The sequence below is a fragment of the Colletotrichum gloeosporioides genome, assembly GCF_011800055.1.
Source record: "Colletotrichum gloeosporioides strain Lc1 chromosome Unknown consensus_4, whole genome shotgun sequence".
NCBI classification, from domain to species: domain Eukaryota; kingdom Fungi; phylum Ascomycota; class Sordariomycetes; order Glomerellales; family Glomerellaceae; genus Colletotrichum; species Colletotrichum gloeosporioides.
This window is the reverse complement of record NW_025544649.1, coordinates 28101-97507: the sequence shown is the minus strand read 5'-3', so window position 1 is coordinate 97507 and position 69407 is coordinate 28101. Positions and strand designations below refer to the sequence as shown.

General features: G+C 51.6%; 9 protein-coding genes and 1 pseudogene across 10 annotated transcripts in view; 6 read left to right on the top strand and 4 right to left on the bottom strand.

The window, feature by feature from the left end:
* The window catches only part of GCG54_00002926 (Methyltransferase ustM), a gene marked incomplete at both ends in the record, with an annotated part of 996 nt that extends 878 nt beyond the window's left edge, over positions 1–118 (top strand). The window contains one exon of the mRNA XM_045403006.1: positions 1–118. This exon is cut by the window's left edge and continues 878 nt beyond it. Within this exon, the coding sequence (XP_045271133.1) occupies positions 1–118 (118 nt within the window).
* Positions 119–1007: 889 nt separating this feature from the next.
* GCG54_00002925 (uncharacterized protein) lies at positions 1008–2168 on the top strand (the record flags this gene model as incomplete). Its single annotated transcript, XM_045403005.1, has 2 exons — positions 1008–1807; positions 2138–2168. The coding sequence occupies 2 exons, from the start codon at positions 1008–1010 to the stop codon at positions 2166–2168; spliced, it is 831 nt and encodes a 276-aa protein (XP_045271132.1).
* Positions 2169–3796: 1628 nt separating this feature from the next.
* Positions 3797–4507, bottom strand: GCG54_00002924 (uncharacterized protein; the record flags this gene model as incomplete). The annotated part of the gene is made up of 1 exon (XM_045403004.1): positions 3797–4507. One exon carries the CDS (start codon positions 4505–4507, stop codon positions 3797–3799), a length of 711 nt encoding a protein of 236 aa, XP_045271131.1.
* Positions 4508–5239: 732 nt separating this feature from the next.
* GCG54_00002923 lies at positions 5240–10158 on the top strand (annotated as a pseudogene). The gene is made up of 10 exons: positions 5240–5505; positions 5537–6062; positions 6118–6335; positions 6390–6963; positions 7020–7729; positions 7789–7951; positions 8017–8343; positions 8423–8546; positions 8608–9897; positions 9966–10158. Coding segments are annotated over exons 1-10 (4391 nt in total).
* Positions 10159–11079: 921 nt separating this feature from the next.
* GCG54_00002922 (Low affinity vacuolar monovalent cation/H(+) antiporter) lies at positions 11080–14662 on the bottom strand (the record flags this gene model as incomplete). Its single annotated transcript, XM_045403003.1, has 3 exons — positions 11080–11508; positions 11559–14413; positions 14467–14662. The coding sequence occupies 3 exons, from the start codon at positions 14660–14662 to the stop codon at positions 11080–11082; spliced, it is 3480 nt and encodes a 1159-aa protein (XP_045271130.1).
* A 2345-nt stretch (positions 14663–17007) lies between these two features.
* On the top strand, positions 17008–18237 carry GCG54_00002921 (26S proteasome regulatory subunit 8; the record flags this gene model as incomplete). The annotated part of the gene is made up of 2 exons (XM_045403002.1): positions 17008–17242; positions 17303–18237. The coding sequence occupies 2 exons, from the start codon at positions 17008–17010 to the stop codon at positions 18235–18237; spliced, it is 1170 nt and encodes a 389-aa protein (XP_045271129.1).
* A 13763-nt stretch (positions 18238–32000) lies between these two features.
* On the top strand, positions 32001–43003 carry GCG54_00002920 (Tyrosine-protein phosphatase non-receptor type 9; the record flags this gene model as incomplete). The annotated part of the gene is made up of 3 exons (XM_045403001.1): positions 32001–33863; positions 33914–34869; positions 39841–43003. 3 exons carry the CDS (start codon positions 32001–32003, stop codon positions 43001–43003), a joined length of 5982 nt encoding a protein of 1993 aa, XP_045271128.1.
* A 712-nt stretch (positions 43004–43715) lies between these two features.
* GCG54_00002919 (Aminopeptidase 2) lies at positions 43716–47423 on the top strand (the record flags this gene model as incomplete). Its single annotated transcript, XM_045403000.1, has 3 exons — positions 43716–44038; positions 44572–44775; positions 44864–47423. 3 exons carry the CDS (start codon positions 43716–43718, stop codon positions 47421–47423), a joined length of 3087 nt encoding a protein of 1028 aa, XP_045271127.1.
* Positions 47424–52920: 5497 nt separating this feature from the next.
* Positions 52921–57933, bottom strand: GCG54_00002918 (DNA damage-responsive transcriptional repressor RPH1; the record flags this gene model as incomplete). Its single annotated transcript, XM_045402999.1, has 3 exons — positions 52921–53748; positions 53801–57541; positions 57598–57933. 3 exons carry the CDS (start codon positions 57931–57933, stop codon positions 52921–52923), a joined length of 4905 nt encoding a protein of 1634 aa, XP_045271126.1.
* Positions 57934–60991: 3058 nt separating this feature from the next.
* On the bottom strand, positions 60992–63021 carry GCG54_00002917 (Dihydrosphingosine 1-phosphate phosphatase; the record flags this gene model as incomplete). The annotated part of the gene is made up of 4 exons (XM_045402998.1): positions 60992–61074; positions 61148–62406; positions 62463–62679; positions 62808–63021. 4 exons carry the CDS (start codon positions 63019–63021, stop codon positions 60992–60994), a joined length of 1773 nt encoding a protein of 590 aa, XP_045271125.1.
* Positions 63022–69407: the final 6386 nt, after the last annotated feature.

The window sequence follows — 69407 nt, the reverse complement described above, 5'->3', positions numbered from 1 at the left end:
CAGAGAGGAGATGATGAAATGCCGGGAGCAAGTCGCGTCAGCTATCGAGGCCTTGGAAGCGAATAGAGGCAATGTGGAGTGCATGGATACTGTATGGATCGTGTTGGAAAGGAACTAAGCTTAGGTTGAAGAAAGCCGTGCATCATTTGTCTTGCCGATCTTCAGTTTAATACGCCTTTCATCATGTGAGATGACAAAAGTCTCGATGCCTTGCGTAATGGCCGAGAAACCATTCTTTTGACTTATGTGAGCTGAAGACACTGGTAAATGATACTCTGAGGACATCGTCAAGGCCGCCGACTCTGTTAGCGAGAGCCACCTCAAGTCTAGATAAGGCTACTGAGAATCAAGAGTAAGGTCGATTCAAGCTTTTGCAAATGGAAGGAAGTCAGCAGGAGATACAAAAGACATGCAATGTAAGCCTGCATCGCGTCCAGAAGATCGATAACCCTAGCTTACTTGATCGCAGGACCCTGGGTGCATCATGCCAAGGTAAGCTAATAGTAAGCTCTTGGGCAGTCAGCTTAACCACATACAGAACGCCGCGGAGGGAATTTGTTCGATCTCTTTCGGTATCACTGTGCAGGATCAATTGGTCTTATGAACAAGTGACTGACTGGAAACTAATGGTCGCCTCTTAATCATCGTCCCAGTCACAGACGAATGGCCGAGGAATTCTCATGAGAACAATTCGCAACAATACCATCACTAGGCCTCATCAACAGCACAATCCTCTCTCGTGTTAGTTGCCTCGGCTGCGCAATATGAATCATTCTACATTTTTCAATGGCACTCTACTTTTTCTCTTACTCCAAAGTTTATCATTGGCTGTCGCTGGAGCATCTCAATATTGTCGCTTCGGAAATGACACCGGTGAAGTCGACTTTTGCGTCGGCGTCAACGTCTTCCACAACCACTCAACAGCCTCCCATGACCTATATGTCAACCTTCAGGTGACCTGGCATTCCTCCAGAAAGGGTTGGAATGCCATTGGGACAGGTCCAACTATGGCCGGTGCGTTGATGTTCGTTGTCTATGGTGACCCTGTGTCAGGGCGAAGCCCAACTGTGAGCATACGTACCGTGCCGGGCCATGGCCATACACCGCCACGACCTGTGATGGCCGATGATGCTGGACAAGCGGATGTTCGAATCATGCGATCGCAATGGCTGCAAGTCGATAATGCGAAAAATGAGCCCACCTTCGTTGCCTCCATGGGTGCCGTCTGCTACGGATGTTCGTTATGGCCGGGGTCACGAATCGACATCTCGGACACATCGCAGCCATGGATATGGGCATGGAATGACCACCAAGATATGGCCCGCGTCGAATATTCCAATGAAGCCAGTCTCGAAGTCCACAACTTTGGTGCCGGTGGTTGGGGGCTTTTCTACGTCGACATGAAGAGTTCGACGAGCCACGAAGCTTCTCTACCTCAACTGAAGCAGGGCGTTGCAACCATTGGATCTTCAACGTTCCCTGTCGCGGCATCCAAATTCACTTCGACTGCTCCAGATTCGTCCTCGGGCAGCTCAAACTTCCTCATTGCGCTTGGTGAATTCAGCCTCAGCCTTGGTCTTGTTCACTTGCATGCGTTTCTAATGGGGACGGCATTCTTGTTCCTGTTCCCCATGGGTGTGGTGGCAATTCTTTCTGGGTCGCGTAATGCGTTTCGGTTCCACTGGGTCCTGCAGGCAACAGCAACAATGTTCGCGGGCCTAGGTGCGATCGTAGGGCTAATCATGAGTGGCAGACAGCCTTCTGCTGCGGTTCATCAGATAGTCGGCATTGCCATCGTGCTGGCGTTGTCAGTCCAAGTGGTGTTGGGATTGCGGCATCATGTAATCTTTCTTCGTGTAAGACATCGAACATGGGTCTCTCAAGTACATGTCTGGTTGGGGCGATGCGTTGTGGTAGGCGGTTTGGGTAACATTCTTAGCGGTATTGTGATGGCTGGTCACGCAAAGAGCGCGGTCTTTTGGTTGGTATCCGCCCTGATAATCCTTGGAACAGCATCACTCACCACGTGGGTTTACCTCGCAAGGCGTCGCTTGAGAATGCTGCAGTCAATCTCTGGCCCGGATGTTGGTGCAGCCACTTCGTGGAGAGGCTCAAGCTTTGCGCTAGACGATGACAGTGACGAGGACAGTGACGAGGATGGTAAATAAGGGACGAACACTGCCCTTTAGAAATCCAAGACCCCGTAGTCATGTATTTGTGGAACAACATGGCGTTGAACGCTTCGTCGCATTGTACCCAGTAGATTCCCGTAGAAAAAGAAGAAAGGGAACAAACTTTACCAATAAGCAATGGGCGGTCGCAGTGGTCTTAGGTCGTGCGTGTGCCATGCTAGATCGACCAGCTAAGATTCATGGTGGATAGCTGCTGTGCAACAGTAGGTAGGATGCAGTGTGGAAATTGTGGTCATTGGTAGCTGCTGACACTAACACGCTCTAATACATGAAGAAAGTTTGGTCAAAAACAGTAGTCAATCATGATATTCGTCCTCCGCAGCCTTGTGGATTGATTTACGAAATAATCTCTCGATATTGGCCAGTGATGTTTTCAGTTCGCCGCTGGGGGTTATCAGCTGCATGTCTACACCAAACTCGTAGAGCCGGTCTAGGTCGTGGACCATGCGATCGGCCTTGGTCAGGATCAAATCATGTCTCTTGGGCAAAGAGTGTTTTCGGCTTCTTGGCGCCTGGTTATTGTTCCACGTCATATTAGCACTTGTGAATGTTCTTCCCGAATTCATGTCATTACATACAGAGCAAGAAGAACTCGATGCGTGACGATGGTAGCCGTCGTGGTCAGGCAATGTGTGACGGGTCGAGTAGCCTTCACCCACACTGAAATCGTCGAAGTTGTTGTTCTCGGCCGCCATGGAGGACACCATCCCGGGTGTTAGGTCTAGAGATGAACCCTGAAAGAAATCCGAGAAATCAACGTCCAGTGAGCCATGCGCTTCCACGACTGAGTGCAAGTCGATGGAGCTGGCTGTAATGGCTTCAGTGTTTCCATTTTTACTGGTATTGTTACTGCTGCTGTTGCCACTGTTCGACGAAGACCCTCGCTGTTTTTGTTTCTGTCCTACAGAAGCGGGAAGAGTTGGGTTGCGTCAGTATCCGCTATTTTCAGTGGGGGACATCCTGGTTTGGCCGCTCAAGGTCTGATTAACTCACTGTAGCGCCGCTGGGCTTCCCTGTTCTGGACCTTCCGTCGAGCTTCGTAGTCTGAGAGCTCCATTGCAAGGTAGTGACAATGCGAATGAGAACGGGGGAGTTGTGATCTATTTGCAGACAACTGGGGTGGGAAAGCTTCGTACATATATTCTCCCGCCGGAAGGGCTTCTGCATGATGTTGGTTAATCATCCTTTCGGCATCTTTGGAACGGACAATGACTGTTGGCACCAACACCAACAGCAGTCCCTGAGCCTGACAAATTCCATGGCACTCTCTGCGTGGTTTGAAAGAAGCAACAAAGAAGTCCCTCTCTTGACCCCACTAAACTGTGCCTCACATTTGCTTGTAACTGAATCGTCTCTACACTCCTAGACTGTAAGAGGTACCACGCTGCCAAAGGCAAGGAATGAGCGGCGCCTCGGCAACAATACCTGAATTGTGTCTGCAGGAGGTATGCGAGCCACTTGATAGGATACTCATAAGACGCCCAATCCATCCGGACCTAAGCCCTCAGCTTTCTCCGCGAATCCTCAGACCATGCCCAGAACCTGCTGCATAGCTAGCAAGGCAGGACCCTGGCAACTTTTCCAAATTCGACGGAGGTAGCGGCTTACTCTGGCATGTCCCTAGCCCACAGACGGTACGGGGCGCACCTCCCGAACCCCGAGTGCGTCTCAACGGCAGTGGGGTGCTTCGTGGAGTTCCACGGCGGGGAGAGCAAAAGTCGATTGCAATGGTGGACATGCTTGTACGAAAGCCATTCATCCAGCATGGGCTTCTGCTGTTGTAAAGCCCGCGCCGAAACCTCCCAGACGTACGCACAATGACGGCGGTGATAGTCGTCAACCATGAAGGCCACGTTGTGCTCTCCACGCCTCATCACTTCATCTGGCATCTCATGTTTGGCGTCGAGGTCGTAATACCACTTCCACTTGTATGTCGAGAGGTACATCTCCGAATGTTCCTCGTCGTAGCATGCTGTTGGTACCCACTGCTGGATCATGGGGTCGTATCTGCATCCGTTGGCCCTCGCTTGCGCCGGCGTCTCGCCGCAGTCGTCAATCTGGCCTCCTATTTCGTCAACGGTCGAAACGGCGGTCGGCATGGCCATTCTCGTTGCTGTCGATCCCAGAACGAACCCCGCCAAGGCAACGATCGTGAGCGTTGCGGCCGCTACGGCTATCACGCATGGAGAGCGGGGCATCGTCCAGCGCAAGCCCGCAGCTGCCTTGGGATAGCGTAGCTTGTTTGCCTTCGCCGATCCGGATTCCGCCTGTGATGCTTCCTCGTTTGCTGGCACATTACTGTATCCGTAGTCCATCTTGTTGTCAGGAGGTGAATGGTTGAAGCTTCTCGTTCGAGGTTCGGTCGGTCTCGCGATGGGAAATTCGATGCACCTGTTTTAGTTCCCTACGTTCTCGAATGTACGTTCGTCTTTGCCGCCTGCTGCAGAGCGGAAGGATTTCTGAACTTATTGCCTTGTAGCACCTGGGTACTTGCCTAGAGAGCAGATGACCTCTATGCATGACTGGCTCAATGCTTGCCTGGGTGAATTCTTGAAGAGAAGATGACCGATCGCAACCGTCATCTCAGCAGTCATCCTTCTAGATAAACAATATTCATCCATTGCAGATTCTCGCAAAGAAGCGAAAGACTCTTGACGCAGGGTCTTCATGCAGGGTCTTTTCCCCCGCTTGCTCCCAGTCCTGCCAGGTGGGCTGACCGGGTAAGCTGACCATGCTGCCGTGTTATTGTCCTATTGCAGGGGTGTCTGCGGGATGGCAGTGCTGTGTTTTGACCTGCTGTTTGAGGTTAAGTCTTATCATTCTACATTCCCTCGTTGCCAGTTCATGCTTCACCGAGCCAAAGTTCCAACGGACCATTCTGATTGGGAAGATTTCTTACGGTCGGTGAGACTACTCGGCTCGACCATATTGATCTAGCCCCCCCCTCTGGCACGTGGCCCTTAGGACTAACCTGATTCTTCATTCCCCATTGCATCGGCCTCGTACTGTAGTTTTGCCTTTTCTAACCTTTCTCTTCGTAAAAGCAGGCAGGAGCAGAGCATCGTTTCATGATGGAATGTTCTGTCGACGCAGACAGTGCGTTTGGGCCCGCAATCCAGGGCTGCCGTTCTGATTTCGACTTCACACTCCTCTTTCAAGACTCTGTACTCAGCATCGTCCCATCGTCAGTACTGGTCGTACTGGCATCAGTTAGACTGACAGTCCTATTCCACCGGCCTGTCATCGCACGTCTTGGCTGGCTGTATCGTTCCAAGCTCGTGAGTAGCTACACATCCACGGCAAGAAGGTGACGGTGTGGTCAGAGCATAATTGACACGGCACAGGGTGTCAATCTTCTGTCAGTCGCATTACAAGTGGCCATACTCGTTCAACGATGCCGTATCGAAGATCTGAAAACCGCAGCTGCCATTCCGTCAGCCGCTCTTGGACTTGCCTCAGCATGTGTCCTGTTGGCTCTATTATTCATTGAGCATGGGAGATCATGCCGTCCACCATCTCTGAGCATTGCCTACTTGTTCGTCGTTATATTGACGGAGGCCACCCGCGCGAGAACGTATTACCTTGAAGATCAAAACGTCATCGCTGCGATTACAACTTTAAATTGTGCCATAAAGTTTACGCTACTCATCTTGGAATGTCAGAAGAAAGCACTCAGCGTGGATTTCGATATCAAAGCACCAGAAGATCTAGCAGGGCCTATTAGTCAAACCTTTTTTCTCTGGTTGAACAGCCTGTTCCGCACTGGATACAAGCGCGCTTTCACCACAACGGACCTTGGCATGATTAGCAGCCCTTTGTATGCCAAGAGTATTCTTGCTAAATTCAGTAACATAGCAAATGGTCACATAGGTAAGGCATTTCTGGTCACATACACTAAATTTGTAACCTCTCTAAACATTGATAGCCTCTTCCGGCAACGGCTTCGCCCTCCAAACATTCACTTCCCTGGGATTTTACGCGCTCGCACCAGTGATTCCAAGACTGGCAGTGACCGGCTTCACATTTTCGCAGTCTTTCCTGGTCACAGCTTTGCTGAAATATCTAGAACATGGAGAGCAGAGACCAGCGAGCCACGGCTACGGTCTTCTTGGAGCATGTGCCTTCGTTTACATTGGCATAGCTGTACTTCGAGCCGATACTATCCTTTTGTGAATCTTACGGCTGATATTCATTCAGGTTTCCAACAGCTGGTATTGGCGCCACATGTACAAGTCCGTATCAATCATTCGCGGAGGCTTGGTAGTATCAATCTTTGAAAAGGTGTTACGACTACCTGAAGATGGCGGTACCGAAGCCAAGGCAACTACGCTTATGATATCCGATGTACAGCGCATCGTGAGCGGTCTTGCTTTCATTCACGAAGTATGGGCAGGTATCCTGGAAACCGCGCTGGCGACGTATCTTCTTCAACGAATCATGGGTGTTTCTTCGATGGCCATGCTCGGTCTCGCTCTTGGTGAGCTGCATGGTATTCAAATCTCGCATTGTGACGCCGCTAATAATGCGTTCCGGACAGCCTGCGGTGCTATCTCATCTTTCGTTGCCAGCAAAATCAGCGTACAACAGAGGAACTGGTTGAAGGCGATGGAGCAGCGTATTGATGCCACGAAGCGACTTTTGGATTCTCTCAAAGCTGTCAAGATGCGCGGGGCAGAGGACAGAGTCGGCCAAGTGGTGAACGAGCTGAGACGATTAGAGATACAAGCGGCAAGGCTCTTCCGTGCTTTGATCACCGTATCTGTGTTTCTGTGTGAGTATTAGGCCATCTAATCTTCGTTATGAGCATACGCTTAACTTCCATGTTAGCTTACAGCACTGTCACGCTCTCTCCTTTGCTCGTTTTTGCGGCTTACATCGGCGTCAACGGCGCCGACAGCGACCTCGACTCAGCTACGATGTTCTCCTCACTTGTGCTTATTGCACTTCTCGGGTCTCCGTTGATACACTTATTTCAGGCTATGCCGGCTCTAGGGTCGGCTCAGGGCTGTTTTGGACGCATCCACGCGTTTCTAGAAACGCCTGAGATGTTCCAAAACGCAAGCGTCGATCTTCAACGTACACGGATGCACCGCGGAGACACCAGACTGTCTTCGAACCCCTCGGGTAGTAACCAGCCAGCAATCTCTATTCGCAATGCTTCTCTCGGATGGTCGTCAGATGAGACCGTGCTAGAAAACATCAATCTTGAGGTCGCTAGGGGCTCTTTCGTTGCCCTTGTCGGAAAAACTGGGTCTGGCAAGTCGCTGTTGTTGAAGTCGGCACTTGGTGAGGTAAAGCACGTATCAGGCTCTATTGAACTTCCTCTTGACAAGGTTTCATACTGCAGCCAGACGCCCTGGTTGGAGAACATGTCAGCCGAGCAGACGTGGACACAGTACGGAGGTGGCGATCCAAAATCGCTCGCAGAAGTCCTTGAGGCTTGTTTTTTGGATGATCTTATCAGCTTACCTGACTACAGAACGGGCCAGGTCGGAAGCGGCGGTGTTCGCCTTAGTGGAGGTCAACGACAGCGTTTAGTAAGTTAGATCTTTTTATCCTGTGACACTGCCCTCATTCTCATAATCTTTCCTGTTAGGCCTTGGCTAGAGCGATAGCACTTCGCAAAGAAATCGTCTTGTTGGACGACGTGTTTAGTGCACTGGACCGTGCCACGAGACAGCAGATCTCAACACGGCTTCTTGGACCCGAGGGGCTGTTGCGCAGACTGGGAACAACAGTTTTGTTTACAACTCACGACTGTAGGTTGCACTGCTGTGCTGTGTGTGAGAATGCGGGCTCATCGAAGCGAACATAGCCTCAATAGCAATGCTAGCTGATCAAGTATACGAGATCACTGTCGACAGAAGCCTCGCACCATTATCGTTACAGAAGCCGGCCAACGGTGACGCAATAGAAAACAGGATTGCGCAAGGAGAAACAACAGAGGAAGGCTTCGATGAGAAAGATACCACGGCGTCAGATCAGGCGATTAATGCCACCGTACAGAAGGTTAAGGATGACCAAAATGAAAAGGATACGAAGGTTTTGGATAGGCAAGTATACTTAAGATACGTTCGTGCTATGGGCTTCAAGAACGCCGGAATCTTCCTATTTCTGGTGATCGCCTTCGCGATCTGTCTCAAGCTTCCAGGTATGTCAAGTTACTACATCCTAGGCTTGACCTAATATTGTCAGGTCTTTTTCCGCGCTTCATCCCTGACCGTTTACAGACCTTTGGGTACAATGGTGGTCCACCGCGCTTCAGCAGGGAGACACACGCGGCAACAACTATTGGATTGGCATGTTTGCGCTACTAGAAGTCCTTCCTTTGCTGGTATTATGTCTCTGCATATTGTAAGATGGACGGCTCGATCGTTTCGAATCTTCATTGTCGCTAACGTTGTGTTTCACATAGCCACCTAATGTTCTTTATCGTACCTACTTCAGCTTCTACACTGCACGCTAGTCTCCTCCGAACAGTCCTCCTAGCGCCGTTCGCGTTCATTAGCCGCGTCGACACCGGCAGCCTTATGAATCGTTTCAACCAGGACCTGATGTTCGTAGACGCTTTCCTGCCTCTGGATCTCTTCAACACGTGCGCAGAGCTGTTCACATCCACATTCCAGTTGATCCTGGTTGCCATAGTCTCCAAGCAGGCGCTTGCAATACTTCCAGCCCTATTTGCTGTGTTGTACTTCATACAGAGAGTCTATCTTCGGTCATCCAAGCAGCTGCGTCTGCTGGACCTCAGCTGGAAAGCAGACCTACACACCAAATTCGGCGAGACGGTCTCGGGGCTTTCTGTGATCCGCGCTAACGGCTGGCTAAACCCCATGAGAGAGAAGTTCTTGGAGAAGCTGGATCGATCGCAAGAACCGTTCTATCTGCTTTATATGGTCCAAAGATGGCTTCAACTTGTACTGAACCTTGTGGTGGCGGGACTCGCCATCACGATTGCCGGCGTCGCCATCGGAATGAGAGACAAGGTTGCTGTTGGGGCCGTGGGTGTGGCGTTCCTGAACACCACAACCCTCGGCGAGACACTGACCAACTTCATCATTTCCTGGACATCGCTCGAAACCTCGCTCGGAGCCATCGCCCGCGTTAGCATGTTTGAGCAGGATACACCACGCGAGCGTGAGGAGCAGTCAAATGTAGACGTACCCGACGACTGGCCTAAACCGGGTCAAGTCACCTTCGAGAATGTCTGGGCCACATACGATGACAAAGATGGCGGCTCCAGCTGGAGACTCAGTGGCGTCACCCTTACAGTGAAGCCAGGCGAGCGAGTTGCCGTTTGTGGCCGGACAGGTTCAGGGAAGTCTACGCTGCTTCTCGCCCTCTTGGGAATGCTCCATATGCCTGTTGGCAGTGTCCGCGTAGACGGTATCGACATATCTGCACTGCAGATGACCATTCTCCGCCGTCGCTTCAAGGTGGTTTCTCAAGACAGCTTTTTCGAGCCGACATCGACATTTCGACAAGACCTTGACCCCAGCGGCAAAATTTCGGATGATGATGTAAGGGATATCCTTGGAGAGTGTCGAGTTTGGGAGATAGTTGCAGCATCAGGCGGTCTCGACAGTAAGAGATCAGATGCGAAGCTCTCGGCTGGTGAGGCCCAACTCTTGTCCATCGCGAGACTGCTGCTCCAAAATCCAACGGAGTCAGGGAACATCATCCTTCTTGATGAAGCTACAAGCAGGTGAGTGCACTGGTATTTCTCATGCATTGCGCGAAATTATCGCTGATCAGCGGCTTCTTGCCATGTAGCTTGGACCGAGAGACGGAGCAGTACATTGAAAAAGTCATGTCTGCGAGACTGCAGAACGCAACTGTCATTGCAGTTATGCATCGACTTGAGGCGGTATCCACATATGACAAGGTTGCTGTTCTTGATAAGGGCGTTCTGGTCGACTTTGGGGATGTCGGAGATGTGAAGGCTAGGTGTGAACTCTTCAAGTGATGGCCATGGCTGGGATAGACGTTCGGGCGCTACTTCCAACGCTGGAATACTGTGACTGGCAAGTGCTGCGATGCGATTTGGTGGATACATCATTTCACGTGTTATCCAAGGCCGGGCGAGGTCTTTGGGTGTGTAGTATTCCATGGAATATCAGTTTACCCATGAATAGGAACGAACACCATCAAGTGCCCATCTCACGATTCCTGGCTGTCGTCGTGGAAATAACCTCTGGAATGCGTCACCCCACCAACTCTATCCCCAAACCACCCCCTCCCCCTTCTCCCCATTCCAGACGCTCAGTCACCCCGGAGACTCCACAATCTTCAGCTCTTCCATTCCAGTCGTTACGGTCTAGAAACACCCCCACCGCGATTGGTTAGAGCGCATCTTACGGATGCTCTGCGTGTCATCATAGACAAATTACCTGAGTAGATGCTTCTCCATGCGCCGAGGCTAGAGATGGGTCATATTGCAGAGAAGTGAAACTGCGGATGGTCCATTTGAAGAATTTGCCTCCTTCTACCACTTTTTGACTCTTTGGGTCAAGCGTTGAAGTCTTCAATTGAGACAAGTAATGCCTCAAGTAGGCGCATCGTAACGTTAAATCATATCAAGATTCAATGTAGTGACAGTTCAGTTTTAGGGTCGACACAAAAGTATGGCTTGCGCATTAGGGATGTATATTCAGTGATGGAACGAAAAGTTATCTAAGTGTGTGCTCTTCTCCGTAACTCCGTCAGTACCGTCGTAAGAGCAGGTAAACAGAAATGCAATGCCATGGTCCAAGTCCCTCTTTGAACAGACCGTCGGCCTATTCAGATGACGCGCAGCCACCCCTTTTCAACTCAAATTAGTCAACAATGCCATAACAATGTTTGCGCTCGTTGGGTATCACAACCCCTGGATCCACAACTCCTCTCTTTAGACCTGGAAGGCAACGCCGCTGCGCTTGCGGCCCACGGTCTTGAATGACGAAAACTGCCCGTCGGCACCCATGATATCAAAGCGGCTCACGCTCATGATGTCGTCGGTGTAACCAGACAAATAGTAGCCTACGATGACTACAAGGTAGCTCAACAATAGAATGCTGCCCTTGAAGTAGTTGCTCTTTCCTTCTCCGTACATGTAGCTGAGCAGGAAGACGCAGAGGATAACAGTAACCATGTCCCACTGGGGGAACAGAAGTGAGAAAGTGTGGTTGCCGATGTCTTGAACACCATTGCTGGTAGCGTAGAGAGCCGAGTACAGCACGAGGGCCGGTACCTGCAACAAGCAGACTTGGAGAGCGTATGCAGAACCAATTTCCATGGACAGCGCAATGTTGCCGTTCATAGCGAAGGAGATGGCGTTCTATAAAATGTCAGTGTAATTCATGAGGAAGCATGTATTTTAAAACTCACCAAGAATTCCGTAGTGTTGGGAACCAGGGCAAAAAGGGTGATGCCGAGGAATTTCTCGTCAATAGCGAAGCCCTCCAAAACAACATCTACGGTGTCGACAAGAATCTCTGCAATAATGGCATAAAGCACCGTAGCTCCCATGAGAATGAAAGCACTCTTGCCTCGGCTCCAGTTGGGTGCATCATGCCCACCGTGAGGAACTTGGGCGGCACTGGCAGCAGCGAGATCTTCGTTATCCGCGAGTGTTGCGGTGCGCAAAGCCGGAGGCCGGGGAGTCGGTGCAGTAGAGGCTCCAGGCTGGTTAGAAGTTCTGCGAGGCATGCGTTCGCGGGCAGCAAGGGTAGCGGCCGTGGCGGCCATCTCAGCGACTTCACGGACCAGGGCGTTGTTCTCGGCCTCTGAAAATCCTGGAATATGGACGACTGAGCGAATGGTATCGCTACCACTCGACTTGGGTGGGACCACATGTGGAATGCTAACGCTGCCATTTCCAGGTGCGAGGCCCAATCCAGAGACAGAGCCTTGACGCGAGATATCCTCACCCTTGGCGTTCAAGCCGACCTGCTTCAATGACTGGCCAAGGATGCGCTTGTACAGGTGAGAATCGCGAACATCAATGGACGTGCCAGTGGTCTCGGCAAAGGAGTGAGGTCCGGATTGTCTAGCAGCTGCATGAGCGTGTGCGTGAGCTTCCTCATGCTTCTTCTCATCAATCTCAGAATTCCAGATGACAGCTGCGTGAGTCCTCAGAGTGAACCACAAGCCCACAATGTAAGAGAGGAAAAGAAGGGTTGCGCAGAAGTAGCAGAACGGCCTGACAGCCTCGAGGTAAAAGCGGTCATCAAGAGTTGGGGTCTGAGAGAAGAAGCACCTGCGGCAGTCACGACCGTCCCCAACCGGGGATAGTCCCTCTCCGATCCCGCTATGGTTTACGCAGTCCAGGCAGTTGAGCTCGTGGGTGCCGTAGATTTGGTAGAACAAGGTAGGACCAAAGGCGCCGATGACGGCAAATAGAAGCATGGTGGATGTGACACCAGCGGATCTCGCATTGAAGCGCTGAGTCTTGCGCTTGATGGCACCGAAGCACATGGAGAGGCCAGGAAGGAAGAGAATACCGGCGAAGATACTTCCAACAATACTGCCTTCGACAAGCTGGCCCTTGCCTTGGCTGAGAGCCACGCAGTAAAGGAAAACTTCGACAATCGTGGAGAAGAAGGCGTTGATGGCCGCACCTACTCCCATGGATGACTGGGCAGAAATCGAGGCAACGGCCTGGCCGATGAAGTAGGCGAGGGGGATGATCGAGAACAGGCCCGCGATGAAGAGGAACGCCGGTGAGGTGATTAGGATGTGCAGGCCCATAATCCGGTCGAGAACAAGCCAGTCGAAGATGACGAAGAACACCACACCCATGAGATTGATCAGGAAAACGTTCGTGCCGTCGATTGTGTACTTCCAGTATTTGGTGCCCACAGCGCGGTAGGTGCAGAGCAAGATGGACGAGTGAGGCGCATCGGCGATTCGGGCGAGAACCATGTCGGATTCGAATGAGAGCGCCAAAGGATGTCGCCGAAGGTGGTCGAAGAGCAGCATAGTGACCTTTCCCATGGGGATGGTGAACACCAAGAACCAGCAGATCAAGGAAACCAGGATGAGAGATGGCGAAAGCAGCAGATAGAAGAACAGGAAGAAGACGATCCTTCCTATGTTCCACTCGCCTCGTCCAAACAAACGGCGTTTGAGTCTTGGGGGCGTCTCACTCCGCTCGCCGCGTCTAGTCCGGCCCAGCAGGCTGTCAGTCTCGCTCGGCTGCGAATCGATGCTTCGCCGTGAGCGGCCGACGATGGATCGGTTATGCTCCGACCCGTCCGGGCCGAAGAATAGTCGACCATACTCCAAGTCTCCGCTTTGCCATTGCTCGTACTCGGAAATGCTTCGTCCCTCGCCTTGATCTTCGTCCAGGTAGGCGTCGTCCTGCTCCAAACGCACGTACTTGCCAAAGGGGTAGAAAAGATAGCTAGCAAGCCCCCAAAGCACTCTGCCGTACTCCCTGCCACTAACAGTCGCAGCGAACAAGAAGCAGATGAGCGCACCGAGGGCTGCGAATGTTGCCATCCACCATCCAAACAGCAAAGTCCACAAAAGGTTGAAAAACAACAGCCAGTTGTTGACCCTGCCACCCGGCGACGAATGAATATCACCTTCCGCATTCTTCTGCACGGAGCGGTCTTTCTTGTACAGAGCAGGCTTCCATAACCTTATACCGAAAGGATGGGTTTCGTTGATGGCTTGTTGACGATCCTTGAGCGTGAAGCTCTCGGCATCGCTAACGTCGCCGTCATCTTCGGCTTCCGCATCCTCCTCTTCGTGAACTGATGGGTCGTGCTCAGAGCGGTCAGGGGCGTTGTCCTCGGGTCTCGGTGTACGAGGTGCTTCGTCATCGTTGTCATCTTCATCGCCGGGTTCGCTTCTAGAGGATTGAACGCGAGACAGGGTGGTCGCTAGCTGAGGCCGGCGGCGCGTGCTGTACCCCCGTTGCTGATCGTGTTGGCGTCCGACGGCATCGGCCTCGACTTCGAAAATGTCATCGTCGACGGAGAAAACCTCACCCCGATGAGGTGCAGTTGGGTTCGTCGAGGGTCGACGGGGCATCGGGGGCTTCCGCGGCCGATTTGTTTTGGGGCGTTCAGGAGCCATCATGGGAGATCTTGTAGCTTGGGTGGAACGGGAATGGGAACGGTCGTGAGCTGAGGAGTCGGGGAAGTACTGGGAGGCGGAAGGTTGGCCTTGTATGGAACCTGTGTCGCGCACGGGATTGATGTTAGCCAGGGATTTTCTCTTGGACCAGTCGGCAACTCGGACGACCAAGACGCATTAGGTTTCTGGGCATGCAGCGGGTCGAACGTACCGTAGCCAGCTTCTGGGCGCCTCCGCACCGTATCGGTGGACTGAAAGGACTGAAAGCTCTCAGACAGGCCGTCTTCGCGAGAACCAGAATAGGACTCGAATCTCGAGGGCTGGTGTCGGGTGTCTGTTGGCGAGGCAGCGGTCGAGTTATCGCGAGACTGGTCGGCGGACGTATCATGCCCCGGGGAGGGATCCATGGTGGGCGACAATGGAGCGCGCGACGTTTTTGGAGAAGGATGGAGAATGATCGGTGGAGAGAATGGCAGGTGCCGGAGATGTGGGCTATTAGTGCGAACGGCAACGGGGGTGGAAGCGTCGGGCGCGCGTTGGGTGGCTTCGGGCCTGCTTGGAATTTCTCAGGTGTCGCGCATGTGTTGTGTGTTGAAACAGCAGCAACAAGTTCGACAAGAAGGGTGGAAACAGGCTTTTTTTTTTTTGTTTTCGAATGTTCGTACCGCCGTTACCGAGAACGTTGTAGGTGTAGGTTTAGTGCTGGTGTTGGGTCTCGGTAAGATTTCGAGGATTCCACGGGGGCCCTGTAGATGGGTCGAAGTGGTGGTGGTGAGCTTCCGCTATCTACCTTGCTTCCCTGGTAAACAGCTAACTGAGGGAGAAGAAATGAGCGAAGCCAGACGGGATCGGTAAGCAAGACGAGATGAGGTGAGGTGCGTAGGTACCCGTGGGTGTGGTGTGTAGTGTAGAGTTGAGTAAACAACAAACACACGATGGACGAGACACAAAAAAGGACAAAAGAAGAGAGTAAGACAAGAAAAAGTGAGCACGAGGATGTGAGGAGAGATGATGCGAAGGCGAGACGGGGGCGAGACCGTGTGCAATTCAGCGACGAAGACAATGGCAGCGATGAGTGTTGCCCATTCCTGGCTACTGGTGAGGACGACTCTCCTTTCCTGATCTGGCGGCGAGGATGTCCACTGGATGTATGCGATGCTGCCCATACAAACCAAAAGTGCAGGATCTCTACTAATGTATTATGTATTTTATGGGAGGGTGAGGAAAGTTCCCTTGGCTGGCGGCGGAGCGGGTGCCGCTGCTCGTCCGATGTTGTTTAGTTTTCTGCGTGTGCCTCCGTCTTCTCAGGTATTCGAGGCTGCCTTGTCCATCGGTCGAGTGATGATTGCTGCTCCCCCAGATTCGCAATCCCGCCTTCCCGGCGCAATCACGGTGCACCTGGCTCACCTCAGAATGTCTGAGTCAGGAGCTGCCCACTCCCACTGTCGATGGCGTTTGTGTGTGCAACCCCCGGGTCATGTGCAGCCACTTCGCAAGGTGTTGCAGGCCTCAGAGGGTGCGGAACAGCATGGAAGGTGCTGTTTGTGAGAAGCATGATGAGAGGCAATTGCTACTGTGTGACTCTTCCATTTGATCAGGATTCCTATTCCCGGGCTCTCGATTCGACCCGTGCCTCAATCATAGGCATTTATCTTCTTATCCCCGGTAATCTGATGTGCTTCCGACTGTCGACACTCGACGCAGTACGAATACGTAGGAAGCAAGGCCGGCACAATGTCTCGCACCCAGGTGCTTGGTGTTTACATCCAGCGATTGTTACCTTCGGCGCACTGTTGATAGGTAGGAACGCAATTTAGTGGAGGACTAGTGGGGGCCCGCGGTGCGCCCATGGTGGAGTGCAACTGCTGCTAGCAACATGGATGATGGTGCTATCGCCCAGACAGGACCGCCAGAGCTTCCTCCCCAATCAGCTTAGTGCCCGAGCAGAACGGCGGGAGAGCCACAATCCCAAGGCCCGAGGACTGCCTAACTTACCCATAGTTAGGTAGGACCTACCTTAAGGTAAGGTGAATGAAGCAGGGCGCAACATCAAGAGAGCCGCGTCTGGCGATGTATTTTGCTTGTTGGGCGGTCTGCAGCCCGTCGCCGAGGCCGTAGATCTTATCGGCGCATATCTACCGCGTATCTCTGCAGTCTTCCATAGGTCCCATGTGTTGCACTGGCATGTTCCACCGCCCATGATTCGATGCAGAGCCCCACCGTTGCATGTCACGATGTCGAGGTGCTCGACATCGCACATCTCATGCTGCACTCCACTTTCCCAACTGGGGCGTGCTAACGTCACTGCGCGTTGCGCTTTCCGCCTCTTTTCTCTTGCAGCCGCTACAAGACAGCCCGCACGGACCCGACACTTTGCCAGAGTGGACCTTCCAAAGATGTCGGCGTCTGGAATATCCTGCCCTCCGAAGACCCTGACTAAGCCCCCGCAAGCTTGACATTTCCGGAAGGAAGCTTTCACGTGACCCGGTCCTGGCGAACGCGTCGACGGTGGTTTGCCTGCGGCTGACTGGACCGACCGACGGAGCCAGCCAGACCTACAGCCCTGTCACTCCGAACCCATCTGTGAGCTTCCACAACGACAAGCTTCCATCACCACACCCAACCCCCGGCGACCGTCAACCGATCCTACGCACGAATTACACCTTGACGACCCCGATTGACCCTACCGCACCTCAGAGAACATCCAAAAAACACCCGCCCGATTAATTCCTCCCTCGGGGCATCCATCAAGATGGCGCTCGATTCGTACTACCAGAACAAGATCGAGGCCATGAAGCTCGAGATCCTCAAGGGTCAAGCTGTCCTCCGCCGTCTCGAGGCCCAGAGAAACGACTACAACTCGCGGGTGCGTCTACTGAGAGAAGAGCTTGGTCTGTTGCAGCAGCCCGGTTCCTACGTCGGAGAGGTTGTGAAGGTCATGAGCACGAAGAAGGTCCTGGTCAAGGTGCATCCGGAAGGCAAATACGGTAAGTTTGATGATGCACACCCCACTATCCTCCTAGTCCAATGCTAATCAACACCGACAGTCGTCGATATCTCCGACAATGTCGACATCACAAAGCTCACCGTCGGCAAGCGTGTAACCCTCCTGTCCGACAGCTACAAGCTCGAGAAGATGCTCCCCTCATCCGTCGATCCCCTCGTCTCCCTCATGATGGTCGAGAAGGTCCCCGACAGCACATACGACATGATTGGTGGTCTGGATCAGCAGATCAAGGAAATCAAGGAGGTTATCGAGCTCGGTCTCAAGCACCCCGAGCTGTTTGAGTCTCTGGGTATCGCCCAACCGAAGGGTGTCCTCCTCTACGGCCCCCCCGGTACGGGCAAGACCCTGCTTGCCAGAGCTGTCGCCCACCACACCGACTGCAAGTTCATCCGTGTCTCCGGTTCCGAGTTGGTACAAAAATACATCGGAGAGGGTTCCCGTATGGTTCGCGAGCTGTTCGTCATGGCCCGTGAGCACGCCCCCTCCATTATCTTCATGGACGAAATCGATTCCATTGGTTCTTCCCGTGTCGAGGGTTCTTCAGGAGGCGATTCCGAAGTCCAGCGCACCATGTTGGAGCTTCTCAACCAACTCGACGGTTTCGAGCCTACCAAGAACATCAAGGTCATTATGGCCACCAACCGTCTCGACATTCTCGACCCCGCATTGCTGCGTCCCGGACGTATCGACCGAAAGATCGAGTTCCCCCCGCCATCCGTCGAGGCCCGTGCCGACATTCTCCGTATCCACAGCCGCAAGATGAACCTGACGAGAGGCATCAACCTCACCAAGATTGCCGAGAAGATGAACGGTTGCTCTGGTGCCGAGCTGAAGGGTGTCTGCACAGAGGCTGGCATGTACGCCCTCCGTGAGCGCAGAGTCCACGTCACCCAGGAGGACTTTGAGCTTGCTACCGCCAAGATTCTCAACAAGCACGACGACAAGGAGGTGTCTCTGGGCAAGCTCTGGAAGTAAGCGATACGAAAGGGGGGTTGGAGCAGAAGTGGCACGGTGGCAGCAGCAGCACGACGGCTTCTTTTTGGGTTGGCGGGAGTTGGGAATGGCGGGGGTGGAAAACAGCGCCCGCGATTATGCAGTGGCCGCTTGTACGGCTAATATGTACGACTACATAGAACATGGAATCAGCCACGATTACCCTTTCCACATGCTGGTGCCTGGCGTCTAGCCGTGGTATGCTCGTATTTGACTTTGGCATTGGGGATTTCAGGAGAAGGGCCTACATACAGGCGATGGGTATGTTCTTTCGGGACGGCACGTCGGTGTCGGTAGGTTTTCGAGGTCATAATTGTCTGGCCAGCCAATGGTCTCGTCCTGCGCTCAGAGCTTTTCTGCTGGTCGACGGCTGGAAAGCTGAATTTGCTGTGCCTACCTGAAGCCTACACCAACAAGGAAGGCGCGACCCTCCCACCACCTACCTGTTCCTACCTCCTGTCCCCTAGAGAGAGCCCTTCTTGGCGAGCTTTCGTCCCATCGCCGTCAACCAAGCCCGATAGGCCAAGTGGTCTAGAGGTGTAACGCTCTGATACGTTAGTGAGAACTTGGTATGAAATCCGATTGCTGGTTTCGTAGGGTCTGCGGTTCGATCCCGCACCCGAGCTTTTGCTTTGGCTTTTGCTTTTGAAATTTGATTTTCGATTCTGCCAATTCCCTCGCGCGTCAGTCAGCATCGTTGTTCATTTCTTTGCAGGTAGGCTATATTTAAAAAGCTCCCGCTGGAGGAGCGAAAAGGTTCAAGCCAGGCAATGTGCTCTCGATAGCCGTTATGGTTACAAGTCCTAATTTATAGCTTCGGTGCCTCAAGCAGCATAGAAAGAACTATGCTGGCGGCGATTCTGTATCTAGGTTTTCGCAAATGTACTAGATATATGCGTATCGTTCATCAGCGGTGTTCGTCTCTGGATATTCGCGCAGAATACTGCGGATTGGGGCCTCTAGCCTGTGCCTTAGCCTTCAAGGTAAGTTATGAAGAAATGTCTCTGCTAGATGTCATTTTCTTAGATCTGGTTTTAATGAAAACGGACCAAACCACGCAATTCCCCGAGGCACCTTTTGGTCTAATTGACTCCCCATTTTATAGGTCCTCCGAAAGAGGTCCAGTTAGAGTCCACAGCCGTCTGTACGATGGTGAAATGTTCGGTGGGCCTTGTCAGACTCTCAGGTTCCTATCACTATTTATAGCCTGAGCGTTGCCTGACTTTGGATATTCAAACCAAATCCATGGTGAAGACGATCCAATTCCAATGGCGGGAGGACTTGGGTCCTGTAGCTGGCTGGACTCGTGTCACAGGCCTTCAAGGGCCTAAAGACATGCCATTTCGTACGTCTGGCTGGCCCTTTCGCGTCGGAGGATTCAGTGATAACATACCAAGAACTCTAGTTATGTAGAAAGCCGGGAAGTGTTATCTCTTGAAGTTGAAGCGGCAACTCCTCGTGTTGCGATCGTCGCTGGATGCAACAGGATGTCAATGCACCCCACATTCACTCGATCTGTCGACGCTGTCTAGGGAGATTTCTGAGCTAGATTTGCAAAGACTTGGACTACCTCTGCTAACAGGTAGTAGTTTAAATATCTTTAGGCTAGGGGCTATGCGCGTGCGCTTGGTGTCGCGGGTCTAGCAGCTGCCTACTACTTCGAAGAACAGTCACTGCTGTTTGTCTGAATTCCTGCGTATAACCTGTGAGGGACTCTTCCCCAAAATAAGACATGGTGCTTGTTTGATCGTTTCATACGAGACCCCGCAGTCGTCTCATGGTTAACGATCTATTCTGAAGCCATGCTTGAGCCCAATTTCTTGAGCTGCTACTTCGTCAAATTCGTTCTGGCGGTATTCTTCAAAATCGCAAACCAGTGGCGGACGACACCAGAGACTTCACGAGAGCGTTCTTCGTGTGCTTTGCGTGAGAAGATGCTGTCACGTAATCGCAAAATGCCTGCCTCATCGACATTTCCATATTCTCATACCACCTACAGGCCACATGGAGACACATTTCTTGCTCGACCAAACATTTTGCGCCTCTTGATCGCAACTTTCATGTTCCGTAGTGGAGTTCCCTGTAATAGCAGGGCCCAGGCAAATACCACTTCCCTACTTTTCCTGTCCTAGCCGAGCTCCCGCCGGTTTCGATCTACTAAAGCTGCACATTTAAGTTGTATCTTTGAAATGGACCAGAAGTCTCACACAAAATGTCTAGATCCATCTGCGGCTTCTCGTTTGAGGCTTAATTCAAAGAGTGCCAAGGTCCGCCTTCGTTACCATGATGCTTCTGAACATGAGGTCTCGACGTCCAGTGTCCTTATGTTGTTTCGCCCTCGTCCCTACCCGCACGTTTGGAAAGAAATACGGCCGAATACCTACAGCTAATGCTGACGAAATGGGTTCATATTGCCTGGTCATTCAGTAGTAAGGCTGTTGCTTGCTGTGTTTGTGAAGAGCTCATGTACGGCAACCTTGCTGTGGAGAGCCAAACTTCGATCGACCTTGTGACTCATCAGCGTGTTGATGACGTCCCGGACGTCCCTCATCTCTTCCTTTCCTTGACCTTACAGGCGTGGGATACTCAACGGATGTTCGTTAGACTGACCGTAAGCTTCTGGGAAGATCTCTTCGCAACTTTCTGAGATGCAACGTCCACCACTGAGACAGAATGTTCACCAAAGGTTTAACAACTTGAACGTGCAATACGAACACAGGCGCCATCCTTGTTTGTTGCGAGAATTCCTTCTTGCTGCGGTTGATAGACTTTGTAGTAGACCCTCGTGAGATTTCTTCGCATAGCAAAAGCGAAGAGCCGCTTGACCAGCGTTGGGGCGGTATGGTCCCGTGCATGCACACAAAGTCATGCGGGTGTGCTTTTGATTGCCTTGGGGAGACCCAAGATCCGGCTGAGCAGTCTCCAAGGTGAGAGCCACGGTGAAGACGCGTCGGAGCTGGAAACTTGCGACAGTGGTCAATTCTTCCTCCTGCTTTAGAACTATGAAAAAGACGCTCAATAAAACTCGTGGGTGTACGCACGTTGTGAAGGTTGGGTGCCTAGCAACGTAATCTTGTTCCAACTTGTGATCTCCTATCTTGGGAGAGGACTGCTGCCCCGGTGCTCAGAAATACCCATATTGGTGTTTGTCGTAATGTTACTCTATCTCTTTCCTATGCCTCTGCTTTCTTTCCATCTTTTCCGTTGTAACCCATAGTTACGAGAATGGAATACTCCTGAGGAGATTGTCGGCGAATCACGATTTACATCCACTTCGCACAATCGACTCGAGCTTTATGTGAACTACATTTCTCATGAGACATCATCACGCCCAATCGCCGATGGGGCTTGATTTCGCGATTGGTTGTTCGCTATCGTTGCACTATGAGTTGAACGACTAATATAGTAGTTTTGAATACGCAAAGTATGTCATGACCTCAATCACATACGACCTTCAAGATGCGCATGGAGACACCTACACAGGAATCTGAAGATCAGACACTTTGATAGTCGACGCTCGGTTGCGAGCCTTTGTATCTTCAACCAGTTTACGGGCGTACCAGTGCAGAACTCCTTCGTTGCCAGTCTCTCAATTGTCATCGTCTGTTGTATCCATTGACATCGACATGTGTATAATTGCTGCAGCTAGTGGACAAGGCAGCGACTGAAAGAAATGAAGAACGCCAGCGATGCGCAACCTCTTCGCATTATGGACGGTCAAATTCATGTGCTTCCACGATCATGTTCATTACGGATGTTGACCTTGGTTCTTAAACGGCATCGTGCCAGTGGAGGGACTGGGGCATTGCAGTTTGGTCAACCAACCTCATGTCGGCACCAAGTCTATCTTTACATAGCCATCAAGACTGATTCACCTCATTCCTATAACGCTGAGCTGCGTCTAAGAGTTCCTGGGGCGTCTCACGTCTGACGCCTGGGACAGCTTGTTTTCAAGTAGAAATCACAGGGTGACAACATCCTAGGTATCTTTTAACGCATAAGTATGGATGTCATCTTTGTCTGTGATCTCATCTTCAAGCCATATATTGGCAAAGACCATGAAGTTACTCAGTCCTCACGTCTTCATCCTAATAGTGACTGGGTATGAAACTCAGTTGGACAGACCATCGTCTCTTCTTATTCCGTCGTATCACCCGACAGAGATAATGAACACTAGGGAATAACTGGGCTTGAGAACTGGAGCGACTAATTTCGGCTTCACATGTGAAAGGACATCTTCCCTTTGGGCCAAGCCAGTAGGATACGCGACCCAGGCTTTTTGAAGAAGGATTTGGGCTGTGTTGGCCTCTGCTGGTGTTGGACATCCTCTTATACAACCGGCTCTTACAGCTCGAGTAGATCGCCGGCGACACATGTCTTGTCATGAATCTTCAACTCAAGACGAACGTCTTCTACCATCACCGGTGCTCCACCTCTTGATACGCAGGAAGATGTAGAGGCCGCAACCTCGACTTCACATATCCTCCAGGCATCTCATCAGTACGCTCGCTGAGAGCTGCTGCGTGGAAATACGATAAACTGGTGAGATTCACGGATGTTCAGGGCAGCGAAGGAGGCCTGGCGCCGTCACCTCCAACCAAGGCCGCAACTCCCGGCCGTGGCAAACAAACACCCACCGGTCCTCAAAAACAACAACACCCGGAGCAGCGTCGCCGAGCCATCCCGAGTTCGCCGCAGACCATCAGCGAAAAAACCCTGAATCAAAACACGCTTGATATTTGACCCTGGCAGTAAACCTCTTCACACCGGAGGCGACAACTTGGCCAGTCAGCACAAGATCAAGATTTCCAGACCTCGTGACAACCACAGAACATTCCACAAACCCAGCACATCCAAGCCGCCACAGCCGCGACGACCAGTGACGTAATCGAAGCCCTTCACGATCTTGATTGAACATGGCCATTTTGAGGCTAAGCAAGGGTGCTCGCTGCGACTCGTAACGCCCCTGCATGACTCTCCCGCGCGGTCTCCCGAAATCACCACACCAACCTCTCACCCCAACAACAAGAACCCCTAAAGCACCGGAGCCACCTCCGAGAGGGACAAAAAAAACTTTATTCACATGATCGCAATACCCGTCGAACAACAACAATAACAACGCATCTCACATCATCCACTCAACCCCAGAAAAGCCAAGCAAAATGCGAAAGAGAAATCCTGAACCGGAACAAAGCCCAAGACCCACGCAGTAGAAAAGTAGTGACATCATACGCCCTCAAGCATGGACCATCGTGACCACACCTCCCCCCCTACCCTATTTCAGGAAAACAATGTGCTCTGTGTCGGGGGGGGCACTTGGGGGCGCAACTGCGGACGGCGGGGTGTCCAAACAGTCTTCTCAATGGGCGAATGTTGCAACGGCGTTCGCCGACGACTCATGGAGTCCCATGTCTCATCTGAACGTGACCCTTTTTTCTTCATCCGCACATTCTCGGGGTGGAGCCCTTGTTGGCAACACAGCACAGCAGCTCTGCGTCGTGTGCGCGTTGTTCGTTGCGTGTCTCCGTCCGTGTCATGACTTGCATAGCCGACTTGACGGGGCCGAAGAAATGAGAGCCACATATGCACAATGAGGCTGAAGCAAGGCAGGCATCCGCTCCGATTGCAAAGTCCGAGGAGTAAAGGCTGCCTTTGCCTTGAAGAAGCCGAGGCTTGATAATTGGAGGTCAATATGAAGATGGGGCAGCAAGGAATATGGGGACAGGTATTATTGATCAACTGAGGTTGGTCGCATGAGGTTGCTGAGCTCAGCGATGACAATAATCTTGGATACCGGGCGGCCTCTGAGATGCGGGCGCGCGTTTGTTGCTAAACTAACTCACTAGCAGCAGTTACGAGCTCAACAATGACATGACACGCCGAAGATGCTTCTCGAAGCTGATGGGTTGAAGCTTAGCTGAGCTTAGCTGTGCTAGACTTCACAACCCCGCGATCGACCATGATGGGGGTTTAACCTCTGGGTTAGGAATAACGATAACCTCAGCTAGGTTTGAGATGACCTTTGGGACTAGGAGACAGAAAACAAAGCCAAAAATTACAAAACATGAGCCGAGACAGACGATTGACTCGGGTCGATCTGTTGAGATCGACTGTCAGTGACGGAGAGACGTCCGATGCGCAGCAGCTGCAGCGGAACGCCCTATCATTTCAAGATTTACCGCCGGACCGGAGAAACTGGCCTGCGACACAATAGCCAAGGTCCAGCTAGCGGCGCCATGCACAGCGGTAAAAGGCGCAAAGGACCCGGAGACAAGGTCCGGCCTGTCGCCGCGGCATGCTGCCCGCTGTGTGACCTTGGCGGTAGCCGGGCAGAAAAAAACCGAGCCCGGGACCCTGCCGGAGAGAAAAAGGGCACCTCAGCCTGTAGTTGGAGGGGGGAGATGGGGCAGTGGACACCACACCAGCGACGTTCTAGATCGCTATGGACGCTGTCCGTCGCGAGTTTGCGGTGAGTTTCGGAGCGATCTTCCCTGGAACTGGAAGCCCTCCCACCCCCTCTTCCCCCAAGAGCACTGGCAAATCGACAAGAGGTGGGGTTTGGGTTTTCTGCAGCTGGCGATTATCAGCCAAGGGGTGGGTTGCGATGAGCGCCGTGGTGAGACGACCGGTGCGGGGGAGATCAAGTTGCAGGGCGCGAAATTTGGGGATAGACGACCTGAAGCTTTCGCGAATCGCCATTTGCCAGTTCAGCCAACTCTTTCAAAGCGCAGAAAACAGAGATGTGCGGTATCGATATCTTCGCTTGTTTTACCGATAGACGAGATCGACAATTGCGCGAGAGCTGACTGGCGGGGAGCAAGACGTCCCGTTCGCTGGATCCATGGTTTGCGAAACGTGGCGCGCCGCCGACAGGCGACGGCGTGCTGGTCCGTCTCGATCGAGACAAAGACAACTCCCCCGTCTCTTTCAGCCCAAGTGGCATGCTGCCGGAAATTCTTCATACATGGGTATCTTGATAGTGATGCCAAGACGCAGAGAGCCAGATGCGCCCCAACGAGCAGCTTGTTAGAGTGATGACGTTTAGATTACGGGTCCCTCGCAGAAACAAGAGACGTGGGAAACTCTGTTGGCAACGTCGATAGTGCTGATGATAAAAAGAATAAAAAAATAAAAACAAAAAGGGGGCCACAGGGCTCAAGGTTGATAATAGCTGGATGTATGACGAAAGAATAAGGCCATGTAACGGAATGCGGGTAGCAGCGACAGAGTGAGGACGAGAAATAAGGGTCCAGCCCTTCAGGTAGAGGTGCGTGTGTGTGGGAGACGAGAGATTTGACAGGCAAAACGCCCAGGTCTGTAGGGCGTTTCGAGACACCGGCCAGGCGGATGGGAAGGGAAGGGATGGGGGGGATGAGCCTGACGATGGTACGAATACCCGAGACCATGTCCAAGCCTGGAGTTGGATGAAGACGAAGCAGCAGACGCAAGTGCGTGGATACCCTCCTGGCGAGGGCCATTGGGGCGGCAACTTAGAACCACTTGTCGGCATCTTCACTTGCCCAACACAGCAAGTTAGCAATCAAGAACCCTGCAGACGAGGCCGACGTCCCTTGGTAGAGTTAAACGCTATGCAGCCCCGAAGACGGGCGTGAATTCTGCATGGCTCCCCAGCAAATGGGAGGCGCATATCAAATGGTCGAGACGAGTCTGCGAAGCTGACACCATCCCACCATCTGATGATCCATCGTGTTAGTCGTCTATGAGGAACATGGGGATTCTGTATCCGAAAGCTACTAGTATGTAGCCAGGTAGAGTTGTTTGTCTCGTTAAACGAGGGTGAGGGGGGAGGGGAGAGGAAAAAGTCGTCTAGTCATCATCCATCCTTCTTGAATGAACAGGTGGGCAAGTGGGAAACGAAAAGGAACAAAAAAAGAGGCGTCCGGGCTCGGTCACGGGGAGCGGTAGGAAAGCCGAATGGAAGGAAGGGCATGCGCTGGCACCCAAGACACACGGCAGTCACGATGGATCGTGGGCGATTCTCAATCTGGTGGGACGACCGGCCGAAGGGTGGTGGTGCTGGCGTGATGAGGGCGTCCCTTGCCCGCGTGAGGTTCCTCTCGCCTCCGGTCCCCCTTTCCCGTCGGGGGTTGTGGCAGCGGGACACTGAACCCCAGGACCCTGATTTTCTGCGAGCCGGCGCAAGAATAGCAGCGGAAAGGGTGGTTGCGAGGGACTGGGGGGGATTGGGTAGTCTGAAATTAGTGCAATGATGGTGGGAGAGGAAACCACATCCTATCCAAACCACGGAGCGACGTCCGAAGGTGGGCATCCTCTTGTCCCCGGCTAGCAGCTTTAGCATATCCGCCGGAGGAGCCAGCTGTGTGTTTTCTTCCATGGTTTTTTTTTCTGTGGTCGTGCCGCGTTGCAGGAATGGCACATGAACGACAAGCAAGACACATGGACGATAACGTCCAAGCTAAGTCCGGTGGGGATGAGGATTCGCAGCCCATGGTAAGAAGATTTCCATGGGGAATAAGGGGAAGAAAACTGGCCATGTTCGTGTCGGTGAAGGGGGAAAACAAGGCGGAAGACTCAATAGCGCGGGTTGGATGCAATGCGTTAGGATGGGATGAGATTGGCATGGAGGGGAGGGGGGGTCTCTTCCGCGGCAAGCAGGAAGCAATACTCCGTCCGGGAGAAACCCACCGGACAGGTGTGGCAGAAGAGGGCGTGAAGCAGGAGAGACAGACAGACAGACAGAAAGATGGACATGGAGAATGGAACACCAGCAAAGTGGGATGGGATGGGATGGGACGGCATGCGATGCGTGGATGGATGCCCGGGCAGAAGCCAAAGCCGATGGAATGGAAACGGCAACGGCAAGGACAACGGCAACGGGGGGGAGCAGCGTGTCGAAAGGGAGACGGGGGCATGATGGGAAAGATGGTGAGAAATGCGAAAGATGCGGAATGTAACATGGGAGAATTCAGATGGGACAGTTCTTTGCACGCTTGGGATACTTGGGAAGGTGATCAGCAGCTGCACATCGGCTTCAGCAAAGTCCCTGAAGCACACGACGGGACTTCGGAGGAGCCCCGACGACAGCCACCGGAGGCGCGAGTCCCTTCGCTCTTGGACTTGCCCCTCATCAGCATCTGTCTGTACCTTCCCCTCATCCGATACCTATTCTCTGCGCGCATTCCCACTAGCGTCTCCGGTACTCGAAACTTGGGAGATCGCGGCAAGGAACAGAGAATTGTGCGGTGTGCGTGTACTTGGTTGGACTCGATCTAAAATCCAGGTCAGGACAGGTCTCCTTGGGAGAGACACGGCAAGACATTCAAGACAAGACAACCAAGATCGCTCACCCACTTGCGCGCCTTGGAAGGAAAGCCAATGCAATTTCCCGGAACACCAGGCATAGCAGGAACTGGCTCCGACGCCCGACCCATTCAGGCCCATTCCACCACGCTTTAGCATTTCCCTATCCTGAACTGGAGCGCTCCTGGTCCTACGTTCGATAGTAATAGCGTGCTTCACTAAGGGATCCGTCTAGCTCGTTCATGTCGTTACCTGTCAACGCCTGCTTGCTAACGGCACTCCTCGAACTTCGCGACCGGTAGATGGATGGATGCATTGTTGTGGTCGGAGAGCACTAAAAGTGCGGAACCAAGACCCAGCGTGCCAACAAACCCCGTGATGAAGCTCCGAGGGGAACAAGAAGAAAAAAAACTTGGAAACTCGACGCCTCCAGCTTCCAGCTCCATCGGGCTCGGGGGCTCACCTGGGAAGGAAGAATGTTCACCGTCCAGCGGCGGCCGCAGCCGCGTCCCCCCAAGTTTCAAATGTGCCTGATTGTTGTCGTCCGGTCTTGATGGCAGCCGCGCTGTTTTGCGAAACAAGTTGTGGCAACCCTGGCTGGCGTGTATGCGTAAGTAGGTATGTGTGTATGCATGTTCCATTGCCCGCCGTTGTTCTCCAATTGCGCGTACTTTGCACCCCGGAAGACAAAACCAAAACCAAAAAAAAAGGTTGTCTTGGATGGGCGGCGGCGGCGGCGGTGACCCGGCATGAACCCTCGCAATACAACGTGGATGTGCTGCTCAAATGTCCCAAGTTGATGGTAACGGGCAGAAAAAAGCAGGTTGAAAGGCAGAATGTGTCAAGGTCAGTTGGTTTCCAGTGTGCGTTACCGCCTCACGGCCCAGGTACACGAGTCGAACAAAGTTGATGGAATAGTTCTAGGCCCTCGATGAACATGATGCCGCGAATCGCGTACCCCCGTCTCCCTCTCTCTCTCTCAGACGCTCTCCAGTGCACGCGGCACAGCGCAGCGCAGCGCAGCAAAAGAAGCAGAGAGTAGGAGACGCGCAAGTTGTGGCCCGTAAAGTAGAGTTTTGGCGGGTTTGCGCAGTGCGATTCGGCCGGGAGCCCCAGCCCAAGACGTCAGCTGAATTGATGACGGGTACTTGACCGTTCGTAATGCTCGACTACGTCATTCCCGAGAGTAAGCCCGGCAACAGGGGGCGACGAGTTTGGGGGCAGAAAAGGCAGAAGACGAAGCTCTGAGCTGCCTGTTAGTTGGTAGCTGTTGAGGGCTTGCTTCTCATTGCTGCCTGTCGTCGTCTTGTTCCAACGGCCGCCTCTTTTGAAACGATCACCATCCGCTGTGATGGAGAGGCGAGAGAGGCAAACGAAACTAACAGTGTGCGTGCCCCGAACCCCATATGTCTGGACTCGGTAAAGGAAGTGAATGGCTGGGCTGGTGGTCGCCTGTGTTGGGTATGTCGACAGAAGTGCTGCTGATCGCGCTCCCTAGGAGGTACTCCTGGGAAGGTACTCAGTATGGCGGGCGGCCAGTGCTCCCACACTGGAGGGATGGGAGGGCGCGATTGGCTGGGGGCTGGCGTCGAAAAGGGGTCCAGACTGGTCGACATTGAGATGATGATGCTAGATTTCTAATGGACATGGGCCGTATGACGTCGACTGTATGCGGACCCACCCGCCAGATAGAGTCCGGGCAGGTACAGCCAAAGTATCCATCTTTTACAGTGCTCTTTGCAACGACACTGGAGACGCCCGTTCACAGCGCTGTTCGTTCTGAATGCAAAACACGGTGCAACTAAATGTGAGGAGACCTACAAATTGGCAGATAAGTGTGGTAGTAAGCAAGCAAGTAACCAAGCAATATAGCACATGGCCAGGCAATTCTTGGTGCGTGTGGGCGGCGCGGTGTGGTGTGCTATGCCCTGGACCCTGCCTTGCCAGCTTACCGATCTCAGTCTCACGCGCGCCGCCTCCTCCAACAAATCCATCGTCTGCCTGTCCCTGCGCTGCCTTGCTTTTGGAGTGCTAGGTTCCTGCAAGTCCGTTTGGCAGCTGCCCGTCGTCGATTGGCGTCTGCACGAGTGGTCTGGCGGTTCATTGGGTCCCTTTCCTTGCTTTTGGCGCGAATCTCACGATCTCAACGGGCCACTCCGTCGCCAACACGCCGTCTTCGTTGCGACGCCTCTAATAAACTTTCAGCAGACAATCCATCTGTTCAAAATTGACCTACCTAGGTGTGTTCAGAAACAGTGGTAAAAATACAGAGAGAAGGAAAGGTACCATGGCGCGACTTGGTCGCGACAGTCGACGGGTCCAGATGCCCAGCTTTGCGCCATGCTTTACCTCCTGGGACGCACAACCGAAAGAGCAGCCACTCAGAGGGTGCGAAGCTGACCCGGTCAAAGGAGGCGCCCCCATTCTATGACGACGTGGACAGGACGACGCCCTGTGCAAATGTGGGAGCAGTCGGACAGTGTGGCGCCGGCTGATATAATCTGGCAGAGGAGTCGCAATCGGCAAAAGTGCACAGTCAGCACTTACTTCAGCACGGTATCCGCTGCTTGTTTTACACCGCCCAGCCTCAGGTATCCAACAGGTCTGAGGTCAGGGTCTCCACAAGCTAACCCCAAGGCGCCGATCATTCCCGTCCTGGACGACACACGACCTCATCGGACATGACACCCTCTTTTTTGCCCTTTCCTCTCTCCACCCGCGGTTTCTCTCTCGCTGTGATGAATGTGCCTTTCGTCTCTGTTCTGTGTTCTGTGTGGTCTTTCCGCCGCAGTTCAGTCGGTTTCTCAGGGCTCAGGGCATGGAACTCTGCGACTGGCATTGGATCAGAGCTACCACGGCAACAGGTGCCATGCCTCGTCTCACACCCTCTCATGTCTCTGGTTAGTATCGACCTTAGGTACCTGACTATGGGAGACCTTTGCCAGAGCTTGTTCCACCACCTGCGTTTCTCCCACCACACCCTCTCATACCTTAGCAACCCGGGAGGAACAGATCAGAACATCGTATTGTGTTGCCGTTGTTTTAACTGGCGAGAACAACCAAACCATTGACGGCCAGAACTGTCCACCATCCCATACATAGGTAGTAAACAGAGAAGAAAAAAACCACATCGATAAACGAGTCCAAAAACAGAACCACGCCAACCCATCGTGAGAAAGAGAGCCCCGGGCTGGCGACACCACCACACCTGCTCTTTTTTTTTTTTTCAATTTTTTTTTTTCCCTTCGTGCCTCCCCTCTCCCCTCTGTCTTTGCGCCCACACCCAAGGATCCTTCCCTCCCTGTCTGTCGCCAGGGCCCCCCTTCCCCTTCTTGTTCCTTCCCTAGCTCTAGTGTTTTTCCCAGCAGGAAGGACCCTTTTTTTTCTGCTCGACCTGTGCTGTCCGCCTTGCCTGCCACCACACCCCCCAGACACCCAGACAGCACTCAACCAGGTCCTCCTTTTCCCTCGTGTCTGTCTTGGTTGCTTGTTCTTCCATTTCCCCACTGCGCCTTCTGGCCTGGTTTGCCTTGGCCACTTGCCCACTATCAGGTTCCAAACCCAAGCAGCAGCCGTTGAATTGGCCTCTGCGCCGAACCAGATCCTGAAGCTGAACCTGACCTTCCATTGACATTGACTGCGCGCTCAATCTCTCAGAGAAGAGGAGCCTCTGTCTGTCTCTTGGTTTCCCATACAACTGGATCTCGGGACGCCGAACGCCACCACCCTGTCCCGGCCTGGTCCTGTCCCCGTCCGTCGCTGTCCTCGACACTCCTTGTCAGCTCAGCCCAGCCGCGGTCAAAAGTCACATTGATCCTGGGACCCCCATCCCGTGTCCCCAGCGAGCATCTCTTGCTCTCCCAGTCTCCGGTGGTGTCTGTCTGTCTGTCTGCTCCGTCTACCCTCTTGCTACTGCGGTGGGAGGAGTCAGTCACTCAGTCGGTCTCTGCTCTGTTCATCTGCTGCCCTCCTGCTGCTTATTATTATCATTATTATCTACCTACTACTTTCGCTACCCTACCATACCTTACCTCTTGCCCTCACTCGCTCACTCCTCCCTCTACCGTACCGGGTTCAGATCGCCACTTGTGCCGTCACGTCAGAACCTCCCCCCCGCAACCTTCTTTCCTCCCTAAAAGACCCCCCCACTGCCTTCCGTCCTTCCTTTTGTTGAAAGAGAAGAGCCTCCTCCGCACACCCTCCCTCCCTTTCCCTTCCCAATCCCTCCGATCTATCTGAACCCTATCCTTCCTCTACACTACCTACTTACCGTCCCGCCCAAACGCCATACCGCAATGGCGCTATAATTGATTCAAGGCCTGATCACTTGGCCGCCGTCGGAAGCATCTTCCTCTGCGCATCCGTGGCTCACATCAAAGCACCTTCCGTCCCCCCTCGACAATATACCTAACCTACCTGTTTTATCCTGATTCCAAACGTCACCTCCTCCAACCACACTAACCATGCTCGACAAGAGGAGCACTGACGGGACAACATCCGTCCACTACACCATGAAGACTCCCCATTCCGCGAGCAGGCCGTCGCCTGGCCTACGCCAGACACATAGCCACTCCCACTCACAATCAAAGCTCTCCGTCTCAGCAGCCGCCAAGAGCCCAAAGCCAACGACACCAGCTGCTTCTCCTAGAATGCCATACTCCGTTGGCCAGTCTCTCCCGCCTCAAAAGCTGTCGCCAGCACGACCTGCCGAGCCCAGAGCTGCGAGTCCCAACTACTTCGGCCTCGTCGTCGACCAATCTGCTGACCCCAGAGACTCCTCTGTGATGCCGCGAGACAACTGGAGCTCCCCGACGTCATCCGTCAAGTCTTTCGCCGCCGCCCTGCCCAAGCAGGTCCCTATCGATGCTAACCCCGACTATGAGGCCTTCAAGCGCCAGGCCGACTTGAACCGCGGCAAGGGCTTCAGTCTGTCCTCCTCTCACTTTCCGCAAGCACCGCCGAACCCCACGACCCTTCGCCCTCGCCCGCCAAGATGGAATACCCACGCCAGCGACACGGCTTCCGATTTTTCGATCCCGCGGGCGAGCAAGGAGAGGCCGACTGGGCGGATGGATGTCGAGCAGGAGAACGGCCCTGATTCGGCCTACGTCTCGGCGGACTCGAAGCGCAACTCTGAGGCGTCGATAAACCCGCCTCCCATGATGCTGAACCTGAACTTGCCGAGATTCGAGTCACCTAGGCCGACTGATTCGCCCTCGCCTTTTGAGCGTAGAACGACGCTGTCAAAAGTTGATGATCGCCACCCGCGAATGTCCATCTCCGAGAACAAGGTTGATCCGCCATCACCACGTAGTACAGCGGCGAAGCATCCAAGAGCCGAGACTCTACCGCCGACCATGGAGTCCGGCCCGTCACTGATCTCGCCTGCGCAACTGAAGGGCCTGATCGAGGCCGGCGGTTCCGATACGGAGCTCCTGCTTTTGGATCTTAGAGTCTCTCAGCAATACGCCAATGCGCGTATCGAGGGCGCTCTTAACCTCTGCATCCCGACGACGCTTTTGAAGCGAGCCACCTTCAACCTGACCAAGTTGCAACAGACGTTCCAGAACTCCACCAATGAAGAGCGGTTCTCAAAGTGGAAAGAAACTAAGAACCTGGTTGTGTATGATGCTCATTCGGCGGAAAAGCGTGATGCTGTGTCATGCATGAACATGATCAAGAAGTTCACCAACGAGGGGTACACGGGCGGCTCATTTATCCTGCGTGGTGGATTTAAAGCATTCGCAGATGAGTATCCCGATCTCGTGGATGAGGGGTTTGGACCCCAGGGCGACAGTACCTCCCCATCAACGGCCAATCAAGGGGGAAACCGGCCCGGCATTGCACCCGTCATTGGAGGCGTGATGCTACCCATGGCCAGCAACAACCCCAACCCTTTCTTCTCGAATATCCGCCAGAACATGGATCTCGCCGATGGTGTGGGCCAATTGGACATCGCTCGGCCCAGTGGCCTGGAGTCACCTACTCTGCCTCGATGGCTCCGAGATGCCTCAAAGCCCAACGACCATGGCAAGCAAGTTTCGAATAAGTTCTTGAACATCGAGAAAGAGGAGCAGTCTCGCATGAAGGCAGCCTATTCTATGTTTGGCGGGGACCAGAAAGACAAGAAAGTACCTCAGCTGTGCGGTATTGAGAAGGGCGGCAAGAACCGCTACAAGGACATTCTGCCATTCGAGCATGCGCGGGTGAAACTCCAGGGCCGCCCCGAAGGAGCGTGCGACTATGTCAACGCCAGCCACATCAAAGCGTCGAGGAGTAACAAGAGGTACATTGCGACCCAAGGCCCGCTGCCGGCAACATTTGATGTAAGCATTCAGTTCCTCTACAATTACCGAGTCGAAGCTAACTTTCACAGGACTTCTGGTCAGTCATCTGGGAGCAGGATGTGCGCGTTATTGTCATGTTGACCGCCGAATCGGAAGGCGGTCAACTCAAGTGCCATCCCTACTGGCAAGGCCGGGACTTCGGTCTGCTCAAGTTGAAGCTTCTTTCGGAAAAGAAGGTGTCCCTTGACATTGACAAGCACCGCAACGATCAAGGCTCGGCGGCGCCTTCAGCTGCGGCTGCCGCGGCGGCTGCGGAAGCTGGTCGTCGACGAGCTAACACCACGATGACCGGTCTTGCCGCTGCTGCATCACCCGCGCCGCCTCAAGGCGAGACTCCTCATGTCATTGTCCGCAAGTTTGTTCTGTCCCACGCAGCACACCCCTTCGCGCCGATGCGTGAGATCACCCACCTTCATTATCCATCCTGGCCCGATTTCGGCGCTCCGGCACAGCCCTCCCACCTCCTCGGTCTCGTCAGGCTGGCGAACTCCATGCAGAGCTCTGCCAAGCCTGTCGACACTATGGCTGCTGTCAGAGCTTCACCAGAGCCGGAGTCTGCGGACGAGCCAGAAATGAACTCGAGGTCGAGGCCAATGCTCGTTCATTGCTCCGCGGGCTGCGGACGAACAGGAACTTTCTGTACTGTGGACAGTGTTATCGACATGCTGAAGCGACAGCGACACGCCAAATCAAACTCGAGGCCGGTTAGGAAGAGAGACTCGGATGGTGACATCAAGATGAGCGGGCAGTCTGAGGAGGTGTCTCCGCGCGAAAAGACGTTCGACTTCAACCCCAGCAGTCGCCGATCCAGCGCTGAGGGGCGCCGTGGATCCCCTGACATCACCCCGTTGGACACCGCTTGGTTGAATGAGGATGGCGATACGATGGATCTGATCCAGAAGACCGTTGAGGATTTCCGACAACAGCGACTCAGCATGGTGCAAAGCTTGCGACAGTATGTTCTTTGCTACGAAACAATTGTTGAGTACGTGTGGAGACTGCACGAAGAGACGAAAGGGGGGCGGGCTCGAAGTGGAAGTTTACAACTGAGGAGCGACAATTAATGACGACCCGACTAGAGTAAATGGTCGGGAAACGATTGGACTCGTGCGGAATCGTAATGCGATACCCCTGGATGGCGGAAGGTGCCAGCATCAGCGAGTAATGGGAGCATCTTTTGCATTTTGAATTTCTTCACGGCAACAGGCAACACGGACATAATAGCTCGGGGATCGGGCTGAGGGCATGAGTAACGGCGTTGGGGCATTCGAACCGCATCCCGTATGATACATGGGTTTATCATGTGCCTACATACATTGGCACCGGCATGTTTGGATCAGGCTGCGGTCGGTCCTTGAACTTTGTATACTAGAGGCGTTGACCGAATATGAGCATAGAGTGGCCGGCGAACACAGCTGCCCTCTTGAAATGACGAACTTATGTTGCATCTCCATGAATTCGATTGCGTTCAGTGTGATGAGAGCTGTGCTAGCGACATGTTCGTGCAAGAACACTGGCCGCTTGACGTATCATGCGACAAATGAGCGCTTGGTGCCGTGGATGCTATTGGAGAGGCGGCATCATGACATAGTATTGAGAGGCGCAGACGTCTCGAAGATTTCAGGTCCTCGTATTCGGCGTGGCCGCCTTTCTTCGCCGACGTCCCCTACCTATCTCTCGATGATTTGGATTCTCCAGTCGAATGATCTCCAACGGAGGCTTGCCTGTGAGAGCACATTGAAATGGCCACCGATGTAAGGAAAGCTCGCGGCAATACACTCATGGGGGAAAGGATGGGAGTTAATGGATATTTGGAACATGAAAGTCCCTGACGAAGACATATAGCAGGTATCTCTATCTTCTAGGGTTGGGCTTGGAGGCTCAGAACGTTGGCGTGAATTATGTGCGATTAATAGCTGGCAGACAGCTTCATAAGCAGATATCGAACGTGTTTTGAAAATAAAAGGATAATCATTTTTTGTCCGTTCTCCATGGCATTGTTGGAATCGGGTTCATGGTGTATCTTTTGGGGTTTGGCGATGGTTTGCTTCCGGGAGACGCATGAAGTTGACGTTGGTCGTTCCCAAATTTCTACCTGAGTGAAACTGGCCTTGGGTATCCATCATCTCTGCTGGGTTATGGTAATGAATAAAGAAGGGATAGTGATTGCCTGAAGCTTGGCACTCGCTTTAGAGAATGAGTGTCAGGGGCTTAGGCAGCTAGATTGCCTTTCCTACCCGATGTATCGCTCAGAGATGGAACGGTGACATGCGCGAAGTTACTGGTGCGTTCAAAGATCTTGTATGCTGGATTGTTGCCTTTTAAACTAGTGCTTGCGAGCATTGTGTCCGCAGGATCGGTACGAGACGATCTCCGAACTGGGCCAGAGACTGCCGTCGGAAAGGTTGGATACGTCTATTGCCATAAATATATAAAGACTGGCTCGTCTGGTACTGACATGCGATCGGCAAATCCTATCTATCAAAGTCCGCCCCGGCAAGTCATTAGGCATTCAACACTTGAGGCAGAGACCGCATTATCCATCGCGAATGCATTCTGGGACTCGTCTCACCGAGTCCCTAAAGAACCTGCGCATCGCTGGCGCCTATCGTTTCTTCCTGTCGCCGTCTTATTCAGTTGCTATTGCTGCTGTTCACACATGTTGGCGTCAGAAACAGTATATAACGAAACATTTTGAACAAGAGGCTGGTGAAGGCTCCCTACATTATCACGGCTATCACAGTGTGGAAGATATCCATGCATGTTTGGTTCTGGTCCGCTTCGATTTGCGGTCTCTAGAGGATATCCAACCAAGCAGTGCGTTATATATAGGACCGACTCACTGGTTTCTGTTACAGACGCACCTAGTCTTCGAGCTTCTGTGTACTTGTTTCCGTGGGCGTCTCAATTTTATCGGGGTCAGTGGTATCATCAGGGCCGTACGTGGTAGAATTCATGACACGGGCTTCGCCGTATCCAAAGGTAATATATTAGTCGTGGAATTTACAACAAGGATATTATTGACATAATATGTCGGCATGTCAGACTAGTGATCGAATTTGAGAGATTCCCAGCTGATGGGAGTTCTGGTCTATGTCAAAGTTTTGAGTCGTTTTCTTTCATGAAGAAGCTGTGGGTTGTGATTTCCGGGGGTTTCGTTTGCAAAGTATTCCACCTTCGTAACTGCCAGAGAAAAAAGTGATGAGAGACACAGAGTGAAAGCATACAAAAGAAACTGATGGATCATTAGGCCTGGCTACCTTCCGATGGCTCCAACATCTCACCTCGAGACTATGCTGAAGTCTGCCCTGGTTGAAGCCGGAACTAGCAGTTCAGCATGTCATACACGGCTGCCCGTCTCATAGTTCATTCATTTCTTATCCAAGGAGTTGATGTTTGGGACTCAGAGTTACGAGCTGAACAAGACCGAGATTCGAAGTCATGTTACGGGCTTATCATACCTACATGATTTCTCTTCCTGTACTATCGGACGCGCGGATTCTCCCATGAATGAACTCTCGTCAGTGTAGGACGAGCCAGTCGTCGAGAAAGTTCTTGGGGTTATTTGAGTGTTCCAACATTGTTCTAACACAGGTCTCGTCCCAAGGTTCGGTTCTCAGCAGCGTTCCTCGATGTTTATGGTCGAACCTAAAACTAAACAAATGCCCTCAAAGACGTTCAAACCCTGTGTTTTAGCACTCCCTAATACGAGCTCTACTATTACCACAATTGGACAAGACGTCGACTTACTAAAGGACCCGACAGTTTGGGCTTTCTCATGCTTGAGCTATGCAAAGGTGAAGAGCCCGAATAACATGTCGCAAAAGTAGTAATTCTCGTAATCACTTTCACAGCAAAATTGACTGGGCAAAGATAAGCTGTAGGTACTGACGTTGACAAAGTTCACATCCTCATGGGGAAAATAGTCGCTGGGAGGACTTGGGAAACCGCGAGACGAGGAGCTGCGGGGCAATACTCGTGCCTGCGTCAGGCATTCGAGACCACGAAATAGCACCAGCATAGTGTCCGAAATAGCAGAGACCTTCAAAGTGACGGAAGTTTGGAACTTTGCAAATTGTGCCGTTCTGATAGCAGAAATGGAGGAGGTTGGTGTCTTACTCCCACCGATGGCTTCTCCGACGCTATCTTTTGTCTCTAAACGCCATCGTCGAGTCGTGTGAAACATTGATAAAGATGGCGAATCCTACGGCCATGCAAAGGATGATCGGCAAGCCGAGCTTCAATACCGTGCTAGATAAATTTTTTGCCAAGGATGCGATAGCTCACGAGGGGTTGTATTCCAAGCCACCCAGCCGAGGACCACATGGCATCGGTTTACCAGTCCTTGAATAGGACGGCCTCATGCAGGATGATCATGTCCTGTGAGTAGTGCCGAGTCTAGCGGCAAGGCTGGCTTCAGAGTGCGATGCGATACTGGTGCTATAAGTATGGGTGTCGCTAAGAGCGCCAAACCGTTGGGACTACGGCACACGAAGTGTTGGTGGTGGTGGTGGCCGTCGGACCGCGCCACAGCCGCTTGGGAGAGCCCGTGAGGTGGCGGCCGGTGGTCGTCGACCACGGGGCCGGGCCTTCCACGTGACTCAAGTCGTATTATCGGCATCCTATGACGCCAGCGCCTTCCCTAAAGCGGACTAGCTCACGATCTTGCACCCTAGAGTAAGTTAACCTGAGGTGAAGTAGAATTCAGAATCCTGCGATGCGACGAGACGCGACATTGCGTGCAATGCGACAGCACGGCTACTCAGCTCCTGAGAGTTTCCGGGGATGTGGAGAGAAGGCACGTCATTTGTGATCAGAAGGCTAAGGGGAGGAGTCCTGGATGATTCAAAGGCGAGTATCAGCCCCTTTACAATGTCAGATGGGAGACCAGGGATAAGCAGGCCCCCGGTTGTTCCGTCCACGCCTCGAATGGAACAAAATGCGCACTCACCTCAACACAAGACCGGAACGTCTCCTTCGCAGGGGACGGAGATGGTGGGACACGAGAGGCACTTGCATCGCCCAAGATGGAAGGGCCGCTAGAGCCATCTGGTGGATAGCGCAATGTTTGTCATACCTGCAGATCCTGTGCAATTCAAAGCCGCCATTCACAATCCAGTGGAGAGGCAAGGAAGGTGAGGTGTGCTCGGTCAGCATGCAGAGCAGCGGAATGGAGAGCATACAGTGGGCAAATGCGACTGGAAGCTTCCGTCATTCCAGCGCCGTGGGTTCGTCCCTTTTGGCTAGCAGCACCTCAGACTTTTCCCCATTGGCGCGATGTTTTGGATAGGTATCTATCGTAGTAGGTCATTCTGCCGCCCAACACCCCCCACTAAGGTACCTTACCTTACTGGGTAGGCACGCACTACCAGCCCGCCCTGCCGAGTGAGCCCGGCCCAGCACCCTCAAGCCAGCCAGCCCAGCCCAGTCCAAACGAAGCCCAGCCGCCCCGAAAAAAAGTTCGAAACTTGATTGACGGTGTTTGGTCGCCCTTGCTGAATGAAGGCTGATACTGGCCCTGCTGCACCTGCAACCCACACCCAACGCATCCGCCCGCACCAAGCACCCGCACTTGCACCTGCACCTGCACCAGCTCCAGCCATGATTTACCACCCTCCGACCTGAACCATCTCGATTTCCCATCCCACGGCCTGTCACCCAAGACACCACTTCTCCCAACCTTTTTTTGGTTTCGCTCGTATACCTCGCCTGTATTCTTCGAGTTCCGCCTGTAGAGCGTTCCTCTTATACAGCGCATTTCGCTGTTGTTATCGACTCTGGTCGCGCACTCGCTCCTCCCCTCAACCTAGGCTTCCTTCAATCAATCAATCACCATTTTCCCGTGTTGGCCGACGCCTTGCCTTCCACCGTGACCACCACCACCAACGACAGAAACACTGCTCGACAGATCCCCTCTGCCAGCAAGCCGATATCACTAGACTTGTCAAGTTCCAAGCGACTCCTTCTTGCTCTTCGACGACCTCGACGTTACATACCCCCTTAGACATTGTTTATCGTCTACCACCGCGACTGCGATACAACAACCGCTCGAACCCCATACCATCGAAGCCAGGCACGCCGTCAGCATGCGGCGCCCTTCGGCAGACCTCACCGACCCATCGTACAATCTGGAGGAATCAGTCGGCTCTCCCTCGTCAGATTTCGACGCCACAGATGTCGACCTCTCTATGCCACCAAACTCTGACGAGGAGGTAGAAGATGGCGATGGCCGCATATTCACCCCGCCTCCACACATCGCCGCCCGCTTCTACCGACCGTCGCAGACTCGTCGCAAGGACTCAGCTGCCTCCTCCCGCCGCAACTCCATCTCCTCTGCCCATTCCCGCTGCTCCTCCACCCAGACCTTCACCCGTCTTGGGGCTCCACAGAGCAAGCATGTCGCACAGCACCTCCGGCGCACGTCCTTCCTTGAAGACCGAAAAGCGCGCCTCGCCGACCGAGCTGCCCATGCGGAGAAGGTTCGTCTGAGAGCCGCCATGGCCAAGGCCACCCACCGCGATACCTCGGTGTCTGAGGAGCGCGCCATCGCTGCCCAGCAGGCGCGGGAGCGCAACCTGGCAGAGATCGTGGCCTCTTGCGCTGAAGAGGTCAAGAGGGCCAAGGCTGTCGCCGAAACTATGAAGGAGAAGAGGGAGCGCGAGCTGGTCAAGCTCCGCGTCCAGATGGAGGAGCGCTTGGCCGAAGCGGAGCGGAGGAGGGAGGAGCTCAAAAACAGAACCGCCGCGACCAAGAGAGTTCGCGGTCAGAGCTTGGTATCTCGAAAGCCGACCGAGACCCTCCCGCAAGTTGCCGAGAAGGAGACTCCGGTTTTGAGCGAGGCTGCTGCTGCTTCAAGGCTGCAGTGGTGGTATAGGAGTCACATCAGAAGGAAGGATGTGGCCGCTTTCTCCGAGTTGGGCCTCACCATCGACGGCGTGCGGGACACGTCCTTTGATCAGGTCCTCGAGCTGCTGGCCCAGGAGAAAGTTGTTGTTGGAACTGCCCGCATCCTTCGCATCTGTGGTTTGCAAGAGGGTGACCCGGGATCGGTCGACGAAATGGCAGCCGTGAGGACCTTCCTCAGCGCCTTTCTCATCCTGGGCCATCCCACTCAGGTCCTGAGCAACAAGGACGGCACGGGGGAACCGGAACAGGTTGGAATACTGCAGCCTCAACCGATACCCCGTGATGACCTGGCTAATCCCCAGTTGCAGGACCTCGTGACCAAAGCCCGAGACCTCCTCATTTCCTTCGAGAACATCCTGTCACGCTTGACAGCTGCCAACAACTACACGCCTCCACCTAGCCTGCGGAGTGCCCTGCCCGAGATCTACGCCACTTTTGCCAACGCGTTCCTATCCTGGAAGTCGCGCGACTCGGAGTCGCTTGTGCAAGTCATGCTGATGCAGTTCGTGGAGCTGGACCAGATTTTGCAGACAGTTCAGGAGAGCACGGATGTTGCGGCTGCTGATCAGTACCGGGAAAGCATCAAGAGCAACCAGATCCAGCTCATTGTCAGAATAAAGAAGCTGGCCGGTCAAGAGAAGGGCAAAAAGATGATTGCCGATGCAGTCCGCAAAGCACGAAAGGCGCGAGCAGCCAAGAAGCCTACTGGCGACATGAAGCCCCGCGTTGCCGAGAACGCGCCAGGAGAGGCATCTGCTACAGCCGAAAGCCTTGTGTCCCCAGTGTCGCAGACGTTGACGCCGCCGCCAACTCCTGCTAAGGGCCATGTCAAGCCACAGCCCATTGAGATGAAGCCTGGGCTGAGCGGCCTGCTTCCAGACAACCGAATCGTGGTTCATGAGCTTGCCATTAACCGTGAATATCGCATTCCTGCAACCGAGTTCCGGGAACACCGGACTTTACAGCAGATTCCTCTGTTTGCTGGCATGCGATACAACATGGAACAACACAATTTGGATGGCAGCTTCGAAATCTTCATCATCATGATGAGGTACTTCAAGGACAACCTGCAGAGGCTTGTGAAGCCCGGCGCCTACATGCATAATACGATAGGCGAGATACTCGATGTTGAGGTCGCAGAGCGCCAGTTCCAGATGGGCAGCTTTTCTTATGAGAAGTTCTTTGCCTCCATGGCATCTCTCCTGCCGAAGCTGTGTGCTCCTTTCCGCGACGAGGAGGCAAAGGATCTGGTCAATAACAAACTTCATCAAGGCACCTTGGTCGACCGCGTTGAAGCGTTGACGGAGTTTGTCGACTTGATGCTTTGCGACTATGTCAACTATATCTTCTCCACGGCAGCACCGCAACTCATCGAGTCTGCCCCAGAGTATGAGAAGAAGAGGTTCGGGTCTGCTTTAGAGAACGGCGAACACGGCTTGGAGGCAGCAGAGGCAGCGTGGCGTGCGGCTCGTTCAAAGGTATCGGCTGAGCTTCGCAAGCGTGACCCTGAGGGCATCAACCACCCGAAGTCTCGACCGACGGATGACAAGTTCTACGCCCAGATGCTCGTCGACGCATTCACTCAGCCAGCGCCAATTCCCAAGGACAAGGTCCCTGAGATGCTGCTTCTAGACTACAAGCGGATGACGCGGCTTTCGCTTGCCTCGCAGCGGATCGTTACCACCGGCGCAATCTTGCTGCAGTGCAAGAACCTTCTGAAGAGAGACGTGCGCGCGCCATGGAAGACGGAGGCAACGCGTATCATGACAGTCCTAGAGTCAGACCATGAAAAGATTGACTCAACTGTGCAGGGCGTGATGGCGGCTCTCGAGGGCGGCAGGTCCATGCCAGCAGCAACCAAGACGCACCTCAAAGCGCTGGTCACTAAGGTGGTCAACGCCAGCCAGGACTCCATTAGGAAGGGAATTGAGCCCACAGAGCCAGTGCTACGTCTCCTGCTGGCTCGCCTCCGTGGCCACCTTAACACGAGATTGGCAGCAGGGTCAGCCAAGGAGAAGGTGAATGCGGCTACGACGGCGCAGGAGAAACTGGCCGGGCTGGGGTTGGCCGAATTCGCAGTGCAAGTCCGAGAAATGCTCGACGAGATATCCAAGGTCGGGGCCGTGGACAAGGCGGCTCATGGATCCTGGTGGAACGAAGTAGCAGCCAAGATCGCCGCGGAAACTGAGACAGCCCTTGGATCTACTTCCTAAGATTGTAATGAGGGGATGGACATACGCATGGTACGATATACGGGTAGAGGAGGACGCATTCTTCAAGACTCTTCTTGATGACATGATGATGTACTTATTTTGGCTCGAGTGGGACCGGCGTTACAGGATGAGGATCGGTTGATTTCGACATTTTCCACAAGCATGGGACGAAGCATATGGGTTGAAGAGCGCAGTCATTGTCGGGAGGGAACTATTCTTACGGGAGGGTTTGCACGTCGGAAGACGATGTGCTTGGGAAGCGTTTACTAGAGCTTACCGGGTCAGCGTAGTCTTGCTACACAGAGATGACCACAATGGAGTATTTTCATGAACACACACACACACATATCGTTCTTTCGATTACTCCAACGTTTGACTAATTTTGTGACGAATGACATTAACACATGAGCGAAACTTGTTTGAATGGCATGGCACTTTTGGATACGACCCCGGTATCCATCTCGCTTGCCATCGGCGTAGAAAGCACTAGCCACCACAGCCTCGCCTCGTACCCAGAAAGTCCCCGGTTTCTTCCCAAAGGGGCTTCGTCCGCGGCGACCCGGCCGAGTGGACTGTGTGTCTCCTGGGAAGGTCTCATCAGAGATTTTCACGACCAACAGGCCAGACAGACGATGGTTGGAGAGACCGGCCACGACCTGCCTCTTATTGATCAGCTCTAGAGTCGTCCGTCTACCCTGTCGACCGGCACAGGATGAACCCGATCGGGCAGCTGGTCGGGCGAAGCTGGGCACGCGGGTTGGAGCTGAAGGCGAGCGCCGTCTCGGCGTCTCTCACCAGCCCTTCTGCTACCCCAGGTTTCGCCCGCAACTCAGTGTTGTTCTCTTCATTTGCTTCACCCGTCCAATCTCTCACTTCATCTTTGTATAACATAGGCCTCAGACGCCACTTTTCCAGCACTCCCTCGGTCTTCAAGAAGACTGCTGCCACTACTACGGATCATTCTCTCTGGTCATCCCCGAATGTGTGTAACGCTGCCCGCAATGGCCTCGTCTATTCTCGGTATGTTATCCCACCGTTTCTTTTGGTGTTCCGAGGCTCTTGATCCCGCGTCTCCGTCTTTCTTGGGTCCCAATTCCGGGTACCTTAGATTGTCGCATTCTTCTGGTCGCGTTAGGTAACCGAGAGCTCCCCCCATGAGCCCACCAGTGGCGCTAGAGCAGCTGTGTGGCTCGCCGTAGGTGGTCTTAGGTTACCTACGGTAAGGTGCTGAGCAGTGGGTGAGGTCGGCCAAGGGAAGGGAACCTTACCCATGCAGGGACCTTTTGTTGCCCCTCGTTGTGCCCCTCACCTCGGAGCATCAGGCAGGTCCACTCTGGAACTCTGTTACCAGTTGCATCGCCAACCACTGCAGCAACATCGAACCCACATCATCACCGTTCCAGAAGTTCCATTGCCGCTTGCCGCTCGCCAGCTCCCAAGTAGGAAGGACGCTTAGTGGAGCTACAGCTTCTGCTCGATCTATTGCCCTTGTTTCGTTTCCTTTGCTTCCATCCATCTAATCACCCAGACGCCCTTTAAAGTCGACTGACTTTCCTCGCCCCAAACAGCAACAGCTCTCGACCTCTCTTCCCCGCATCCTCTGCTCGCTCCTACTGCTCGACCATCACCACCTCAGACAAGGCCCTCTACGCCAGCAGAGTCGGCAACATGGCGGACCGCGAAGTGCTCCCCGACTCCATCAAGCCCTCCCACTACGTTCTGTCGCTCCGCGACTTGAACTTCAAGGACTGGACTTACAAGGGAACCGTGACGTAAGTAACTGTTCCCTGCCCCTCACCCCGCTCCAGCTCGAGCTTCCATCCCCAAGCACGTGCTAATGAATGCTCTGCCCCCGAATAGCATCGACGCCGAAGTTGTCAAGCCCACCAAGGAAATCGTCCTCAACGCCCTCGAGATCAAGCTCCTCGACGCAAAGATCGCCGTCGGCCACACCAAGTCTACGCAGTCATGGGAATCCAAGAACTTCAGCTATGGCGAGAAGCAGCAGCGCGCCACCATCACCTTCGACGAGGAGATCCCCCAGGCCCAGAAGGCTGTCCTGACCATCGAGTTCGAGGGTATCATCAACAATGACATGGCCGGCTTCTACCGCAGCAAGTACAAGCCCACCGTCGAGCCCGCCAAGTCCGTCCCCCGCGACGACGAGTGGCACTACATGTTCAGCACCCAGTTCGAGTCCTGCGATGCCCGCCGTGCGTTCCCCTGCTTCGACGAGCCCAACCTGAAGGCCACCTTCGACTTTGAGATTGAGGTTCCCGAGGACCAGGTCGCTCTTAGCAACATGCCCGTCAAGGAGACCAAGAAGACCCGCGACGGCTGGCAGATGATCTCCTTCGAGACCAGCCCAAAGATGAGCACCTACCTGCTCGCCTGGGCTGTCGGTGACTTTGAGTACGTTGAGGACTTCACCGAGCGCCGCTACAACGGCAAGCAGCTCCCCGTCCGCGTCTACACCACCCGTGGTCTCAAGGAGCAGGGTCGCTGGGCCCTGTGGCACGCCCCCCGCATCATCGACTTCTTCTCCGACATCTTCGGCATCGAGTACCCCCTGCCCAAGGCCGATCTCCTCGCCGTCCACGAGTTCACCCACGGAGCCATGGAGAACTGGGGTCTCGTCACCTACCGCACGACAGCCGTCCTCTTCGACGAGAAGACCTCCGAGGCCCGCTACCGCAACCGCGTCGCCTATGTTGTCGCCCACGAGCTGGCTCACCAATGGTTCGGCAACCTGGTCACCATGGACTGGTGGGATGAGCTCTGGCTCAACGAGGGTTTCGCCACCTGGGTTGGCTGGCACGCCACCGACTACCTGCACCCCGAGTGGCAGGTGTGGTCCCAGTTCGTCAACGAGGGCATGGAGATGGCTTTCAAGCTCGACGGTATCCGCGCTTCTCACGCCATCCACGTCCCTGTCAAGGACGCCCTGGACGTCAACCAGATTTTCGACCACATCAGCTACCTCAAGGGCTGCTCTGCCATCCGCATGCTTGCCAACCACTTGGGCGTCGACACCTTCCTGAAGGGTGTCTCTAACTACCTGATCGCGAACCAGTACGGCAATGCCAAGACCAAGGCTCTGTGGGATGCCCTCAGCGAGGCTTCCGGCAAGGACGTCAACAAGCTCATGGGTCCCTGGATCTCCAAGATCGGCCACCCCGTCTTGACCGTTGCTGAGGAGCCCGGTCAGATCTCCGTCAAGCAGTCTCGTTTCCTGTCCACCGGTGACGTCAAGCCCGAGGACGACGAGACCACCTGGTGGATTCCCCTTGAGCTCGAGGGCAAGGTTGGCGCCAAGGGCGTCACCTCCCTCTCCCTGGAGACCAAGGAGGACACCATTCGTGACGTCGACACCGATTTCTACAAGCTCAACTCTGGCGCCTCCGGCTTCTACCGTGTCAACTACCCCCCTGAGCGTCTCCTGAAGCTCGGCCAGCAGCTCGACCGCCTCAGCACCGAGGACAAGATCTCCATCATCGGCTCCGCCGCCGACCTTGCCTTCTCCGGCTACGGCACCACCGCCGCCCTCTTGTCCTTCGTCCAGGGCTTCGCCAAGGAGGACAACTACCTCGTCTGGAGCCAGATCCTCGACTCCATCGCTCTCGTCAAGTCCATCTTCGCCGACGACGAGACCATCAAGAAGGGCCTCGAGACCTTTACCCTGAAGCTCATCAACGACGCTGTCGCCAAGTACGGCTGGGAGTTCCCCGAGAGCGAGAGCTACCTCGACGGCCTCCTCCGCAAGAGGCTCCTCCTCACCGCCGGTGTCAACGGCCACGCCGCCGTCACCGAGGAGGCTACCAAGCGCTTCAACGCCTGGGTTGAGGACCCCAAGGCCAACCCCCTGCACCCCGCTCTCCGTACCCCCGTCTTCCGCGTTGCCGTCAAGAACGACACCGCTCGCGCCGTCGAGGTCCTGAAGAAAGAATGGTTCACCACCCCCGCCATCGACGGCAAGGAGGTCTGCCTCTCCAACCTCGGCTTCGTCCGTGACACCGAAATCATCAAGAAGACTCTCCTCCCCTTCCTCTGGAACAAGTCTCCCCCGGCCCCCGCCTCCGACTCCATCCCTTCGGCCGATATGCACATGCTCGGCTCCGCCTTTGCCGGCAACTCCGTCGCCCGCCAGCTGCAGTGGGACTACCTCAAGAACAACTGGGAGGCCTGCGTCGAGAAGCTCAGCAACCCCATCGTCGTTGACCGCTTCATCCAGGTCTCGCTCGGCAAGTTCACCGACTTCGACTCCGTCAAGGACATCGAGTCCTTCTTTGCCGACAAGGACACCAGCGCCTTCAGCCGTACCCTCGAGACTGTCAAGGACAAGGTGCGCGGTCGCGCCGCTTACCGCGAGCGTGATGCCGCTTCTCTGAAGGAGTGGCTCGTCGCCAACAAGTACGCATGAATCCAAGGAAGTGAGAAGTCAGTTGGCGGGATAGCAATGTCTAATGTCCCGGCCAAGTTGTAGCTAGTGATGATGATGCTAGCTTGTAGAAAAGCCATACCAATATTGTTTTTGTCGTCACTCCTGCTTCTTGGACGTAGCGTGATGTAAGTGCTACTACTGCCAGGTGCCTCAGTCCAAGTACAAATTCCCAATATGTGACTGTTGGGCTTCGAAACCCCCAAATCAGACGTTCGTGCCATGATTATGGCTCGTCTGGCGCCGCCGTGTCTTTTCACACGATAAGCGTCATCTCTAACAACGTATAATGAGCTGCATCAGCTCACCACAGACAACCTCTATCTCACGTATTCTTCTTGAAGATGTAGAATACGAAAGAAGAGGTGATGACCGGCAAAGGTGGGACGGAAGTCACTGGGATGCAAGAAACCCCTTTTTCAACTGCTCTGGCCGAGCAACTGGTTTGCGACGCTGCTTCTCATTTGCTGCTTCATATTGTAAGGGAGGCAAAGATTGTTTGCCGAGACTGGAACAAGCAGAAGAGCTGTCGTAGATATACTCATTCGAGCAGTGTTTACGGTGACGGCGTCAAGTATGGTTTTGCGGTTGTATGATGTCTCAATGGATGAGCAGCATCTCATAGGACTGCCGAGCCAATAATACTCATCAGACCTTGTTTACGCGAGCACTGAGAAAGCATCCAAAAGCGAATATGTATATAAGGCCGTGTTAATTTGTCTGCTTGATGGTTCTTTGTCGCAATCAGCCCATTATAGGACAATGTGAAGAGAAATCAACCTTGTGCCAGTCGATGCGTTGGAGAGCAGCGATATTTAGATTCCAGCCAACGAATCGTGTAAGATAGGGATTCTGAAGTAACTTTCATGATTATACGCACTCAATACAGCAGCACAGATGACGAGGGACAGAACGAAGGTGTTGGTCTGAGTTTGCCATCACCAGATATTACATCCGTCAGCGGTGATCCCCTAATATGCTGATAGGGGTCTTGGTCAATTTCCTAACCACGGAACATATTCTTGGGATTTATTGTTGTCTTTCTTGCTAGCCTAGAAATCGGCGCGTCTCGGTTAACATTTATAAACACCAAAGAGCCGTCTGAGCCAGTGAGTCCGAGCGTTTGGCCAGTTCATCGAAGGCGAATATAAGGTGACAGTAGCCTGGTTCCAAAAAGCTCTTTCCAACGGCCAATTCACTCCTCACGAGCCACTTCCTGGGTTTACTTGTAGGGCTCGATGCTCTCCATCTATGCCTCGTATGAACCTCACGCGGGGAACTTGGTTCAACTTAAAGATCCAAAACTACCAAATCTCCTCGTATGTATTCCCATGAATAAGTCATATATGACGGAATCGATGAGCAGCTGAGTTTAAATTGATGCCCTTCGTCGTCAACAACTAAGGAGGAGCGTTGGATCAGGCTCTTCCAGAAACCGGGTATATATCGACTCTCTGCCATCATGAGATATGTCATGGCCTCCGCATTGGTTTTTCAAAAGTTAAGAAACATGAGCGCAAGGTTTTATACTACATGCGATGCACCAGTCGTAATGGTAATTGACCGTCAATGAGCCGATAACCCGGTCGCAAAATGTCCAGCACCCCCGGCCTAGACGTTGAAGATGTAATGGTAATATTAATCGTAGCGTCTTTCACATCTCTTATTCTCGACAGCAGTTGTTGGGTGCTTTCCAATCGTTGCCGCTGGAGAGAGGATCCACCTATCTCGTGGGGACTAATCAAGCCGGTGGACAGAGGCCAAAGGACGTGAACTTACAACCCAGGCATGTGTCATGCCGTACCTTATGGCTACTGTTGCTATCTGCTTATTCTCAGGCATAATATCCGCGGATGTCGCCATGAAAAAGCCGCCGCAGGAAAGTGAACCTTTAAACGCATAGGCATGTGCCAGGACTTGTCTCACCGGAACTACTGAAAGATAAATCTATGAATACACAGCATTGGATAGCGACGATGAGAACTGCATGAGAAATCTTTGAGCAGAGAGCCTGAAGAGTGTGGCCCAAAGTAGCGAAGCTGGAATTTATGATGAACCAAGCGCGCTCAAACTTGCGCATTGTTAGCAACAACATGAGAGGAAGAGAAGAATTTCTGGGCCAGCCTTACTTAGATCATGTAGACAATTCATATACCTTGCAGATGTGCTCATTCCTGAAAGGATTTCGACCAGACGCGTACGAGGATGCTCTTTCAACTTCAGGAACGGTTTACTACAGCTCTACCACTCCCCACTGTCACGTAGGATAGCTCTTCAATGTGTATTTAAATGCAATACCTCTGCGCAGTCTTCTTCTAATAAGACAGGCAATGTTATATTTGCCATGTTTCGTTCAATGGCATGCAATTGCTTTACTGCAGACCCGGAGCATGTACACACCCAGCAGGTACAATTCCTCGACACACTGGAAAATGCGGCGTTGACACAGCTTCTTCTAAAACACCGCTCGTCACCCCTGGTCGTTTTTTTCAGTTTATATGGATAACTTAGATGTATATATGGGAGATTTGTGACGGGACTCGGGTTTCTGGTTTTACCGTAATGCTGATCTAAAGTCATCTTGGTGAAAGCGACCTGGAACACTGAGAGATGGCTCCGACCGAAGGGTGACCTTCATAGAGTTGGTCTTGGAGAGTTCATTCTGCTCATGCCACACTTCATCCGCTTGCATGAGAGCTTTATATTGGAAGAGCTTTATATTGGAAGAGCTTTATATTGGAAGACGGAAATACAGCTCGTACCTCACAGTCATCAACCTTCGATCCATCATCAGCGCAAGAACGTCGACTTCAACTTCGTTCAGGACCATTTCCATCTATATGCTGTTGATCGCGTGAGATAGCGCTGAGAAAGTTGCCACGAATTAATAGACGACCTACAGCTGGTTGGCTCATAAGATACAGTGGAGAGGGCCGAGATTTCACACGGCGACCTTAGCCGGTATGACCGCCGACGATTAGGCCGAATCTTTTTGGGATGCGCAAACGTCCGTAAAACCATATGAAAAGCCCTATGTGCGGGCGTATTCGGGGTGACACAATTGACATGTTTGTCGTCCTTCTAGCCGCATCTCCGGTGAGCTTGGAATAGGTTGAAAGTTGGAAAGCAGCTGCCAGAAGTGGTGTTTGTTCAATAAGAGACATAGCGATTCATAGAAATGGTGCATTCTTCTCAATGGATGCGAATATACTGACGTCAGTAGAGCCGGGCAGGAACGCATAGAGGTGGTTAGAAATCATTGAACTAGTTCTCTGATCTTGGCTTTCTCTTCCTCTGGGCAGCCCTTCCCGGTGCTGGCGCTGTTCAAATGATGAATGACAGCATGGGGTCAGAATTGCTGAACAGGTCATATAAAGTCATGCTCGGTTCAAACAGCATTTATACTAGGGCTTTGGCAGAGATGTGCTCATGCCGAGATCATCTTCACACTGCGGACTACACACGGTCTGTGTATATTTATTTATCTGATTCACGGAGTAATGCTAGTGTTTTTCTCTCTAGAAACAGTTAATGCGTTCTGCGTTAAGGCACCTCACTACCGCGTCTGTCAACGAAGGCGGCCCGAGGGTGGTAGTGGTGAAGGGGTCAGAGTGCCTACATAGCCACTACAGCCTCGTTGTTACTCCTGCTAATCATCGCTCCTCACTTATTCGAATTCAACTGAATATAGCCCCAGCGGAGGATGTTATATTGTAACTTCTGTTCTGACGCTTCTCTACGGCTACGTGAAGAGTTGATTTGTTGTCTGTTCATCAGAGTGCTTGGAAGGGACGAGGGGATTAAGCCATGTCGGATGCTGGATGCCCCGACAAGCATTCCATGGTCTGTTGTCGCAGCATGAGGTTACCCGCAAGCAATAACGCGCATTTATAAATCAGTTTAAGGCCACCTGGTGCTAATTTCTAATTCACAATGTAAGGCGGCCCTCTCTATGATTCTTCAGTTCTCAGAGCACACGCGCTCAGCCCCACTGAATGATGGTAAGACCTAGACCAAACTTGTTAAATACACAGCTTCAATTTCCAGAACCAGGTCCACCACCTTCGTCTTCAGCGGTTTATGTGGTGCCGTATTTGGAAGAGATGTGACGATGAAAAGATGCGTTAACCAAGCCCGAGCAGTAACAACGGTGCCAACTACGCTGTTGCTTTTTGTAGTGTTTTACGATATATACAACTCCAAGACGACTTGAAAGGGTGGGAATGCGTGCTATTCATTGACTACTCCGTATGTATCCGCAAGTCGATGTTTACTAATTGAAGTCATGCCAACTTTCACGATCAATCCCACCCTACCACCTTAGGCGCATTCTCCAGCTTGCATCCCAAGATGCCTCTGCAGATGTTGATTGCAGCCCTCTTCGCCTCGCTTTCACCCATCTTTAATCCGCCATAGGCATTATAATCTCCTCGGCTCTCCAAAATAACTTCCGTGACATGCGCCTGACGCACATCCCCGTCCTCCCCTGCCTCGGCGGCTCGGGCCGTGCTGCTGCTATCACCGCTACTTCCAAACCTAGGAGCGGTAATCTTGAGCCGATACATCTCATAGCCAGTCCAGCTCCGATACAAGTGGGACACGATGTTCCCCATCTCGTCTGGCCCTTCCGAGCAGATGAGCCAACGCTCTTCCATATCCCTGGGGTGGAAGCCGTTCAGAATTTTAGTGACGTCCGCGTTTAAGGGGTTGAAGCGCAACTCAGCGGCCTTGGGATGGTTTATTGAATGGACGGATCTTGCCCTGTGTTTATTATCAACGCGCTGCGGTGAATCGTGTACTTCACGGCGGGGAACGCTGGCCGCGATAGAAGGACGTCGTGTTGCCGAGAGACGGGCGTTGAGGATACGTCTGAACATTTTGGTTGTGAGACGAAGTTGGTGGAGGGCCGACGTGGCCAGTGTGTGAAAGGTGAGTTGCCATCTACCTAGAAGATGGCTGTTTCTGCCATATATATACCTGTGGCAGCGGCCACCTACCACACGAAATTTTCCATGGAGTCTCTCAAGGTCTACGAATAGAACGGCAAGTGCCACTGTATGACTCCCATCCACCATCCCTTTGAAGGACTCAATACGCTCACTTCAAAAAAAATCATAAGACAAGATACTTGTTTTGAGCATGGAATGCAATGTTGTTCTTCGCGATGAAACAATCATATTATATACATCGGAGGTGTCGGCCATTCTTTAGACGACTGAAGATCGTGTCTGCGCCTTTGTCGCAGAGAAAGGGATTCCTACCACCTAATGCCATGTTGTCCATGATTCTCGTGAATGATTAAAACTAGGAAACCCGCACTTTCAAATAACCCGTCAAACGCCGTGTCCGAAAGAACTCATGATTTCCGTGCATGCGTACTTTTCCCTTGTCTCCAGCCATAAGGCGCCTGTGTCGCGCTGGAGACCAACTTTGTGTGTATGACTATTGTTACAACTGAAGACTTGCGGAAGGTAGAGCCTCAGCCATTAGAGGCCGCACGACGGAGGTTCTGCATCATCCTCTCCACCAGCGCCGTAGAATCTGCTGGTACTTCCGGCAAAGGCACGTCACCCGCCGGAGCAGATTGCGGAGGATAGCTAGGGGCCGTACTTTGCGGCGGGTATTGATGAGCGTACTGGGGCTGAGGCGGAGGATATTGGCCCTGGGGTGCCGGCGCGTAGTGTTGGAAATACTGCTGTTGAGGCATCATTCCATTGTGTGCCTGCGGCACCTGCTGTCCAGCATAATAATGGGGCCCGGGGGCTTGTTGTGATGCCGCTGAGGGCATTGGCTGGTGAGGAGTTGTAGGAGTAGGAGGGTTCATGCGAGGCTGTGTGGCAATCTGCGCCAGAATCTCTGCCGGGTTCAGAGAGTGATGTTCTGTACGAGGCTGTCCCACAGGTTGAAGCGGCCGCGGGTTTGGCTGGCCCGTATGTGCTTGCGTTTGAGGCTGGTAAGGGGGTTGTGAAGGACGACTGGCAGAGAATTGGTTTGTGAATGGCATCCGTTGGGGCGGCGCCGATACTGCTGTTTGCGGCAGGGGCACCGGTGTCTGCGAGATGGGCGCAGCGGTCTTCTTTGAGGCTGTCGATGGCCGCGAAGGGGAGCTGGCTTGGGCCGAAGAGTTTTGTGTGCCTCCAACCTGCGGCGTACGGTTTGAATTTGTCGAAGCAGAAGTCGGGGATGACTTGTCCTGCGAAGGTGCTCCGTTGGACTGCGGGCTGGCCTTTGTAGGAGTCGGTGCCATTTTGCCCATAGCTGCGAGGTACTTGGCGGGTAGTGGGACAGGGGTTTGCTTTTCGGGGATCTGCTATCTGATTAGTTTGATGTTGAGGAGGTAGAGGCTGATTCAGGTGTACCTTGTACTGCACCTTTGGCGCAGCCGGTTTTGGTGCAGCCTCTGCCTTCTTTTCGGCCGATTGAGTATGGCTAGCGGCGGGTTGGGGAGCAGCAGGCTGCTGTGGTGTCTGCTGCTGTTGTTGCGCCTGCTGATGATGATGCGACGGTGTGGCCTGGTTGTGCGGTTGATGTTGTTGAGGGTGGTTCACCCAAGCTCCGTACTGGGGCCGAATGGCTGGATGGAGAGGTGTAGACGGCGGCTGCTGCTGTGCATTCCATGCATTGTTATAGCCATGCGGGCTTTGCTGCGAGCCGTTTGGCACCGGGCTGGGAGACATCGAAGCATACTGCGTTCTCGCGGGGTCGTGCGTAGGCCTGGGAACCGGCGAAGAGTACGACGGCGTGGTGGTCTTCTGACCGTACACACCAATAGAGCCTTGCGGTGTGGCAGTTGTGAACGTGTTGTAGTATGGACTACTGTGGGCAGGAGCGGGAAGACGATTAGTGGAGCTAGGTGCTGGCGACGCGCTTTGAACAGAGCCCTGTCGGTTGTTCTTGAAGAATGCTTCAGGTGATATCCGCATCAAATGGGCCCTCAGATTGCCCTCGTAGCCATTCGTGAAGCCTCTCCAGGGTGCGTATGGAGTTCGGTATGTCTTAGAGTCCCGGTTGTGGTGCACTTGGAAGAAGGCATACTTCATAGCGACCGAAGGAGATGGTGCAGCTGAATACCTTCTATGGTTTTGTGGCGTGGACGCTTGCGAGTACCCTGCTGGCGGCGGTGGAGGTCTCGGGCTTTGTGATGGCGTTGCCCACACCTGCTGTGCCGGTTTTGCGGGGCCTCCCGGCTGTTGAACCGGGGTGCCATAAGGACTTTGCCGCTGCACGTTATTCGATGCTGCATACTGTCCAGGGCTTGCAGGGTTGTACGGCTGGTGAATGTTGGGCGTAAATCTTTGCTGCGCGTAATGGCCTGGTTGCATCTGATAGCGTGGGTCTGAACCGAAGTAGAGCTGCTGGCCCATGGGAAAGGAAGAAGGAGAGGTCTTTGGTGTAAACTTCTGAGTCGTAAATGCGCCTGGCCCAGCGTAAGATGGCTCGACGGGCTTCCTAGGCTTGTACACGTAAGGCTTCTCTGTCTTGAGTCCCGACTGGATAGCAACACTAGGGCTGACCATGGGAATCGGCTGTGGCGGAATATTTGAGGGGCGTCGCTGAGCTGCAGTCGCGGAGACAGGCTTCGGCGGCTTCGGAATGGTGTCAAGATAGTTACTCTTGGGGTTATGCTGTTCTTTTGCGGGGTCCTCAGAGTACTGTGCCTTGGCCTCTGTTGACGTCTTGCCCAAGTAATGCCATACCTGGTTGTCTTTCGACAGATCGATCTTGACTTGGTTCGGGTTGGCACACTCATCGCATGGGTGGAATTCTGCCCATGTGTAGCCCTCAACGAAGGGCGCATCTTTCCTGGGCACCTCATCAGCAGGCCGTTTCGCATTGAGCTTATCCTTCGCCTTTTGCGAAGAGGGCATCGGTATGGCCTTTGCCGAGGCTTTCGGAAGGTGGTAATCTGATGGATCGGGCAACAAGAGCCATTTCCACTCGACTTCCAGACGATCACTAATGCACGTTAGTCGGATTTTCTCAACACCAACAGGAGAGTCGTACCCATTAGGAACGATATCCAGAAGGAGCATCTGCTCGTCTGCGCAATTCTCCACCACAACGCCTGCAAAGATATCGCCCTTATAGTACTGCATTTGGCAGATCTCGCCCTTCTTAAGTGCGGCAGCAGCTTTGCGAATTCGCTCATCTTCTTCGAGAGAGTCACCGTCGAACTTACGGTCTCTCTTCGTACGGTGGAAACGACAACTGAACTCGAAAGCCTGCTCCTTGTACTCGGTTCCATCCTCGCCAAACACAGGGACTTCGGCCTCCTCAACAAAGACACCCGCCGCTGCGGCGCAGGTAGCGTGGTACGCACGGGCACACTTCTTCTGAGAGCACTGGAAGCAAGCACCCTTCTTGGATCGGCAATACAAGCACTTGAGATCCAGGCGTTCCTTGTTGATGTTGGCAACGTTGGCAATGATCTCCTTGTCGTCCACGGTATCGATGTACGTCTCGGGCAAGTAGAGGGCACACATGCGGTGGGCCTTGCGGCCGTCGTCCGTCGGAAGGATTTCTGCGCCAGGGATGTCGCTGGGGCACAGGCAGCAGATCGGCTCGGCGCGAGTCTTAACCTTGAGACGGATCTTCTTGACCTTTGTTTTTGCACCCTTATCTCCTGCACGCTTCCGCTTCCGACTGGTTTTTATGACAACAGTGTTGCTGTTGGGCGGTGACAGAAGGCCGCTAGCGTCTTCATCTTCATCTTCGTCCTCGTCATCGTCATCTTCGTCCGTTTCTTCATACTCTGTTTCCTCGCCGCGGAGCTTCCGCTCAATATCATAAACGTCAACCCATACACTGTCCTGCGCCTGTGCGCATTCGCATCGCTTGGCAATCTTGCCCATGGGAAGCCACGATTCGAGCGCAAAGTTGACAGCCTCGGCGCAGTTGTAGCCCAGGTTGTATCCCGAGTGGTAACCGTACGGGTACGTGACAACAAACTCTCCAGGGTAAGAAACACATTTGTTGACCGTGATGTTGTAGTGTTGCTTGAGATGCGAAGGCGAGATCAAGAATCCCTTGTGCCGGAGGAACTGATCGCACGCCTTGGCGTCGGTAGGCCAGATATTTTTCATCGCCGCTTCAAACCGACGGGCATCGGCTTGAGAGATGCTGTACCACTGCTTCGGAGCACCAAAATGGAGGTAGTTGATGCTGTACAAGTCAACGTCTTCCAAATGCCAGGCGAACGTAGCCTTCCACATGCCGAGATAGAGGTAGGCGGTGTTCACACCAGGAACCTTGGTGCCGAGAACATCCAAGAGGTTGGGCAGCTTGTTCAAGTTCCACATTTCCGTCGACTCGTCGAAGAGAGTGCCCATCAGATCTGCACCGTACAGTGGCGGTGCGTAGGTTAGTGTCTTCCAGTATATCCTTTCAAGCTCCTCGCAGCGTTCAGGTGTATAATCTGAGACATCCATCTGGTAGTTGAAATCCTTGAAAGCCTCTTCGTCGATCATTGCGGAACCTTCCCTTCTGCTGTACTTCCGGCGAGCCGAAACCGACTGAGTCTTTGGTTTTGATGGCTTGATCCCGCCCATGCGACCCATTCTACCGACTGTAGGCGGCTCGTCATCATCGACATCCATTCCAGGATCCTCGACTGAGTCAACGACTTCTTCCTTTTTTATTTCGACCTCGGCGTCGGCCTTCGGTGATACCGGCGTCATAGGTCGGTTTCCCTCTTCGTTGGCCTCCTCTTCTTCTTGGATCTTGGCCTTGCCCCTCGCTGGTCGGCCGCGGCCGCGCTTCTTAGAACCGGACGGCGTTGACCTTGCGGCAGGTCGTGGTCTGGGGGCGGATCGAGGCTTCGGCTTTTCGACGTTCGCTCGGCGCTCGCCTCGCCTTGCCGGGGGCTGATGCTCGCTCTGGTCGCAGAGTTGTCGCCACTGCGGGAGATTGTACGATCTTCCGTGGACGATGTTGACCTGTCGATAGGTTCCATTTGATCCCATGATATCCTGTTTGATCGGTTCCCTGACTCGGATCTGCTTCACGAGGTCGTCGAGTTTCGGGAGGTTTTCTTTCCATTCGGAGGGAGGGATGATCTTGATGATTCCGGACTTCATTCCATATTTATCGACCTTGGTCATCTATAGATCACATTAGCAAAGGGTGGGACGGCGAGACGAAAGACGGGATGGCGTACGAATAGCTTGAAGTCCTTGAACTGGTGCATGGTCGGCTTGAAGACAGGCACGGTTCCAGACCAGTGGTCGGGGAGGACTTCGCCAATGTCATCCTCGACCTCGGGTTGCGCCTCGTCCTGTTTCGGGGGCGCTTCAACAGCATCGTCGTCAAGGTCGCTCAGCTCCGAGTCGCTGCCGTCGGACTTGGGTGCATTGTTGCTATCAGGCGGGGAGTGAAGGAAGGCAGGCTTCGTCGCACATTCAATCGTGGGCTCTTCCTTGTCGCCATCGGCATTCGATTGCGCCGGCACGGGTGCAGGCTCCGGGACTGGAGCGCTGACAGCGTCGGTCGACATGATGAAGAGGACTACATGCGACCGTGCATGCGGCGGGCGAAAATGGCAACCCCTGGGGAGAGGATTAGAGTCGGGATGGGATGCGCAAGACGGTGTGGTCAAGTCGCCGAAAATGTGAGGTGCAGAGGTCTCGTGGAGTGCGGAGAATAGATTCGTTCGTTTGGTTATCAGATCCTGCGGGGGGTTGGCCACTGTAAGGGAACCGGCAAGAGCTGCTTCTGCCCGGGTCACCTCGCTAAATGGGTCGATTTCTGGCGGATCTGGGCTGATGAGCCAGGGCTGGGCTGGCAGGAAGGGCGAAGGGGTGCAGGTGCACCTCCAAGGTGTTGGTTGGTGCGACTCTGCAGCGCACCTTGGGGGGGAAAAGCTCCAGACTAGTTCAAGGGCGAATGAGAAATTCAGATCCGTGAATTTGAGATGCAGGTCGATGGATGCCTTCGAATGATGTCGTCAAAAGACGGAAACTTGAGCATGAAATGAGTCGACTTTTTGGCCCGATTCGAAGAAGTCGAGAAAGCTGCACATCATCGGGCAGATGCGGCTGCTGCAGTGGGGAGAAAGAGGTCGCGCCTTCGCTCCCCGATTATCCTGCCCCAAGGTACCTGACCGAGCCCATAAACCGTCCAAACGAACAGTCATCAGTCAGTCAGTGAGGTGCAGGTGGTGGCCCCCTTGGGCGCTTCCCCTGGAACCTCCTCCCTCTTCGCTCCTCGCTTACCTCGATAAATTCCTCGCTTGTCCCGATTAGATCTGCGCTAGACCAAAGCTGGCGGGCCTCTGCGTGCCTTAGGCGATCAGGCACCTGCAGAATCCGGCACCGGAAGCCCAAATGACGTCGCCCTTTTGGGTTCGAAGCCCGCAAATTTGAAAAGCAACTGCAGCTTTGGCAGACCGTTTGATTGCAGTTGTATGCGCCGCCTCTGTTACCAAGGCCACAACGACAAGTCAACATAATGGGTTGCAAGTGCCCCATCTCGAGGAACACGTGAACATGATGGCCCTTAGTAAAGGCCCTCCAAATACAGAGGTACCAGAAGCTCAGAGAAGAGGACGAGAGAGAGGACCAGAGGGAAGAAGCGAGAGAGAGAGGATGACGAAGAGGATGAAAGTGGTGTAGCCAGTCGCTGGCATGATTAGTCGCCTGCTTCAACTCGTGGCTTGGCTGTTGTTGATTTCCCAAAAGGCGGTTGGCGGTTCAGATCTCTGCAAAAGTCCCATTTGAAAACGGATACTTCTGCGGTTACTTCCCCGTGGGTGTCAATATCGCCAAGCCAGCCGTTGCATTTCGCGCATCGTTGTTCTGTCCTGGCAGCTACCACCAACGTCGTGAGCATGCTTTGTCTGGATAGCTGCAGTCGCGGCATCGGCGTTCCGTCCCAGGCGTAGTGGTACCGCGGCAAACATTAGCCAGGGGTAAGTCACCGCCTGTGGGAAACATCGCGCCGGGAACCCAATCGAACCTCGCGAAAAGCTTCATCCAATGGAACCAAGCATCGGGATCTGATAATCTGGCATGGCACGGAGGCTCGGCACCCCCAGTCCAGCCCTACGGACTGGATCGCCCGCAGCGGATCGTCCGATGATCTTCCCCAGCTGTCTTGGGGGCCGAGTAGGCTGCTGGGCATGTTCCCTCGAAATCCGTGGGTTTTGGCGGTGGCCTTGCTGCTGCTTAGTTTTTAGGAGGTGCCGCCCGTCATCAGTCTTGTCCCGGACGCACCTGTCGCTAGGTCATGACGAGAAAAAGCAAACTTCGTGGTCCGGGTCCCAGTCTCTCGTTGTCTTGATCGCTACCCCTGAGGCGGACCAACCCGCCAGACACCCATCGCCAGCTCCGCACTCCATCTTGCGTGAGGGGGAATCAACGCGGTGATCTGCTGAGCCGCGGGAACCCCACATTGTCGTATCTGACCATGGTTATGGCGTCAACTCCAGTGTCCGAGACGTGGACCTTATGCTCCACGCAGGCCAGCGACCCCTCAGAGCCTGCATGTTCACCGACTAAGTCATGATGACACCCGAAAGATGATGATGTACGCCGTCCAGCAGTCTACGTCTTGATAGTTAGTTTCCGTTGCGTGGTGAAGAATCGGCGATAAGAAATACCTGGCTTCAAAGTCCTCCTCCAGCATCGTCAGTGACCCAGATTTGTGAAAAGCCCTCTTCAGATGTGAACTTGTGACGAAAAAGATGGAAACAAGGCGACGCTAGATCCAGGATATCGGTCCAGTATCGTCTCTTCGAGGGATGTAAAGAGGCCAGCACCGAGGGGGTGAGATCATGTTCGAGGAACAAAGATATTATCTCTCAACTAGGGCCATCAAGGTACTTGGAGATGGCGTGGCAGTGTCCTCGTCAACAAGGGGAGACATCTGATTGGCATGATTCTCCCCAGCTTGTGCCCTTGATGATGGACAGGCGGGTGACGACGACGGTAGATGAAGGAGACAAAAAGTGAGGGGATATGCAAAACGCTCGCGCTAGAACTGGCAAGTCAACGTGGCGGTCGTGGGTCTCACCTATCCTTTCTCACTCTCTCAGGCATCCAGATGCACGTCTCACAGCCAGCGATCCTCCGGAACCTACAGGCTGACGAGGCAGATCACCCGATGTAACTCGAGATAAAAAGAGGCTTTCCATTCGGCTTTGATATCTCTACTGATACACACTCGATAATTACCTGATCCCGGCACCATCTCCCCAAGAACAGGTTTCCCAGAAAAACGCCTAGAAAAGGACATGCGCACAAAGGCCAACCTCCCCCTGTCAACAAAGTCCCTCAAAATATCGAAAACCGCCCTGGGTAGATGCAGAAGAATATAGATACGGTCGTGCTTTCGTCAAAATAAAAAAATTCTATGCCGTCCCCTTTTCTCGTCATCAAACAGCTTCGCGAGGCAAACGGCCCCCTTTTCCATCTTTGGGCGTGGTAAGTCAAGTACCTATCTGCCGATGCATCATGCAAGGAGAAAAGGAAACGTTTCAAAGATGGTATCTTTTCGGTGAGAAACACAAACGCAAGCTCTCCGCGTCCAAAATGATGCGGCAAGAATTGTCCGAATTATGGATTGCGAAGATGGGCAGATCCCATGCCGACCAACTCGAACATGATGGGGATCAGGCCAACGCCCAGCCACGCAATACCTAAGCCAGCTGTCAGCACCTGCGCACATACCAGGATATCCGGATCTTGCGGAAGAGGGTTGTAGCAACGTACCTGTGTAAACCACCAATTTTGTTACGACCTCGACATCATAACGCACTCGAGGCCGGATAAGACGCAAGAACATTTCCTTCTCGCTGAGCTCGTCCTGCTGGCCGACCGCCAAGTCCATCCCCTCCTTCTCCTCGTTCGGACTCGCCAACACGCTGCCAGTGCCCATCATCCGCTCAAAGTCGTTGAGCGTATTGTGGCCCTGCACGCCCGAAGCGGCTCCCTTGCCCTCCCAGTCGCCATTCTTCTCCCGAAGCTCGAACATGCTACCCTTGCTTTTAACACTGCCGTTGCTTCCGATGCTCTCCCGCCGCCTGCGCTCGCGATATGCGAGCGTCTCGTAGGCGTCAGCAGCACTCTGCGGACCGATTGATACGGACCGACCACGCGTGGTCGGGTGACGGATGGACTGAACAACACGGGGGAAGTCCCTGACTGAGGGGATGAGGGTATCCATCCGAGATCCTGGGTCGACAGTCTCGTACTTGGACGCAGGGGTGAAGAATCGTCTGGGGAGATTCATATCAACCTTCTCCAGGAGACGGAAGATGTGTGGGAGGCCCTTGAGCAATGTAGGTTTCATGACCTCTCGCCAGACGAAAATGACCAGAACACCAAAGATGACTCGGGCGAGGACGATGTGCCAGCCCAAAGCATTGAGGTCAATGGATTGGACGCTGTGAGCATTACCCCCAAACGAGTCCAGCGAGGTACGGCCGTACATCCAGGTTCCGATTTCCAGGCCAATCACGACACCAGCGAAGGCCACACTGTCGTCAAAGCAGGGACAGTCGTCCGCCGGCTCGGGGTGTATTCTGACGAGCGCAATGATGATCAAAGCAGCAATGGCGGGTGCCCACCAGGAACTGCTGTGCATATACGCATCCAGAGCCGGGCCGTAGTGGAACTCAACCAGAGAAATGGCCGCGCCCAAGACGGATCCCACAACAACGTCGGTGAATCCATGCATGCCGCAGTACAGACGACCGAAGACGATGGAGATCGCATAAAAGTACGACAATCCTTCGAGGAGGTTCTTGGTTGTGTCTGGTAGCACTGTATCAGGGCTTCGAAGTACCAGAATTCCATACACAGCCACGGACACAGCATTTGCGCTGTGCGTCGAAGGGAATCCATATTCTAGAGCAGCGGAACCGGACATGGTGATTCGATGTAAGGGCGGGGACAGAGGTCGCGGGAGAGAGAAGAGATCCTTGATGAAGCCAGTGAAGAAGACGCCCTCGGCTAGAATGTGAATAACACTATCCAGATAGTCAGTTGACTGCACCCGTTGTATAAACGCTTGGGACGTCCTCACCCTTTGCCAAAGGAAGCGTAGCCGCACCAGAAGAGCATGGGCAGGCCGATCATGAAGAAGGTATGGGTACCGAGGTTCGCCGTGATCGCAAAATAACTATCGAGCCAAGGCGTGCGCATCGTCTCCTGCAAGTAAGCCAAGTACGGCGTCTCCCATCGGATCAGCGGCAGCATCCACTGGCGCAGTCGGTATCGCCATGTCGGCAGCGCTCTCTTATCTGTGAAGAAGCATCATGTCAGCTCAGGCCGTCATTACTCGCGATCCAATAGCCCCGCTCTCTCCAGGCCGGTCGCAAGACTCCTGGCCACGGCAGACGGCTGAACCAGACGACGGAGTGTAGCGTACAATGGTCCAGGCTCCTCAGCCCGGCGTCGGGCGCGTCACTGGGACTCTTGACGATGTTGATTATAGGTAGCGGCGGCGGCGCAGCAGGCAACTCGGGGAAGGCATCGAGCTTCTCGGCGTACGGGTCCCTGGGCGAGGCGGGGTTTGGCGCCGATGCGGCGCCATTGGTATGACCAGACATCAGGCGTTGTCGGATGTCGCGATCGTGAGGCATACGGCCATTCGACTCTGGGTCGGCGGGTTGTGCTGGCAGGCGTTCGGTGTGGATCGTGGTTCTTCGGGGTCGGTATTAGGCGAGCGGCGACGGGCAGTCTGGCTACCTAGGGTGGTGGACGAGTACTCGGAGGTGATGCTTCTGCGATTGCACGGCGCCTCGGCAGGAGACTTTGCATTTGCTCCGGAAAACGAGCGTGGTATGAAGGTGACCAGCGTACCGAGGAGTGGCAGTTTTGGGCGCAGATGGAAGAGGGAAAAACGTGTGAGGTATGCAGAGCAGCAAAAAGAGGAAAGGGAAATTTGCAGCTGCAGTAGTGGTGGGATTGCGATGTTGCGTTCGCACCACAATGGACAGGACAGGACGTGGAACTGTAACTGGAACCTGAACTGGAACCACTGGCGTGGTGGTGGTGTGGGAGGTACTTGCCGCAAGGTACCTCGACACCTCCAACGTTCGTTGGAACCAACCGAGGCGCCGGGTTGTCGTCTGCATAGCTGACCTATCTAGGTTCGCTACACAGGTGCTCAAGGTACCTTACCTTGGAGAGGTACAGCAATCATATGCGAAACGGCCTCTAGCGTTAGCGGCGACTGCGACCGCAGAGGCAGCTCTCTTAGACGTCACAGAAGAACAATCAATCAATCAGGTTGCATCCAATCCGCTAACTAGCGACAGGCACAGCGATGCGACGGGCCCCATTGTCATTCGCTGCATCGCTCCTACCTAGAATCGACAACGACAGCGGGGCGTATCTTAGCTTGCCAGCCCGCTGTTGCCAATCGTCTTTGGCAGATTCAGATGCAAAGTCGACGGTACTTTTCCCCAAGGTATCTACTTTGGGAGGCCACACAGGGATCACTTTAGAACACTTTAACCTCCCAAGAGGTGTCCGTACTGAGTAGAAATGGTCCGTCTAACCGTTGCAGGTGGGTGCATGTGGACGCGAGACGGGAGCTTCAAGCCTCATCCGCGCCAGACATGTGCCTCACTTACTTTTCACTATCTATCTGGGTAGCCCGAGGAGGTCCTCATTCCACACTCCGCCCCCACTTCACACAATCTCCAAGAGATCAACAGAAAGATATCCTCATTTCTTTCCCCCCAACACCATGAATAGATTAGACCTCGAACACTCGAGGCGAGGTGGAGTACAATGACGGTCACCTCAGCAGACGTCTGTCTCACCATCTGAGAGCTAGAAACATGGGATCGAAGAATCCAGACGGAAAGCCAGAAAGACCTCGGAATCAGATTCCTTCTCCAGCAATGCCAGAATTGAGACACGCAAATAATGCCATTATCATCCTCCGCCCAAACTCCCCCTCAACGCCCGGCCAAGCAAGACCCCCGAAACCAGGTTCATCCCAGTCTCTTGGAGAAGCTGAAAGCCTCTTGTCTTGTTGCTACTCGTGTCTCTTTCTCCCCACCCTGCGATTTCAGATTGCGCATGTTGCATTGAATCAGCTTCGGCGTCCGAGAGCTTCAAGAAGGATCAACAAGAGCTCTCTTGCTGTCCTTCTTGCTTTCTTCCACTCCCCGCCCAACCTTGGGTGCTGGAGAGAAACCGAAAACGGCCAATACGACATTCTGACTTCACGCATCTCCAGCCTTTCAACCTTGTCCATCTTCCACCTCGGGAAATTCTTCCATCCCTTCCTCGCTTCCACCTGTTAAGTGGTGATAATTATGCTTAATTAATCTAAGTTCTAACTACGCCCTGTAGTATGCCTCTAAAGCCTTCTGGCTGATTAGCTAATTAGTAGCTAGTAGTAGTAGTAGTAGTGCTATCTCTATAGACTAGCCTTTTCTATAAAGGTCCTAACCTAAGCTATAACCTAACTAACATATACTACATACCTAAATCCTATCTACTACCTATAATAATATAGTCTAAAAATTTATCTTATCTATCTATACTAATACTATTATAACTATATCTTTCTCTCCTTAAACTTAAGGCGTCTAAATATCTTCTCCTTTCCTAAGTAGGTAAGTCTCCTCTTTATTCCTATTTAATCTAGTATTTAAATCTTAGTCTAAGGGATACCTTCTTATAGTTACTTTAATAGCTCTTAATGCCTCCTAGGCTTCATAATAGTTTATAGGATACTATATATTATTACTAATAAAGTTTAAAGTTAGAAGTAGGGGTAATTCTTATAGGGTGAGGTAAGCTAGTCTTAAGGTAAAAGCTTTTAGGTCTGAAATATAGATCTTATAAGGTATTTTAGTAGGAGGTAACTTTAGGTTAATAGTTTAGTAAGAAATATTAGAGGCTCTCTTAATAATCTTAAGGGGATTAGACTATAATAATTTAAACTTTAATTTTACCTATCTATCCTTATTTATTTTTTTTTATACTATATTTTTAACTTAGAATTCTTAGTAGGGATTTAGCTTAGTATTCTATATCTTAGCGATCTTAGTAGAAAGTTCTTAGACTTTATTTTAGATTTCCTCTTAGGCGTCTATAGATGTATGGTGTCTAGTTATAAGTTTAAAATTTATTAGGCTACTCTTAGATTCTAGTGTAGTGTATCTTTCTGCCTTAATAGTAGGGATAAGGTTATTAAGGTTGTCTAATCCTTTAATATAGGGGTTAGTGTTAGTAATATTAAAGTTAAATATCACTTTTACTAGTGAGGTTCTAATTAAAGAAATAAATCTTAAATTTAAGATTCTTATTTATTATAGGACTTTATAAACCTATCTTAACTAGTTTTCTTTTAAGGTAGTAGCTACTTATTATATTATAAGATACTTAATGAGTTAAACTATTTTTTTAACTTACTTAGTAGAAATAGGATGTAAAACTAGTCTATAGATAAAATATATCTTATAGTATGTAGTAACTATAGATAGTAAGGTATTCTTAAAGTAGGATCTATTATTAATATATATAATCTTAAGCTATTTAAAGATATTAGAAATATATTAAGTCTAAGTTAATTATACTGCTTCTATATCTACTGTGATATATTATATAAGGATTATAAACTTAGTTATAAAATTAATAGAGACTAAAATATATATGCTTCTATTAGCTCTTATAGGTGTTATACCTCTAAGGAAGTTTAAACCTATTATGCCTTAAGGAGCTAGGATATTTATTTTCTTTAGACTTACTCTCACTAGTTTAGGACTATAGCGCGTATAAACTTTATATAATTTTATAAATATATCTATATTTTATCTTTTTTGTAGCTAAAACTTCCTTCCTCTAAGGTAGTATAATATAATATTCAGTCTGAAATATTTATTCTAGTTGTATGCAAATGTAAGTGCTGTTAGTATATTATTCTCTAAAATATATTCTATAAGGCTGCTATTAGTTTTAGTTTTAAGTAGTTTGAAGTCTTTTATATAGTAGTGTATTACTTTTACTTAGACTAAACGTTTCTTATCTCTAGATAGATTGCTGATAGCTTTAATACTACTAAGTAAGAAGTTTATTATGTCTCTATATTAGCTTCTGAGGTTTTTTATATTATAGAGTATATCTTAAATTTCCTGCTTAGTCTTAGGGGAGAGAGCTGAAATTAACTCTAATAAGTGTGGAAAAATTTAAAAGTGCTTGCGTTCTGTTATAATCTTCTTTGCTAGCTCTCTTGTATATCTCTAGAAGTTTTCTTTTGTAGTAATACCTTTTTCCTACCCTTTTTCTTTTAGTTTAGCTAACCTGGTTGATGTGAGCGTGTTGCTCTAGGGGTTTGTATCTTTTATAAGTACTTGGTTCTCAGTCTATCTTTTAAAAGCGAGTTATTTTAGTAGGGTTATTAGTTTATCTTGTATTTTTTAGTGCAGTCTACTTAGGCTGTCTGCTACTTATATAATTTTTGTAGTATTTGGCTGGTGGATAATATCTAAGTTGTGCTTAGTGAGGATTTTAATCTACTTTGTAAGCTTCTTATATATTTCTTTGTAATTTCTCTAGAACTATTTTATACTTCTATAGTTAGTATAGATGAGGATAGGATATAGGCTTATATTAGTAAGCTATTAGACTTTAGATAGAGCTCTTATAATTGCTAGTATCTCTCTCTCTAGTACTAAATACTTATATTCTTAGTTGCTTAATTTATAGCTTAGCTATATAATAATTATAACCTCTCTAAAGTTCTTATCTATAATTTAGGTACTTAGTAGATATATCTTTAGTAATTAGAGAAATACTACTTTAGTTATATAGTCTAAGGAGTTAGCTATAATATAGAATTATAAAGTTAAAGAAGCGCTAAAGGTTATATTATTCTAGATATAATTATAAATATTATTAAGTGTTTTTATTTATACTTCACTTTATTCTAGCTTTTCTCTTAAAATCTATTTATACTAAACATTTTTCCTACCTCAGTTAGTTATCTTCTAAATATCCTTAAAAAATACCCTCTTAATTATTATCTTAAGATCTACTTACTTTAGAATATACTTCCTCATAAAAGGAATTAAATAGAGTAATAGATATACCTCTTCCTAAGTTAAAAGAGGCTTCTCTTAGAATTAAGCTTTCTATTAAGTAAACTTTTCTCTATATTTAATAAAAAATTAGATCTTCTTATTAGAAATTTTAAATCTAATAGTACTAAGTTAATTAGTAAATAAGATTATCTTTATAAGGGCTAGTAGGATAGAAGCCTAAGTAATTCTTAAGAAGTAGTAGTTAGTAAGGTAGTAGAAATAATTATTAAATATCTCACTAGTAATATTATAATTATTAATATAAATAAATAGTATAGTTTTAATATATAGTAAGTAACTTATAATAGATAGGATATATCAGTCTTCAAAATTATAATATCTAAATACTAGGTCTCTAAACTAAGCATATATTAATAGAGCACCTTTAAGGCTTTAGGCTATACTAAAGTATTCCTATATTCCACCTAGTCTGATAATTACTACTTTCTATTAGTCTCTATCTCTAATAGGTATACCCTAAAACTTATTAGATATATTAAACTATAAGTAAACTTTAGGATAGCTATAAAAGATTAAGTTAATATCTATCTCTAAGTAGTAATATAAATAATTAGATTTAACTGTTATAATATTAACTAAATAAAAGTTATAAACTATTTATAATATCTTTAGATTATAAATTATCTTTTTCTTAAACAAAATATTAGCTACCTAAGCACCCTATCTATCTAACCTTTAAATTATACTTACTCTATTTATATCTATAAAAGCTATAGCTATAAATTCTTATTCCACTCTTATATACCTAAGCTGTTTATAATTCTTTAGTTAAACTTCTAGAAGTAAGTTAATTATATATTTTACTAGTATTATTCTCTTAATATCTTATAGAGTTTTAATAAAATAATCTCTATAAATATAAACTAATTATTTCACCTTATCTCTTCTTTCTTTAGTATCTACTATATATCTAATTTATATACTAAACTTCTTAAACTACTTATTAATCTTCTCTTAGCTTTCTATACTTATATCCTAGATAATAGGTATTTTTAATTTCTTAATTAGGTATTTATAAAAGTTTAGATTATTTATATATAAGTGTATCTCTAAAGATATTAATAATTATTTATCTCTTTTAAGTCTACCCTTAATACCTTTATTCTTCTCCTCACTATAAGGATCTATTCCTACTATAGCTAAGAAGAGCATCTTTACTTAAACTTCTTCTTCTACTTTTTCTTAGTTAATACTCTCTTAATTATCTATAGCACTCTTATTATCCTCTTTATTATTTTTAGACTTAAATTGCTCCTCTACTACCTTAGCATAAATATTAATTAATACTTATTTAAAATATATATAGGCTTTATTTTCTTAGTTAAAGTGGATAAATTACCTTTATCTATCTAATTAGCTCTATATAATTATATCTTTAGTTATAATATTTAAATCCTTATAGGGGAAAATAATATTTAATTTCTATCTAATAGTTTATTCTAGTGTAATATTATTATAGCTAGTTATATTTACTTTAGGAATATCTAAAGTCTTCTTAAGGATCTATTTAACTTATTCTTTAAGTTCTATTAATTCCTTTCTAGTTGAATTATTATCTTTAACTTAGATCTCTATAATTTATATAGTAGTATGCTTAAACTAAATGCTTATCTTAGATCTACCTATTATATTGCTTATATTACTTTATGCTGCTTTAGGTAGTCTAATATTACTCTCTCCTCCTATTTACACCTTAAGGTTTAATTTATAGATTTAATTTCTTATATATTATTTATGCTAATATTTATAAGTATTATATAAACTTTTCCCTAGTTATTTTGTAGCATATTTATTATTATAGGAGGTGTTCTCTTCCTTTCTTATTCTAAGTAGTTTACGCTTTATAGTTATTTATATTATACTTACTCCTTTCTTATCCTACTTAAGCTTATTAAGTAAGCTGT